Source organism: Aphis gossypii, unplaced genomic scaffold (genome assembly GCF_020184175.1).
Source record: "Aphis gossypii isolate Hap1 unplaced genomic scaffold, ASM2018417v2 Contig00341, whole genome shotgun sequence".
Lineage (NCBI taxonomy): Eukaryota > Metazoa > Arthropoda > Insecta > Hemiptera > Aphididae > Aphis > Aphis gossypii.
The window spans coordinates 157,795-225,556 of NW_026083073.1; the positions used below are offsets into that span (position 1 = coordinate 157,795).

Genomic DNA, 67,762 nt, shown 5'->3' on the forward strand with positions numbered 1-67,762 from the left:
AATTCACATAGATAATATCTATGATAATTCATAATACCTTATATTATCATAGATATACCTGGTATACCATATAATCACATATAATATTGTACACAGCCAAGGTTTATAGATTATTATCTATAAACCTTGCACAGCTGAAGCTGCTGGTATAGATAATAAACTTTATCTATATCTGTGATATTTTATGTTTTGTTTATATTCCGTATATTGACATTGTTGGTTGATTACGGTTTTTAAAATTGTATTTCTATTATGAATTAACCATATTGTATTAATTGTAATCGTTTTAAATTAATATGATTCTACGTCGTGTTGATTCCTTGTGTAACAATTACATATTAACATCAAGACGAGCTATTTCCTAAAGATTTCATTAATGTAAGTTTAATAAGTACCTATCACATTAAATTACTTAATATTTACTTATAATCATGTATTTTGTTTATTGTTTAGATATTACTAATGGCTGATCTGTATCATCAAATGTGCATATTATTATAATGTAACCAAGCTCAGCTGATGTTATACTCAGTGAACTGTAGTACAAATTGTTATTTGACTCTCAACTGGTAGACTTTAGTATAGAGGTATTGCAAATAAATTTGACTAGATTACTATGGACTATTCACAATATTAATAATTCAAATTAAATCATTTAATAAAGAATTTTTTTTTATATTTTATTATATTTCATAAAATTAACAGTGGATTAATACATTTGTTTAATTTTAAGTTCAATAGATACAGAATTGTGTAAATTTCGTATCACACAGCACATTGTGTAATGATAAATTCTTTATAAGATTCATAGTTCTTAGTACATCAACAATATCAACTAATAAAAATGTTTGAACTGTTAAACCGAATGAAGGCCATTGAAAGATTCATGTACTTTCAACCGTTAAATTGATTAAATATTTTGAATCTGTAAAAAATAACAAATTTAATGTAATAAATTAGTATTAACATATATAATAAGTAGCTTTTTAAATATTTACTTTTTACCTTTAATGTATTATATGTATTATAATATATTCAATAAATTGTTAGTATTCGAGTTGTATCATAGTGAAATGTACAATGTAAAATAATATGAAGTATTATGAATAAATAAATTTAAATAAAATCTGATTATTTATTTTTAGTCACTGTATATTATAATTATTTACTTGGCACAAAATTACAAAATATCATGTCCTAAACAATTTAAATTATGTATGGAAAATAACATCTTATTATACAGGTTTAAGTCATCTAAATACTTAACAGTGGAAGATAGGATTTGCTGTAGAACTGATATTCTATAAGTTATTAAAATATGTTATAATCTTAAGACCGCACACTTAAAATTGTAGTTTGTATTTGGAGGATTGAATACAAACATACATAGTATAAGGTATTAAGGTCAGAAGTGAGGATAATAATATATAGTTCAATATTATTTAAATAAAAATAAAATCTAGGTTTCTGCTTATGTTAAAAAATAACAATTATTATAAGGTTAGTGCCCTCACACTTTTTATCCAGGCTTGGGACTGGCAACTTATACATATTATTATGTACCTAAGTGAATAGTTGGCGGTTTACACGTTCCTTTTTTAATCCAATAACAGTCAGATTGTATACAGGTTAAGTTTATAATTTATTTTTAGCTGTGTTATGTTTTTTTTACCAATTGGAGAATATTTTTACAATCTTTTTAGAATGATAACATATACATCCTTGCTGTTGTTTGGCCATCTTTTTTCTGCAACTGTTGTGTCATTAGCGCAAACCCAATTGGAAGTTCCTTGTCTCAGTATGGCCAGAGCTCGTGTTTTCTCCCATATGTAATATTGCAGCTTGAGTTTTGTATTGTGCTCCAGCAATTTCCAAAATAGAGGTGGGTACGCCACTAAGTTTTAGATCTGTTATCTTTTTGGGAACAAATTGACCATTTACAAATAATGGAATAAATAGTTTTAGTTGAATTACTATATACTCATTTGCCTCTATTATCTGATGTTTATCTTCAGAACCTCCGATGTTATTACAATTATTGCATTTATAGTCATTTAATGTATTCCAAACATTTTGATTTGTTGAAAATAATGTTTGCAAAGTTTGTGATCTGTGCTGTGGAATCTCAAAATGTATAATCAAACTTGTAGGTGCATAGTTGGCCGTTGTATGATTACAAGTATTGCAATGAATGGTATACAATTCTCGAAATCCAAATAAAGATTCAAATGTAGGTCTACTACGGTCCATAAGTGCTTCTAAAAATTCTATACAATCTTGTTGCTGTTGCAGAGTATATAATATTGTCTCGTTGTCCAAATATTCTCTGATTGTTCGAGTATCACATGACCCACTGTTACTTGTATATTCGTGTAAGCTATGTTGAAGTGTTGGTCCGAGTTGATTATTGCGAATTTCATTTACAAGAGATTGGCAATTAAAAAGAACCTGTATGACAGAATTAGCATAACATGATACACCATCAATGTTAGTAAAGCCACAAAATATACTACTTGATGTTATGTCAACTTTATTCTTAATACTTGATATTTTTATTGTTTTTGGATTTTTTGACATAGTTGCATTATCACTTATTGTTTCTAATAATGAATCTGACCTTATGTTGCAATTTTCTGGAACTTTGAGAGTATTACTATTGACCTGAATAAATTGAATATCATTAATTACGGTATTATAATCAACTATTTTGGTTGATTTAGTTTTAGTTTCTGGAACCAAAATAGTGTCACTATCAACCTGTATAAACTCAATATCGTCCAACTTATTATTATTATTCAGGACCTTAGTTGATTTAATCGATTTTTTGGATTTTTCTACAGGAAATCCATCGATTGCAGGAACGTTTGGTTTAATAAAATTGTTTTTGACTTCTTCTTGTACAATTTGGTCATCAACAGTCTCAGAATATTTTTCTATTTCCTTGAAAGTATCTATGTCCATAACCAGAATAGGTCTGTGATCACTTATGAGGGACTCGTACACCAAAGCTGCAATGTCAACATTTGTAATGACATTGTCAATGGTTGTTCCGTGATCTGTAGTAATACCGTCAACCAATATTTTGTAATTGAAATGTTTTAATATTTGAACTAGTTGTTTTGGCGGTTTGTTGAAGTTTACATTGAAATCACCAATAAAGATAACATTGTTTTTGGTGGAAGCTACCGTTTCAATGAAATCACAAAGCTTCTGTACAGGAAAATTTGGCGATGAATATATCCCAATATAGGTAATATTTTCAATGATGACTTCAATTGCTTCTAAGTGTGTCTTTTTCTTTTGATCTTGAAGCAATGTTGTGCTGCAGATTATTTCTTTATGATTAATGGATTCTCCAACAAAACAAATTGAACCACTTTTACCATTTGCATGTATACTGTCTATTCTACAGCATTCAGTATGGTTCTTAATGGTATATGTGTCAGATGATTTTGAACCAGTTTCTTGGAAGAACATTATTTTAGATTGTAAAAGAACGATATCCGCATAAATGTGAGCTTCATATTTTTTTAAAGACCTTATATTGTGTGACATGCAGGAGAGTGGCATGTTGTGTGTCATAATTCTAGAAAAGCGCGGAAAAAGAGCACAACTTGGTGTCCTGAGTCTGCACATTTCATGTTCAACTTTTGCAGAAGGTTTTGGTGGCTTTGCAGGAAAGTAATCTATACGCAAACCTTGAGCAGAAGTTGCTCGACTACATCCTACATATAACATATTGCACTTCAAGAATTTTTGGGGTATATGAAATGCTACAGATTGATATGTGGCACCTTGACTTTTGTGTACCGTCAATGCCAAAGCTTCCACTAAGGGCAATTGCATTCTAGTTACTTTATGGTGTTCTGCATTACCGAGTTGAAATTCTAATTTTATAATTTCAATTGGTGTCCACTTGCACATATCATCTGTGTGTTCGCCTTCGGGTTTTAGTTTGTTTTTTATCTTCTGTCTGGTTAGTGACCCCACATCTGACTCATCAAACTTGATCCAAACTCTTTTTGCAACTTCTTTACCTCCTGCAGTCTGTCCTTTGTTTATTTGCATGAGTTCTCCGATTGCACCGTTCACTATGCCGTCTTCGGTTGAAATGTTTGCTATCACCATGTATTTAGCTGTTTCTTTTAAAACTAACCTTAAAGCTAAACCCATAGTCTTTTGTCGTGGCAGTTTCTTGGCAGATTCAATATCTGATCGTTTTGCAGACGTATCAATGGCTTCGGATATGAAACTAACTTGATTCATAGAGTTAAGCACTCTCCTGTTCATTTCGTCGACTTCGTTATTAGTAGCCCAAAGATGCATTACTTGTGGTTGAAAAGTAATGTCTAGGTGGGTTATAAGATTTTGAAAATATTTTACATCAGCTTCCTCCAACTGTCCTCTGGCCAACTTTGTAAACATCATTGCAAATTGTTTGTCATCTTTTTGGCGCATTATTTCAGTCAACTCATAAAACTTGAATGTTTCCCAAATAGATTTAATCGATAACATTTCTACAGCACTTGGAAATTTAGACAGTATTTCTTCAAAACTATCGTACAATGGTGTTGCTAATACCGGTGCTAATTGAAAGAAATCGCCAAACACTATTACATTTATGTCCCCAAATGGTTTATTTATTCTTAATATAGACCTCAATCGTTGATCAATGTATCCCAGTGTTTTTATGCCAACCATAGAAATTTCATCAATTATCAAAAGTTTTACATTGGCAAACTGACAACGTAGTGTATTTGAAATATCTGAACTTAACTTTGGTAACAATCCGGCAAATTGATTCAATGGTAATTTGAATGCGGAATGAAGTGTTAATCCTTTTATTCCATATGCAGCTTTACCTGTTGGTGCTGTCAGCAATACGGGAGGAAGTGACAGATCATCTATATCTGGTCTAAGATTTGCTATCCGAATTACAGATTGTGCTAATGCACGTATAAGCATTGACTTTCCAGCTCCCGCTGGTCCAGTGACAAATACCTTCATCGCAGGATGATCTTTTCCCCACAATTGACTTCTTATGACATTAGTTGTATGATATAAGAGTTGGCGTTGACCGTCGTTTAGACATCCGATTAAGTCTTTAAACTGTTCATTGTCTATCAAGTGCACTATTATCTTACCATCATCTTTAGGTGAATCTACATCTGATGTATTGGTATTTTCAACATAATATCCAACATCGTTTATTAGTACATCGTCTGGTACCCAATCTTCGTCGTCTACAAGCTGATTATTGTTTCGGCCTTGTTCTCCTTCTATTTGGATTTCATTATCGTCTAATTGGGTTTCTTCTACTTTATTAAACTGTTGGTACAACTTTTTTATTTGATCAATGTTTGTTTCATACACTTGTTTACAGTTAATATCTAACAAATCAATTTTTTCATCGCGCCATGGTAAAAATAACATGATATTTTCTCTGTAAAAGTCTTGTTCATTTTTATCCACATTAAACCTACCATACCGTATGATTTTTCTGATTTTACGTTTATGTATATACTTGTTTGGTTTTCCGATTAGAGTGGAGTCAATCGGATAAGTGGTATCAGGTTCATTATCAGTGTCAGAATCAGAACTGTTGTTAGCCGGTTTTTTTTTTACCGCGGACTTCATAATTGGAGCCAAATTCTGCTAAAGTTACATCTTCAAGACTGTGTAGTCTACATGAATAGTATTCATTGAGACCATCAAAAAAAATGTCATCAGATTTTGGATCCATTTCTCCTCTAACTGCCATTGGTTTCAACATTCGAGTTCTTTTATCAGGATGGCTAGTGTTTATAAATATATACCCAGTTGAAGTATTGCATTGCTTCATACCTAAGCAAGTGTACACTGCTTCCTGTGCAGAGATTTCTTGACTCCCTGAAAAAGTTGACGCTATTTTTTTCAGTTGTTCTTTAACCGATAAATCAGTAGAAGACTTAAGATTTTCGACAATGTCTCTCATTAGTTTTGATATTCCACGTTGGCTTTTTCCAATATGCTCGATTACATATCTAACACAAGAATAAACGTCCAATATGAACTGTATATCCATGTTAGATTGCCATAACGGAAATAATTTTTCATTGAATCCAGAAACCATTCGTTGTTTTATTGTACGTTTTAGAAAAACTGTTGGCCGTCTGATAACAGTTCGAATAATGGATTTATATTCATTAACATCTTTAATTGACAATTTTTGTAAAATGTCTTCTAATGTTGGATCTGAAGATGAATCACTGTCCTTGAAGTCCCTGAGGTATTGCAGAAGTTTTTCATACTGTAGTATACGAATTTTTCTTGTGATCGGATTACTTATGTCTTCTGTTAGCGGAGTCAATATACAGGTTTCATTCATTGGCGGATATGGTATGTTGAAGCGACACTTTTTCATTTGTTTGTCTTTGTCAGTTCTATAACAAGTGTGTGTATGGCTATGAGTATTTTTATGCAAATACTCATGGGCCGGACTGCCATCGTCTACCATACACGTAATGTATTTGTTGATAAGTGTTACACATGCACCAAAAGTTTCTGGTTTGGCTGGATCGAAAACAGGTGCATTGTCTAACCACAATAGCATGTGTACATGTGGACTGCCCCTATGTTGATATTCGACACGATAAAAGAAATGTTTCACACTGTGTTCTTTGAAAATAACATTTTTGGACTTGATCAATTTAAAAAATGCTCTAAACCTATGATCAAAATAAGTAGCACAAACAAATGTTTCTTTTCGAATTAAATCTGATTTTTGTGCATAAGTTAGGACAGTATCATCAGACAAAGTTTTGGAGTAACGCAGTTTATACAAAATCTTTAACAGATCAGTCCAAGTTGATTCACTAGTGCTAAATGTTAAGAATAATGTCGGTTGACCTTCTTGACGCACCATGGCAAAAACATTTTTTCTCATCGCTGCAAGATATGAAGGTGAATTTTGTACGTTGTGTAACATTCGGTATCCGTGATCGTTATCTATCATTTTGTTTAGAACAGCTGGATTTGCTACGTCATTCGCAGTTGTGTTTCCTTTTTTGTTTTTTCGTAAAACAATTTGCACATTGCTTGCAATGAGTTTTTGAACTAATACTTTGCATTTAAAAAACAAGTTAGATGAGTCCGATGCAAACCTTCGATCTACATTCAGCAGTTCAGACCTTACTACTTTTGAGTAATTTTTTAAAGGTGATTTATTTGTACGTGGATGCCCACCAAATAATTCAGGAAAAGCTTTTTCCTCTGCATGGTCATCAATAAGAATAGATAACGGTTTCATGCCTTCGCCTGGTGCAAAAGAAACAAAATCACAGTTTTCAATCATTGTGTCCATTGATCCCGGATTGATTGGTTCAATATTTGTGTCTTCATCGTCTGTTTCTTCACTTTCGTGATCCGAGCTGTTTTCTAAACTTTTTGTTGTTTCTGACACATGCGCCAGCCAATTTTTGTCTATTACAGCATCTTTATATAGAGGTTTTTTAATCAAATCATTCAATGCTAATACTACTAATGATGGTCTGACATTTTGATAAAGATAATGCTGTTTAAAGCACGATTTTCTTTTTAACACGTTGACGGACACTCGATCAATTTTACTGCTATAGCAGTAATCGTCCATTTGTGTCTATCATGGCAGTTTAAAATATTACTGCTATAGCAGTACTCTAAAAACCTTCTTAAATGTGGCATAACTGTAATAGCAGTAATAATTCCAATGGTTTCTTATGAAAGAGGAAGTTGTGTTGCCCACATTAAGCATATTGCGCATTTGGGAATCGTCGAATTAAATTGAATTTTTATTTATAAGTTCACATTGGAAATTCCAATAATATTTGTCGAATATCAACAACAACGTTTCTCGTTATGGGCGCGTGGAAATGTTTATCAGTTGCATTCGGCTTGTTCGACGTAATAGTTCGTAATAGCTTCGTGTTTATTATACTATTCGTGTCCTATATAAAAATTAAAATGACTAATCGTGAAGAAAATCGAATAAACCAATTTTTGTCAGATACCGACTTTAATTCTGACAGTTCTTTTTTTACGGATGATACTGACAATGACCCAACTTTTGTACCAGGAGGTCATCGAAACACAAATAGTCCAAGTTCAAGTTCAGATAATTTGTCTACTCCTGGCCCTTCGACAGGTACGTTACAAAATCAAATTGATTATTCTAACGAAGAAAATTCTTTTGACAACACATCTAGCGATGATAGCGATTATAATAATTCTAATTCCAATTCAACTGACACATTATGGAAGGATGACTATATATCTATACCTGATTTTAATTTTGATACTACAACTAGTGGAATCAAATTAAATATTGAAGACACTGCTCGCCATTCCCCAAGTGAAATATTTAATCAAATCTGGACTAAAGAAATTATTGACATTATCGTGAAATCTACAAATGCATACGGATTAAACCAAAAAAATAAAAGTCGACCCCATGGAAAATATTCTCGTAAATCTAAATTTACCGAAACCAACCCAGAAGAAATAAAAAAATTTCTTGGAATGTGTATGCTTATGGGTTCATTAAAATTTCCATCATTACGTGATATTTTCTCAAATAATCCATTATACTATCACCCAATAATAAAATACACCATGTCAGGACGATGTTTTGAACAGCTTCTCTCGTACTTCAGCGTTGAATATTCAGGTCTATCCACAGATACTGGCCCAATGAGTAAATTAAATCCACTGTTTAAAATACTAATTGCAAATTTTCAAAAAGCATTTTACCCGGGAGAAGATTTATCTTTAGACGAGTCACTACTGTTACATCGCGGAAGATTAAGCTTTAGACAATATATAAAGGGCAAGAAGGCAAAATATGGGATAAAGTTTTTTGAACTATGTGATCCTAATGGATACGTGTTAAATATTGAAGTTTATAAGGGTAAAAATAATTATTTATTGCCGTCAACAAATTCTAAAACAGATAGCCTAGTCCTTAGGCTTATGGATCCATATTTATGCAAAGGCCACAGTTTATTCATGGACAATTATTATAACAGCACTACTCTTTCCGAATTATTATTAAAAAAAAAAACACATACTACGGGCACTCTGAGAATCAATAGAAAAGGAAATCCTGAAGAAGTAACTAAAAAGAAATTGAAAAAGGGTGATCACGTATGGCGGAGAAAAAATGAAATTTACATTTCAAAATGGAAAGACAAACGTGACGTCACAATTATCACTACCAAATATCATCCACAAATCGTCACATCAACCAATAAATATGGGCAACAAAAGTTAAAACCTATAGAAATTGTAAACTATAATGAAAAAATGAGTGGAGTTGATAGATGTGACCAAATGGTTAGCTATTACAGTTCACCCAGAAAAACATGTAAATGGTATAAGAAAGTTATACTTCATTTATTAGACATTGCTGTATGGAACACTTATTATATATATAAAAAAAAATTTAATGCTGAAAATAAAAATTTCAAAGATTTTAGAGACATGATAATCAAGGATTTAATTTCACTGCCTTCAAATATTACAAATTACGAAATTTCTATAGCAAACAAAAATAAAAAAGGAAGAAAAAAACCTACAAACGTTGCTGAAAGTTCTCATTTTCAAGAGAATATACCAATTCCACCGAGTTACAAAAGAAAAAAATATTATAAAAATTGTATATATTGTTACAGTCTGAACATCAAACGCAGAAGACAAACATATCTTCAATGTCAACAATGTGTTGCTCCATTATGTCCAGGAAAATGTTTTGAAATGTAACATTCCTCGAAATAATAATCTAATATTTAAAATTGTAAATTTTTGTTTTTAGAACTACTAAACCAGAGTGTAATGTTATTTTGTTAAGTTTAATGTATTATTTTATTATTTATCATATGAGAAAAATACTTATGTAATTAAATAAAGATTTATTTTGAAATGTTTTGATAAAAATAAAGGGCAAAAATCGAAAAAATTAATAAATAATTATAATACTGCTATAGCAGTAATTTAATGATTTTGGCATATGTACATCAAAAATTAGGCGTATTAAGGCATTACTGCTATAGCAGTAATATTAATTTCACTGCTATAGCAGTAATGAAAAAGTGACGTTTTAAAGTATGGCTGTAGAACAAAATGGTATTTCTGACTGTCCGTCAACGTGTTAATTTTACCTTCATCATCTTAACTGCAGCTAAATTTTCAGCACGCCTTGGCAAAATAGATGTAGTCTTAGTCAGATCTATTGGAACATTGATAACGTTACCTTTAATTTTCAGCTGTCCATCACTGCGAAGACATTTGAATATTTTCATAAACGGTAATCTAAGGGAAACCATTTGCTTTTCTATTTGATTTATTGCATAACTGAAGACGGAACACTGTTTAACTCATAACCATTTCCTATGTACAACGGAGGAACTTTGGATTTTTTTATATGTGGAAGACAACTGGAACATATCGTCACAGTATTCTTGGCATCACTTGGAATTGACATCCCCAATCGACTGAAGATATCAGAGTTGCATTTATTGACACTGGATGGGAAACGTAATCTATGACACGAATAACATTTTTCTGATAAACCTTGAGACCTTTTCAAAATATATTCAGATATCAAAACATCTTCCTTCTGCCTAGTTTCATTTAATTTTTGCCGTTCTCTTTTTTTATAAGATATTGAATTTGGTGTTTTCTTTTTAGTAGATACATTTTGACATAGGCTACTATCTGATGGTAATCTTCGCTTTCTCATGTTTCGAACATTTTGAATTTGATATGTTTTTTTGAAAACTGGATTTTCCATTCGTTTCAATCTGTTCTTCACACTGGCAACCTTGTTTGCATTTTTTATAACTGGATCTTGCAATCGTTTCAACATGCTCTTACGACTGGCGATCTGGTTTGCTTTTTTAACAACCGGATCTTGCAGTCGTTTCAACATGCTCTTACGACTGGCGATCTGGTTTGCTTTTTTAACAACCGGATCTTGCAGTCGTTTCAACATGCTCTTACGACTGGCGATCTGGTTTGCTTTTTTAACAACCGGATCTTGCAGTCGTTTCAACATGCTCTTACGACTGGCGATCTGGTTTGCTTTTTTAACAACCGGATCTTGCAGTCGTTTCAACATGCTCTTACGACTGGCGATCTGGTTGGCTTTTTTAACATCCGGATCTTGCAGTCGTTTCAACATGCTCTTACGACTGGCGATCTGGTTGGCTTTTTTAACATCCGGATCTTGCAGTCGTTTCAACATGCTCTTACGGCTGGCGATCTGATTAGCTTTCTTTAAAACTGGGTCTTTCAATCGTTTTATTGTACTTTTTAAATTTAAAAATTTTCTTTGATTTGTAGCAACAATATCATCAGACGCACGGCTTAATTGTTTTCTCAATTTATCCTTTTCAAGTTCTTGCAAATGAAGAACAATGTTTTCGCGTGATATTTTTATTGCTTCTTTTTTATTTTGTGTACGTTTACTCGGACGTCCCATTTTATGAAAAAAAAAAATATATATATATATAAGACAAAAATAAATAAATAAAAATAAACTTACAGCTAAAAAAAACCTTAATACTAAAAGTTTAAAAAAAAAAAAAAAACAACAACAACAACAGCTACCTCTGTCAAACAAAAAAAATACAAAATTAGCTGATAATTAGAGTATATAATATTATAAAATAATTAACTTGAAAATTACCTTAACACAAGTCACAATCACAGAAATCCAATAAATGAATCGAGAAAAAACGAAAATGATCTAAAACAAAATTATGAATGTTACCAAAAAGAAATATATAATAAAAACACCTGAATTTTATTAGCACCACTATTATAATATATAATATAATTATAATTATAATTATTATTATTATTATTATAATTATTTTTATAATATATTATAATATTATTATATGATAGAGTGTAAGGACACAACCTTAACATATTTGACATTTACATTTAATATACAAATACATAATAGATTCCTAATTTATTCATTTTCCTTTATTAAATAAAGTAGTTATTTTTTTAAGAGGATGCTACCCGTGCATTTGTTGTCTCCGTCATACACACACCCGACATACCAAAATTTCGTTCACTAGTTTCAATAGTGGGCTGTTAATTTTGATATTGGAGTAAATTGACCAATTATACAATTTTTATATAATAACATCATCTGTGTTTAAGCGTTGGCTTCTATTCTATAGTTTAATTTTCAAGCGGGATATGAGCATTTTTAATTTGTGATATTTCACTGCATACTTGCTCATAGTATGCTTGAAAAAATTGAAAAATCGCCAAAAGCACAGATCATGTTCTTACCTAAAAGTTTGATAATAGGTCAATTTAATCTAATATCAAAACTAACAGCACACTATTGAAACTAGTGAACGAAATTTTGCTATATCGGGTGTGTGTAAGACGGAGATAACAAATGCATGGGTAGCGTCCTCTTAATAAATAATAAATATATCTAATATTTTAAAAATTAGGTACAATTAAAATATTAAATAATATCTCCTACTCATAGTATCTAATAAGTAAAATATGTAAAAAGGAACATAGAAAAATAAACTTTAAAATTAATTATGTTTTGTTTACATTTCTTATGAATAATTCGTTCTTTAAACAAATTAATGTTATTTTACTACCAAGATAAGTAATTAGAATATTGATTTAGTTAATGAATAATAAATTCAATAATATAATTTTGTAATTTATTGTTATTTGATTATGATAAAAAATGTGTTAATATTTTTTTCAAACATGACTTAGTAAGACAAAAAACATAAACTGTTTTTTGTTCTACACACGTTCTAATGTTTTTAATAAAAACTAGTATCATACTTTAGTATTATGAGTAATTTTTATAAATTCACTTAATTAATATAAGTTCATTACTCTCAAATATATTTTATCACTTCATTAAACGGTATAAAAATATTTTTAATTTAATTATTTTACACTAACCTATTGATATACAAATTTAAGCCACATTCATATGACAATAATATTATCCATTCAATTAACCAGCAAAATTGACTGATCTAAATGTTTAATATAAATATTTATTACAGTAATATTCAATAATCAAATGCTAAATATTTTATGGAATCAAAAAAAAACGTTCAGAATCTAAAATTAAAGAGCTTTATTTATATTTAACTATTATAGGTATTTATTATTGTTTAACACAAAAATCATAATATACGAGTACTTTTTAATTGGTAATCAGTCAAAAAGTCTATGGAAAAAAAGTCCGAACACATGTTTAATGTCGGACAAACAAAAAGTCCGAAAATACAAATTATTCTATTAAATTTTCATTTATAATTGTATAATTTATTATCCATTTTAATCAATTTTAATAGGTATTTTAATATACATGTATTTATCTAGAATCTAGATCTATATAATGTTTGTTCCTTTATATAATAATCGTGGTAATATTGATTATTGTTTGTAGGTACATAATATAATTTTATGGTAGCTAACATGTAGACATACAGCCACATATCATAGCGATAGATATATCTTAGAATTTAGATCATATACGATCTAAGAGATATTTAATATAATATAATATATAGGTAATTAACTATAGTAGATTTCCGTTTTATTTTTTTAGTTATACGAAATAATAAGAATAAGAGAATAGAAAAAAAATATTAGTTATAAAGAATATTTTGTATTTTCCGAGTTTTTGTTAGAAACTAAATAATGTGCTAAGGATTTTTGTCTGACTATAAAAACTGAATCCGGACTTTTTGTCAAACTTTTTTTAAAACGGACTTTTCTTCAGCCATTAATTTTAGTTAATTGCTGTATTCATAAAATGTACTATGTAAATACACACTACACAACTTGATAAACGAAAAAAATTATTCTCATACATGAGGAAATTCTTGACATAGGTACTAATATAATATATATATAATATATATATACGAATCCGATGATTGCAAAAACGTCATAAGTCAATTATTTAAAGCTTTTGGATAATTGATAAAAACTGTAGAATATAAATATTTTTGAAAAATAAATTAATTTAAGAAAAAGTACTTATTAAAATATATCATTCATAGGTACCTACTAATAATACTACACCTATAAAGTCGGTATTTTCACTCAAAAACACATGATATGACTATTATAGTAGGTATATACGTTTTTACTAATATCTCAATTTCAAAAAAAAAAAAAAAAAATATGACTCGTGACGTTTCTAAAAACATCGATTCACAATATTTTTTACTGAGCATAATATTCAGTTTAGCATTTGAAAATTATTGAAGCATAAACTTATAATAATTTGTATAAATCTATAGTTATAAATAATTTATAAAAAAACATAATATAGAGACCAAATTATAATTATAATTTGATTTTTGTGTAGTATTATCAAGCTTTAAATACCAACGCAAACTGATATTTACAATTAAGCAAGCTCCACTACTATAGGCTACAATATTATTAAAACAGAAGAAGAGGCCCAAACAATATACAAATAATAATATTAAATAAATTTCATTCAAAATCAAAGTATGGATCTAAAACATGATATATCTTTCGGATCACCTCCCGTAAACATACCACTGCACCTATGTAGTATGTACCAACCTACTAGGTAGATATTAAGATTATAAACTTAAGTAGTTAGTAGTTACTCACCAGAAAAACAATGTATTTATTAGATATATAAATGTGTATGAAAACAAGTCCCTTTCACATCGATTGCTAAAAACACACTAAATCAGAATTTACAGAATTTAAAATAAAATATATAATCGAATAGTTGTTGCCAATAACTATAGGTAGAAAGGAAGGTATAGAAAAAAAAGTATTTTGATATTTTGTTGCGCGTGTCAGCAATTACTAAGATAACGATTACAATTTCAAAAATCCAAAAGAAATGTATTTTGATATTTCGTCGCGCGTGTCACCAATTAGTAATACGACGGCTGGAATTTCAAAAGGCCAAAACATTACATATAACAATGAATAGTATCTATAACTTAGACCCACACCGAACAGCATCGGTAGAAAACTGGTAAAATTATACAGCGAGTACAGGCAATAAATTACGATAGGTAATGATAACTAATTAAAAAAAATAAATAAATTGTCAAGGATAGGTACCTGAGACATATATCAGTAGAGATAAACTTCCGATTTTGGCACACACGTTAAATTACGAAAATAATTGGACCATTCGAGTTTGACTCAGCGTTCAAGCACCTATACCTACTATACCCTACTATATTCAAATAGCAAATGTAAGTACAATATTGACGTAACTTTATATTTATATTTAATTTTTTTACTGGATAAGTAATATTAGTACACAAACAATTAGAATTTTTTTAAATGCATAATATAATTTGCGATGTTTAAAAAAATTTTCATAATATTTGCAGTCGTAAGTAATTCTTGAACAAATTTACATCGGAGTGACGTTTTATGAACCAGTTCAGGATTAAAATTATATTTTTAATTTTTAGTACCTATTATATTGAAGTTATAAAAGAAAAAATAATAGAATAGGATTTATTAAAAATAATATTTATAAATCATTATAATTTAAATTCCTAAATAAAATTGGAAAATACAAATGCTTTTAATAATTTCTGTAACTAAATGTGTTTGAAACCCATCATATACATATACCATAGTATACTTAAATCAGAGGCCAATGCTGGTGGCGGAATGAAAAGCCGGTAATTATTGAATTCAATAAAACAGTTTTCTGACTAGGTGCAATTTGAATATGATTATTTTAATAATACAATTTTTTAAATTTTAGAAAACAAAAACCAAGGACCTGCGAGCGGTCCTTGATGCAAAAAAAAAAGAACTGGTAAGTTTTTTTTTTTAATACTTAAATATCACTATGCACATATCGAATATTTAAATACAATAATATTTATACTAAGTTCCTGTTAATTATAATCAAACCATGTCTTCATTTAATTTATTTATCAGTGGAATATCCAAGAGAAAAGTTCAAACTTCAGGAAATATTAAATTACTCTATAGTTAATTAAATAATAAGTATATGATAGTGCAATTATTGATATTGCAATTCAATTGAAATCATGGGCGCCCATTGGGGGGGGGCACTTTCCCCCCTGGACAAAAAATATTATGGACTTGTAGCTCAATAAATATTACCATAATATTATTATTATCTTTATTAACTTACATTTGAGAATTTTTTTTATTTTGACACCCCCCCCCCCTAAAATGTTACCTATGGACGCCCATGATTGAAATAACTAAAATGGCTCACTTTTGGTTTTCATAATCACACAATATCAAAATACATTCCACATTCAGACTCTCAAATATTTGCAACCAAACATTAAATGTGTATTTATTAAGGATTTTTTTTGTAATGTAACTAAACAACCACCCTCTCTCCCAAAAAAAATTCTGAATATCACTGATGTTCATAAAAAAAAAAAAAAAATAGGATAACTATCAACTTCAAACACCACAATAGTGTACCACTAAAGAATATGTGTATACACTGAAGAATAAGTTTATTAAAAATATTATGTCATAGTCAAACTAAGCATTTTACTAAATGACAATTAGTCAAATAAGTTCATTTTTTATTCAATTTCACTACCAGTCTAGACATTTAGTTAAATGATTTTAAGAAATTAAAAAATATAACGATATTTTCTATTAATTATTAGGTACTAATTAATTTATATATTATATAAAAAAAAACCATTAGTGATGATAGTGAAATTATACAAAAAAGTAATTTAATAAAATGTCTGATTTGACTATATGCCTATCACATATACACTATTCATAAAACTATAGTAAATACAAAATATTATCTAATTCTGTTGTAGAACAAAGAAGAAAGTAACATGGAGGTGGAGGAGGACCAGGAGGTCCGACTTATGTCTTTTGAATAAAAAAAATATAGTTATAGTAATAATATATAGTTCAGAATCTAAAATCGTTTTAGTTTTTTTTTTTTTTTTACATCCTACCTATCTACCTACATTCATCATGGATCATTAAAAAAAAAAAATTCTACCTATAAAAATTACAAAATTTTATAGTACCTGTTCTTATTATACGTTGACTAGTTGGTTGTGAATGAGTTGCTGGTTGAAGCAGGCAGATATGCTAGCCAGCATAACGTATGCAGACATGCACTAATAAATAAATACACTTTTTTAAATCTGCTTCCTCAGGGTTATAGGACCTGAAAATGTAGGTGAATTATGTTAATGAGTAAGTCAAAGACAAATGTGTCAAAAATTGTAACTCTCAGTGTAGGTATACCAATAAAGTTCTCGTCGAAAAGAGTATAACATTGTTAATAATACTTACCTATACATTGTGCTATTTCAATTATTGCATTGAAATGTCTAGTCCATAGTAAAGTTGCCCATAATCACATCGGTTGGAGTAGGAAGTTTATAATTTATTGGCCAAAATATATTTTATTTCGACAAAACAATTTCAATGAAAAAAAAATAATAATAATAAAATAAAAAAATCACACGTGCAGGCTACAATTAATATTCGATTCACAACCAGATTACCAGAAACCACTATTAAACAAATTAAAATTTAAAAAGTAAACATACCTTGACGAAATGAGAGGTATTATAGGTTATTATATTAAATATAATATAATATTATAAGTCTATGAATATACTCCGGAATATACCATTACAATTAACTAAATATTTTGATTTTTGATAATCACAATGTAGGTACACTATAAAAATAATTTGAGCATAGCGACTGTCAGTGAAATATTCAAATATCACGTACCTATAACATAGAGTAATACTACTACTATATAATAATAGTACTCTATGACCTACCTATAATGTATAAACTTACTATAAATGTATAATAATATAACATTATTTTCGAAAATTTTAAATTACATATTGGTACCACTGTATAGATTATAATGTTCAAACCACGAATTAAAATAATATACTGGATACCCAACGAGAGGTGATAAGGAGCTCCCAAAGTGACTTTTCATGTACAAAGGACTACTAGCGCTTCAAGGGAATTCAAAATATACTAATGTCGTTGTAATCAGGAATTGAATTATATAATATATATATTTCCTAGAAGTTTTATTAATTAATTTAATTCGTGGAATTTAAACGTTGACGGTAAATTATCTTGAAAAAAGTCGCCACTAATATGATTACAAGTGCTAGGTGTAGTTTGCAACAGCTGTTTTAGCGAGTCAATTTGGGTCCCAGAAAAATGGTAGTTTGTATAGGTCGTTGGGTATCCACTATATTTTAATTCGTGGTTCAAACCACGGACTAAGCTGATATTATCCATGAACTCAACGTTTATAGATTATTCAAAATTTGAACTTCAAATGCTAATAAAAAAAAATTGTGCCTATGTATTATTATAATTTTTTAATCACTATAAGAATAACATATGAGGAACTTTGTATAAAATTTACAAGTATTTTGATAGGGCCAAAAAGATTTTATCGACACATAAAAAAACAATTTTCAGAAAAATTGAAAATTTCAGTTGTCTATAAATAGCTCAAAAAAAGTAAAAATATTTTGAAAATTAAATCACGTAAAGAAAACGCTAATCTTAATAACTGGTAAAATTTTCAAGTATCTACGACTTATAGTTTTTGAATAATAAAAAATATTTAAAATCGTTTGAGGATAAATCGTTATCGTTACGCGATTTCGTTAAAATTTAAAATTCAAACGCACTTAAAATTTTTCCTATAATGATGCTTCGAGTTTTCTCGATAGCTACTTGAAGGAAAACTTATGGAAAACTTAGTGTTGTATTTTTAATTCTTAGTTATAAACACAAAAAATTTTATGATTTTTCAACTTCAAATAATTTGCAAATATTCATGCTTTTGACGAATTTTTGTAAATATTTGAACTTCAAATGCTAATAAAAAAAAATTGTGCCTATGTATTCTTATAAGTTTTTAATCACTATAAGAATAACTTATGAGGAACTTTGTATTAAATTTTCAAGTATTTTGATAGGGCCAAAAAAATTTTATCGACACTTCAAAATTATTTTTTCAGAAAAATTGAAAATTTCAGTTGTCTATAAATAGCTCAAAAAAAGTCAAAATATTTTGAAATTTAAATCACGTAAAGAAAACGCGAATCTTAATAACTGGTAAAATTTTCAAGTATCTACGACTTATACTTTTTGAATAATAACAAATATCAAAAATCGTTTGAGGCTAAACTGTTATTTAACGCGGTTTTTGTAAAAATTTAAATTTCAAACACTCATAAAAATTTTTTGCCTGAATCCGGTAGAGTTTTTTTTACAGATATTTGAAGAAAAATGTATGGAGAACCTTGTACCAAATTTTCAAAACTTAGTTATAAAAGAAAAAAATTTTATGATTTTTCAACTTCAAAATTACTTACAAATTTTCGCGTTTTCGACAGATTTCGTAAAAATTTGAACTATAAACTCTTATAAAAAAAAATGTGACTAACGATTTTTAATTTTTTTCAGCTACAATAAAAACAACTCATAAGGAACCTTGTATTAAATTTTCAAAACTTTTTGGTCATCCAAAAATTTTTTATCGACACTTCAAAAAAAAATTCGCATAAAATTCGAAAATTTCAGTGGTCTATAAATAACTCAAAAAAAGTCAAAATTTTTTGAAAATTTAACTATATACGGATACCACTGACATTAACATTTGGTGAAAATTTCAAGTATTTTCAGTGATTAGTTTTTGAATTACAACCATATAAAAAAATCGATTTGGTCGAAAACTGGTTTTGCGTAAAAATTGCCGTTTTTCTGTCATTTTTTTTTTGTTTTTCTCGATTTTTTTGAAAACTGTTGGAAAATGTTTACTTTTGACTTCTATAATGCACCAAGGATATTCACTTTTACATCGGAAACAACCCCCTTTGTTTGAAATTGGAGCATTATTTCGACTAGTTATGCTGTACACAGACACAAAAACAAAAAAAAAACACACACCATTGTAAAATCAATACATTCATCACTTCGTTCAGAATCTAAAAATGTTTAAAGGTGGTAAAAAATTTCAAATAATTGAAATAAATAAAAATAATTATCATAATAAAGGCATTGTTTTCTTGATGTTGTGCAGGCTAACTATTAGAAATATTAGAATACTAATAGAAAATCCAATACGCTTATCTCATGCATAGTATTCACTATTTTTGTTTTGTGTTTTTACATTAGTAACATTTTATTAATTATAATAAGTAATTGAGACTTTAAGTTAATTTCCATATAAAAATGGTTTTTTCATGTTCGGCCTTTGGATGTACAAAGAGTTGGAACAAGGAAAGTAAATTAAAATCTATTCAATTTCATAGGTGAATAATATATTATCTAATTATTATATTTTAGATTCTGAACGAAGTGATGAATGTATTGATTTTACAATGATGTGTGTTTTTTTTTTTTTTTTTTTTTTTTTGTGTCTGTGTACAGCATAACTAGTCGAAATAATGCTCCAATTTCAAACAATGGGGGTGGTTTCCGATGTAAAAGTGAATATCCTTGGTGCATTATAGAGGTAAAAAGTTAACATTTTCCAACAGTTTTCAAAAAAATCGAGAAAAACAAAAAAAAAATGACGGAAAAAAACGGCAATTTTTACGCAAAACCAGTTTTCGACCAAATTGATTTTTTTTTATGGTTGTAATTCAAAAACTAATCACTGAAAACACTTGAAATTTTCACCAAATGTTAATGTCAGTGGTATCCGTATATAGTTAAATTTTCAAAAAATTTTGACTTTTTTTGAGTTATTTATAGACCACTGAAATTTTCGATTTTTTTGAGAAATTTTTTTTAAAGTGTCGATAAAAAATTTTTGGATGACCAAAAAGTTTTGAAAATTAATACGAGGTTCCTTATGAGTTGTTTTTATGTAGCAAAAAAAAATTAAAAATCGTTAGTCATAATTTTTTTTTATAAGCGTTTATATTTCAAATTTTTACGAAATCTGTCGAAAACGCGAAAATTTGCAAGTATTTTTGAAGTTGAAAAATCATAAAATTTTTTCCTTTTATAACTAAGATTTGAAAATTTGGTACAAGGTTCTCCATACATTTTTCTTCAAATATCTGTAAAAAAACTCTACCGGGTTCAGACAAAAAATTTTTATGAGTGTTTGAATTTTAAATTTTTATGAAATTGCGTAACGATAACGATTTATCCTCAAACGATTTTAAATATTTGTTATTATTCAAAAAGTATAAGTCGTAGATACTTGAAAATTTTACCAGTTATTAAGATTCGCGTTTTCTTTACGTGATTTAAATTTCAAAATATTTTGACTTTTTTTGAGCTATTTATAGACAACTGAAATTTTCAATTTTTCTGAAAAAATATTTTTGAAGTGTCGATAAAATTTTTTTGGCCCTATCAAAATACTTGAAAATTTAATACAAAGTTCCTCATAAGTTATTCTTATAGTGATTAAAAAATTATAAGAATACATAGGCACAATTTTTTTTTATTAGCACTTGAAGTTCAAATTTTGACGAAAATTCGTTAAAATTATAAATATTTGCAAATTATTTGAAGTTGAAAAATCATAAAATTTTTTGTGTTTATAACTAAGGATTAAAAATACAACACTAAGTTTTCCATAAGTTTACCTTCAAGTATCTATAGAGAAAACTCGAAACATCATTATAGGAAAAATTTTAAGTGCGTTTGAATTTTAAATTTTAACGAAATAGCGTAACGATAACGATTTATCCTCAAACGATTTTAAATATTTGTTATTATTCAAAAAGTATAAGTCGTAGATACTTGAAAATTTTACCAGTTATTAAGATTCGCGTTTTCTTTACGTGATTTAATTTTCAAAATATTTTTTAATATAAGCTGGTTTTTTTAAACCACCTTTTTCACCAACCACTAGAAATTATATCCTAGGCTGACAAATCATCTTCGTTCAGAATCGTTTTTCGTATACAATGATAACTATCATTGGATTCAAATTTAACACTCCTATAATATATAATAATGATCCATACGGCACCTAATGTACAGCAGAGCGGTACTCACTTGCCCGCTTTTTTTAATTTTTTAAATTAAAATCATGCTGTTTATTGCAATTAATAGATTCTATAACTGTTGTAATAAAATATAAATTAGTATCCAATTAAAACCCTAATTTTAATATCTAGATTCCCACTCAAAAAACCTGAGTTATTACAAAAATAAATAAAAATGTTCAGAGTTTTTATTTTAATTTTTTGTAAATACAAGTTTGAAGTACACATAAAAACAAAAATTTTGATACCAAAGTTAACGTAATATGATCATTTATCCCAGAGTTGTGTCAAGTTAAAATGTGTAGTCTTTCAATGTTATTGGTATGGCAGTTCAATTTCTTGCCATACAGGAGTGGGGGTAACGAAAAATACGTCGGCCCGTTTTTCGTAACATACGAGCATAGGCGAGTCCGCGCTCCAGTATATTCTTATCTATCTCAGTGGTAATAGGCCGCTTTAGACGACCGCGTTTTCTCGCGAGATAGGAACACGGCGTTCCAATCGCAAAGGAAAGAGCGTGTGTTTAAATATAAAATTGGCATTAAGGAAAGCCTACATGTTTTGAACATGTTTCTGACTGGTTTTTCGTGCGCGATACTTGTCTTTACACTGAAAGTTATGTTCATAGGTTATCGTCCACGATTTGCGCTTATACTGCACTGCGTAATACGCGTACTCAAGAGTGTAACAACAAATTTAAATAGTAAAAACTTAAACTAGTAGTTAACAGTTCCGTAATAAATATAATTATAATAATAAAAAGTTATTTTAGTTACTGGTTTGGTGCGTTTTGTGATTAACGATTTACGGTTAACGAATTTTTCTTCTATTTTTCTATTTCGACAACATGACTGACTCAAGATATCTATCAAAGGAATTTATTACAGAATTTTTAGAAAAATACCGCGAGTTTCCATGCTTGTGGAAAATCAAATCGAAGGATTATACAAATAAAAACTTAAAAAATAGAGCCTACGACGAGTTACTAACAGTGTGTAAAACAATAAACCCAGCAGCCAATCGGGATTTTGTTGTTAAAAAAATCCAAAGTTTTAGAGGATCTTTTCGAAAAGAATTGAAAAAAGTTGAAGATTCTAAACGAAGTGGAAGATCAGCAGACGATATTCATGTCCCAACCTTGTGGTATTACCATTTGCTGGAATTCACGGTTGATCAAGAACTTCCCACTGATAGTGTCAGCAATTTTAATAATATCGGAGTTGACGATTTAGATATTACATATGGTGATACTACAGATGAGGTAAGACAAAAATATGTTTTATATTTAATTATTTTATAATATTGTAATTATATTTATATAATATTATACTAGCAACAACCTTATTCATTTTACTATTGTATTCTTTAGTAAATAAATATATATATTAAATATGTCATATACTCATTTATGTATATATATAAAACCAGTATGATGAGTATAAGTACATACAATTTAAATTTATAGGAAGGTATACCATTATCATTAATATTTATTACACATTTTATACATAAGAGAAGGACCATATACATATACATGAAACATACTTAATTATATTAAATAGATATACATTTATTATATTACAGTGATATAAATATTAAATATAGGTAGTATAATATAGGTAATTGTATAATTTTATCAAGCTCTTCCGGCTTTTAACATATCTCCTTGAAATTCAACTGATCCTTCATTATTATAAAAGTGCATGTATCTACCTCTGTTTAATTTGGCATCATCGGAAATATTTTTGGTACGTGTATGTTGTAGTCCAGGAAGTTCATTATTACAATTTTCTCTCCAATCACCATTTTTTAATATTAAGTTGTTGTTATCTAGTCTATCAAACATTGTTGTGGTAACGTATGAACTTCCTCGTTTTCGTAAGAAGTTATGAAGTGCGCATATTGCTAACACTGCATATGATGCCTTTTCGGGACATAAGTGAATAGCTCCTTGTAATAACCTAAATCTTGATGAAATAAGTTAATAAGTTTTAAAAGGAAGTTCCCGATAAACTATTTTATTTTGTTATTTATGAAAAAATAAAATATACTTATGTAAGTATGTATACTTTTCTTTGTAATTCTTTAAAATCTACAATAAATCTACTGATTTTACATAATTTTCTATTTGTAAACATTTTTTGTAATTAATTAAGCCTCTTTTTTGGTGGGAAATTGAATCTAGATGTTACTATTTTGAAATGTCAAAATAGTTCAAATAATAAGGTTTATTTATCCTTATATTATAAGTAGTTTATTGTTCATAATTATTTTAAATTCAAGTTTGGACGAAAAGACAAGAACGGTTTTAGTTTTGTTAGAATTTAAAAATATTATTCGTGATTCGTGAGTTCTTGAAATTTTTAAAGTATATATTATTATTAGGTACACACAAATATGATAATTTGCAAATAATAATAATAATAATCTAACCGGCTTCTGTATTAATAATAACAATATAAATATTATATAAAATATTTAAACATTATAGACTAAGAAACTGTCCCCATTCAGAATCATCTTTCGACTTTCGTATACAATATTATATTATGGATTACAGTCGCCCACTTGTAACCTACTGTACAGCAGATGAGTAACATACAATTACCTGCTTTTTTAAATTAAACTAGTATTAATTAATGATAATTATAAATATATAAATATATTAATTATATTATATATTTAATATATATTAATAATTACCTTCGTGTAATCCATGTTCAACGCTTTGAATATCGCTTTACATGTCTCGGGAATAATAAATGATAAGCTTGGGGCTGATATACACGTACTAAATTTCAAATCTTCATAAGACCTTCCAGTGGCAAGAAATCTGAGAGTTGCAATAAGTTTTTTTCTGCACTTATTGCTGCCCTCATTACAGTATCTTGTTTTTTATTTTTGGTCCTACAAGCTCAAGCAACAACTGAAAATCTTTTGAATCCATTCTAAGATAATTTTTGTAGTCATCTGGATTATTTTCTTCAAGTTCACGAAGAAGAGTAATATCACTAAATTTTTGGCGATTCAATTTCCAATCTTTAACCCATTTTGAACGTTTTTTTTTATCTTTTTTAGTTAACACATAAATAGCGGCACTTGCAATTGCAATTTTCTTTTGTTTTAATTTGTACATAATTAATTTATTGTAAACTAAACAAATGTAAATTAAACAAAAATTTTAAGTATGAAATAACACGAGACTACACTCTACTGAAGTTCAAAAACAAGTGGAACTGTGGAACGTAGATAAAACTGTTGATATTTCCGAAATTCCAGACGCCACGCTAATCTCGTGGGAATGTGGACATTTTTAGCCTTTAAACGGACGTACTTTCTTGTCAATCTTGCGTAAAACGAAAGAACGTAGGATTGGCGTGGGTCATATTTTTTTGGTTCGATCTTGGCGCGTCACGCTCCAATCCGACGGTATTGATTTCACGCGTGGCGCGCCGTTCCTATCTCGCGAGAAAACGCGGTCGTCTAAAGCGGCCTAATAACTAATAAAAATAGTATAAAAAACAATAAAAATAATACGCCGTTATCTTAAAAAATATAATATCGTATGAAGTTATTAACATTTGATTCCATAGAGAATATTTATTTACGTTTCTATTAAAAAATAAAATGTCATTTATTTATGATTAATGATTATAAATATTACAATATTATTATCAATAATAATGAACTATGATAGACTCTTTTTTTTTGATAATAATTATTATTTTTGCACGTGCATGTTCAGACGACAGACACACGTCTCAAATTCACTGGAGGTAAATATTACATTAATTAATAATAAGTATTATTTAGAATCAAGATTCATTAGGGTTATCTCTTTATTATATCTGCAGAGTTATAACAAAATGTCAGGCGGTGTTGCCGGTTTCGGAACTTGTAAAATAGCTAAACGTAATAGATACGTACGGCTGTTTTATACTTTAAACAACGCTACTAGGCATTAAGTTTATAAATATAATATTGTTAGGGCTAGAATTTCTAGGCGTTCTCATGTTTTTTTTTCCTTGAGTTAAAATTGATTGATTGGCAGATATTTCCACGATTTGGATTATTCTCGATTAAATAAAACATTTAAACATTTTTTTTTTGCATATTTTGAACATAATGTATATTATAATATTATCACGAATTTTAAATGAACTTCTATAATTGTTGTGCTATTTGTTGGATCGCCGTACATTTACTACCTATCTAATTTTTTTGGTGAGATGACTGTTGGTTACCTTATGGTTACATATACATTATTCTTGTTTTGCATTAATATGGTATGTTTTAGTTAATAACACCACTCTTAGTTCCAATCACCGATGATTCGTGTTTCAAAATTTGAAAGAACATAATTATATTATATAAAAAACCTAATACCATTACAGCAATATTCAATGTGACAATAACTAGGTACTTATAATTAATTATTCATTTTAAAAAAATAATAAATAATTAGTAGAGAGTTACTGTTTCAATAATTAGTTTCTGATTTTTATGTAAAAAATATTAAATGTTATGCAATGCCTTACAACGTCTTGTTTTATGAAGACAATTAGTGATTAACATTTATTTTTATAATAGGTACTATATAAGGTAAATAAAAATGGATTCTCGTCAACGTTCTCGTAGTATGAAGTTAGTAAAAGCAGCTAAATTAAACCAGCCAATACCTATTATTAATTAAAGATACCAAACTCGGAAAAAAATGCCATCAACAAAATCTAATGATCAAACTATTTTCTTAAATAATCTCGTATTTGAAGAAATTATGACACAAAAAGATAATGTGGGAGTTGATAAAACAATAATTGCTAAAGAACTTTCTTCTTCAAAAAGTAAAATAGATTTATCTTATGACTCTTCTGAAGAATGGTTACCACCAGGTTTGAAAAAAAATTAGATTGTCATTCTGAAATATCCAGCGTTGATATTAGTAGTGATGTTTTAAATCTAATAACTGCTCTAAAGAATTGTTCCCTTCCCTTATTGACGTAGATAAAATTGTTGAAAATGCAGATTACAACGTAAGCCATTTGATTGACCATTCTCAAGAAGCCTCCCAGATTTCCCAGTTCATAACTATAGATGAGAGTAATGAAGGAATTATAAATAAAAATACAAACGACCACAACAGTAGTATAGATGAAACAATTCAGATTGGGAAAGGTGGTTTAAGGAAAAGTCAGAAATCTAACAAAAGAAATACTAAACAAAAAGAAAAATTATCGGGTTCCGGAAAAACACTTCAACCAAGCCCTTGTTTGTCTGCTAAGTGTCAAAATAAATGTGTATACAAATTTTCTGAGGATGAGAGAAAAGAAATTTTTACAGCATTTTGGGGATTAAATAGTATTCAAAGACAGCGAGATTATATAATAGCATGTGCCATTGAAATACCTGTAAAAAGAGTAAGAGCAACAATGGACTTGGTCGACGTAATATTACCTATGAATATTTTTTATCTTATAATTCTGAATCGAAAAAAAGTGTGCTTGCAGTTTTTATTTTAAAACATAAATGTATCCCAAAAATTGTGAGATATACGTTACAGATAAAAAACAAATACTGACATTTCTCCTAACGATAGACATGGTAAGGGCCGTCCACCAAATGAAGTGGCAATTGAAAATATGAAAAATCTAGATTATTTTATTCAAAAACTACCTGCAGTACCATCGCACTATTGTCGGGCATCAAGTATTAAAAAATACTTATCAGCAGAATTTGGTAATATATCAAGATTATACTTGGTATACATGGATTTTTGTAAGAAAAATAACCATGCAGTTTTGTTGAAAAGTACTTTCAAGACAGTATTTACAAAAAAATACAATATTGGGTTAGGTAATCTTTGTTCAAAATTTGATAATATAAAATTATCTAGAGACTTGAACGAAGAACAAAAAATTAAAGAAGAAAAACATCTAGAGGAAAAAGTAGAGTGTCGGCAAATGTTTTGATTTGATCAACATTTATCTAAAGCAGGTGGAGATTTTGTATGCTCAAGTTTTGACCTTCAGAAAGTCTTAAATACACCCATGGGTCCACACATGAATTTATATTACAGCCGTAAATATAGTTATTACAATTGCTCTATATACGAGTCTGGTACATGCAATGCATATGCTTATTTGTGGGTGAGATTGACGGTTTACGTGGTTGTAATGAATTGTGTCGTGTATTTATCAATATTTATGCGATTGCAATAACAATCCGAAGTTTAAGTCAATTTCCCTGTATTGTGATTCGTGTGCAGGCCAAAATAAAAATCGAGCTATGTTATTTATGATCATGAGTTGTTTAAAAAAACAATGGGCCGATTTAACCGAAATAAAAATCGTTTTCTTACTCCCGGGACATAATTATATGCCAGTCGATTCGATTCATGCGACGATCGAACGCTTTATTAATGATAAAACAATTTGGGCACCTAGTGAATGGCCTCCACTTATAGGAACTCGAGAGTTAATCAAAGTCAATAGAGGTGAAAGAACAACAATTTCAAAACTTCCTAAATTGGAAAAAAAAATGCTGATGAAGTGTTGCCAAAAGTCTTAAAGATAAGGAAAAAAATATTGTAAAAACTTCCAAATTAAATATATAATTTTTACAGAAATCCATTACAAAACGATGACGTGATCCTTGAAGCATTTTATTCATACAATGCTGATGCAAAAGGATTTATAATAAATATACCAAAACCAACTTCGGAAGCATTATACTTTCCAGAACAAGCATATACTTCAAATCTTTCGATTTCTAAAGAAAAATCTAAAGATTTATTAAAGCTGTGTACAGATGGAATTATATCAGGTAAATTTCATCAAGAATATATTAATATGACTTCAAATGAATTAGTAAGAGACTGTATTCAAGAGACTGATGAGGATGATGAAGTACCGCCAGATGAAGATGTCCATATGAAAATAAATAAAACAAAAGTTGTGAAAAAATTAAAGGGGAAAACTAAAAAATAAGGTTGCTAAACACTGTATAAGATGTACCTATGTTTTTAAAGTATACAGTATTGTTCATATTATGTCTATTTTACTTAATAATATTATTATAAATGTATAATATTTATAACTAAATTATAATTATATATAACCATTTGTACGTAATGTTTAATTAAATTCGAATCATGTTTTTGTTTATTTTTATTTTAAATGATTTTTCTATTATTATTTTGAAAAACTCTGCAATATTTTGGAATAATTAAAATTTTAAAATTCAAAATTAAGTTAATTTGTTATTAATATACAGGGAAGAAAATTAATAGGGCATAAGCACCAAAATACTAGAACTAAAATTACAGGTAAGGAAATTAATGGGGCATAAGCGCCAAATTAGATGATAATACTCAATTCTTACTGATATAAGTATTAAACTAAAAATATTGAAGAGCAATTGTCTTAAATAGAGTACAAATTATCTTTTTTATTCTTATCATATTTTTCTAAATTTAAAACATAATCTATAAAATGTAATTATTGTTAAAAAAACAGTTTTTTGGCTCACTTAAATAATTTCAAAAATGCCGCTTATGACCTTTTGCATTGTCGCCATCGATATTGTCATTAAAATAATAGCGCGCTTGCGATTAAGGCTATGTTACGCAACATATGATCCCCGACCCCCCCCCCCCCGCCTGTAGCAGTGTTCACCGTAGCACGCCGCCATCGGCTGCCGTCGGCGCCTCTGCCGCGTCCGTCGGTACTTTCGCCACAGTGCTTTCTGTTCCCTAATTACCATTATTGTAAAAAATCCCGCAATACGCATACCCTGACCTTCCCCACTGCAACACAAATTTGACGATATCGGCCTACGAGAGAACACCGCCGGGCATCCATCTTCACTCTTTTCACACACGGTGATCCTAGCAGACGTCTCGCTGGTCCATTGTCCGTTTTTTTTCTTCTTTGCTGTTAAACACACAACCTAGTGTTCAGCGATTGTCAACTTTCTATTTTTTTTTAACTGTCGCAACACCCAAGATGATGGGCTAAACGACCACGTCGGGCCCGATGCCGGGCGAAGCTACCGTCGGTTTCCAGAAACCTGATCAACCTCATCGTCAGTCCGCCAAGTCAACTCTAATAATCACCGTCATCGATCTGCGTAATGTACCAAAAATAATCCCCCCCCCCCAAAACCCCTCTGTTATTTTGTTAAAGTTATATATATATATATATCAAATGTTATTATGTAATGCACGTTGTGCGTGTCTCCTTTTTCCAGCTCTCTCCGTTCTTACCGTCCTATGTGATATGCCAGGCGGTAACCCAATGGTTGACGATCCAATAAATTAAATATTCATATTATATACTATTTTTCGTTGAACCTCGTGGGTCGTTTCGATGAGTCACTGGGTCCCACGTAATTTTTCTAATATACTTAAACCATGTGCCCCGTTAATATTATATTTTGCCGCATTGGTCATGTGCCCCGTTAATATTCTATTTCACTGCACTTGTCATGTGCCCCGTTAATATTATATTTCGCCGCACTTGTCATGTGCCTCGTTACCATTATATTCTACGCCAAATCTTTTAAGAACTTTTATTTGTACTATCTCTAAAAAAAAAATTATTATTATTTGTTCAATCCATCATGTAAAATACAACCACGTAATTACCTTAAATTCTATATTGTCATTAATTTATTTATTCTCTTTCCCCACATAAATCTTGGAGCTTCATTGCTTCACGAGTGTATCAAAGCCTACGAGCTCCACCGACCTAGCCGTAAGGCTAAGACTCGGTGCGGCTTGTAGGTCACGACGTAAGTGTTCCCCTTACGTTGTGGGTGGATTATAGGGTTTAAAAAACTCTATATTCTCACAAAATATGAGACGATATATTCCAGCTATTGAGAGACTAGCTGTTACATTACGGTAAGTTCATAAGTATATTATATATTTTTAATTTTAAATTACTAAAATAAGCTTACGAGTACAATTTAAAAAAAAGTTACAATTTTCTTTTATTAAATATTTTTTTTTAATTTATAAACAAATTCAAATAAAAAAGATTTAATATTTTTTAATATCTCAAAAATACAATTTTAAACTTATTATTATTAGTAAATGAATGATTATGAAAATGTATTATAAGTTATAAGAAGAGTACTTGATTAACTATTATTACTATTTATTTATTTTTTTTTTTTTGAGAAATATATTTTCGAATTTATATTTATTTGTCAATTAAAAAAAAAATGCAGTAAAATTATGTAAAAAAAAAAATAAAAACTAATATTTAATTTATTAAAACATATCAATAATAGATGTTTCAGAATTTTCACTATTGTTAGATGTAGGTGAAATATAAGTATTTTGTGAAAGAGGGGTTGATGAATTATAATTATAATATTATTAGTTGAGGGCCGGTTGGTGTGTTATATTGACTTAAAGAAACGAGGAATTATTTGGTTGAGTATAAAATATGTTGCGATCAGACAAATTTGATGTAAATAATCGGTAGAAAACGTTGTGGAATAGGGTAGATCTTGGAATATTTAAGTTGTTATATTTTTTAAGGAGACTTATGAATTCAGCCTTAGCATCAAGCTTAAATTCTTGAGGAATATTTTTAAAAGAGCTCACTAAACTAAGTAAAAACAATTTATCTTCATCGTCTTTGTCTTCTGCCATTTCCCTTTCTTCACGCATTTTACGTACTTTAATATTTTCCAAAATAACCTGTAGTAAAAATATCATCTTCATTATTTTTTTTTACGTTTTGGTTTTCATCGGATCCTGAAAAATGTACCAAATTTTCTTGTTTTCTTATTTTTGTATTATATTATATTATTATTATTATATTATTATTTTATTTTATTTTATTTAATATTACTGTTTTAAAATTAACTGTTCTTGTTTTTCGCTACAATTTTGATGCTGAGGTGAATTCTCATCAGAAAAATTATTTGTTGTATTAGTTTTATTATTCGTAACGTCCTTTAAAAAATTTAATTGGTTAAAATAAATATATTCTTTTGCTCTTGTAACACCAGACCCCGACTTTGTATACTTTTTAGCATTTGTATGCCTTACAAAACAATCCCTTAAGGTTTTCCATTTACTTTGCAACTGTTTCCCTAGTAATTAACAAATTAAGTAAAATTAAATTATAACAATAATATATGAAAAGTATGTGTACACTGTACATAATAAATATTTTAATTCCAGATATTTAGGTGCGGGATCTTCATTAACTGATTTACACATGGCATTCAGATGTGGAATAACAACATTATCCAGATTGATTAGAAGAGTGTGTCATGCTATTTGGAAGTTAAAGGACATATGTATGCCCTTGCCAACTAATGATCAGTGGGTGGTGTCGTATATTGTAGACAGTCGTCCAAATTATTACTTAATATGTATAAAGAAAAATATTTTTAAATAAAACACGGGAGAGGCCGGTGAAGCAAAATGTGCTGAGGCGACAAGAAAAATTTCGTATATAAGACCGCCGTACGCACGGACAGGAGGAGTCCCGCTGTCGCTGAGTGAGTCGGCGAGAGTGTAGGTACGACGATCGCACGTGTGAAACGGCGGTTATAGTACGGACTAAATTAATAGAATTTTTGATTGTTTATTTTATATTTTTGAGTTTAATAAAAAAGTGTTTCCGACCAGGACAACCCGAGTTGGATATCATTTAAGTCTTCCTTGCGTTCCTACCTATATATAGGAAACAGCGCCGAGATATAGGTACCACGGGTATAGGTAATCTTCGAGTCGTTTCCACTATAAAGGAGCGAAGAATCGACAAGCGCACACCATCGTACCTCATTAGTTAACAGTGCCATTCTAATTTATTTTAGAGAGTGTCATTAACTAAAGAGTACGAGGGTAAGGCATAGTTGATTTACCGCAGACCCATCGTACCTCCCTAGTTAACAGTGCCATTCTAATTCATTTTAGAGTGTCATTAACTAGTGAATACGAGGGTAAAACTTACCTAGTTGGTTATACCGCGTATACTGAAATACCGGTATACCACAGTGGAAATAGCAGATGGGTTTGAAAAAAATACAAATTTTCCAAATTGTATAGGTGCTATCGACGGAAAACATATTAGAATAATAAAACCTGTAGATAGCGGTTCATTATATTATAATTATAAACATTTTTTTTCTATAAGTTAACTGGCAGTATGTGATTCAAATTATCGATTTTTATTCGTTGATATTGGCGCATACGGTAAAAGTTCAGATTCGTCAGTTTTTAAAAATTCTGATTTTTGGAAACGACTTCAAAATCAAACTTTAAATATTCCTGCAAAAAAGTTTTTACCAGGCACTGAGACACTTAAATTTTGAGTATTCGAATTTATAAATATGAATTATAAATTATATTTAAACATCATAGTCTTCTGTTGGTGATACAGCGAATAAATTTTCTACTTCTTTAATAAGTGGATTTTGAAAATTAACCAAGGATGCACAAAGTGAAACAATAAGGACGACTTTTTAAAATGATTTTGGATGTGACTTAAAATTTTAAAATCCCTTTAATCGACTAATAGCTCTTTCAACGTGAATCCTAGCACGAGCAATACTTATAGTTTTTTCAACTTCACTAGGTGTGAATTATGAAAAAGTAAGAAAAGGGGGAATGTTTAAAGAAACCCCATCAGGTAAAACGTCTGATATAGAAATCCTTTGTCCGCCAATATAAGATCACCCGGCTCAAGTAAACTTAAAATCCACAATGATTCACAATTTCTTATCTGAAGTTGACCCTGGGTACAAATTGCTAACAAATGTAATAACACCATTAGGTGCAATTCCAATAAGCCCTTTTAGTGTATTTTATGTTTGTATGAACTGAAAGTAGCTCTTTGGTGATGCAATTGATGGGATGTCACAGGCTACTTCTGTACAGTCCTAGTCATCTCAATTTTGAAAACTTACAAAACATTGGCAGACAAAGTCTGCTTTTAGTTTGAGAGACACGGTTTCATTAATTTTTTAAATAATATTTCATGAAGTAAATTATAAATGTTAGAATAATATTAGAAAACTGTCAATTCACTTGTATTGAATCTAAATGCAATATCTTTGTTAACCAAATTTAATCTTAATTTAAGAAAAGTTATTAAAATTGATCTTTAATTGAAAAACATTCCACTTTTCAACCATTATAGTATTCAAATTCTTCAACTCCACATAATTCAACATAATATCAAACATCTCTTTAGAAATACCAGTGTAAAAAGTAAAAATATCCTCATTTTCACAGATAGAATGATAGCCAAATTTCTGAATTTTTAACGACTGGTTTTCTAATTCTAAACTTTCATTTTTTGATTCAAGAAATATTTCAGCATCAGTCACTTCATTATTATGGTGAGTATTTGATAAAATCTGCATTACCATCACAGTTACCATCATCAATGTCATTATTCATTTCATCACTCAAAAAAAATCTTTCCTTTTCCTATAAACACAAACATTTTACATGTCAAAAAGAAAAATGTTAAACATAAATTGATGATACAACACTGATTTGAATAGATAAATAAATAAATTCACGTACATGAATATTTATAAATGTAGATGATTTTATTTTATTTATTTATTTATATCCAACAATAGAGTACAATTAAGGTACTAGAATTGGTCATCTTAGGCTACCCTATACCTTTTAATTTTTTCTGGAGACCTAAAATCCATTATAGCATTTCATTCCAGGCAAATATTGATGGACCATTTTCTTTTATTTGTCTTGAAATGACAACTACATAGACGACTATTACCAGTTGGTTTGTAGAATAAATGTATAAATACATTTTACTGTTATAACTTAAAAATTTTGAAGTAGGTACATATAAATATATAACCAAGTTAAAATGCATCATTAATTTACGTTAAAGTTGATATAAATACTATCTAAATTTTTTATGATTCAGTTGCTATATAATTATATATTATATTTATAAGCTCCTTATTTGTCAAAATATGGCAAAAATGGTAATTTATATACAAAAATAATAAAACAAGTTAGTATTTCAAAACCAATATTTCTTGAAAATGTCATCTTTAATGTATCATCGATATAATTGAATTCAAAACATAGTACATCCTGTTTTTGAGGTAATATTTAAAAAAATCTTCAAAAAATAAAATGCCAGTTTTCTAATTTAGATGTAGATAGCTTTTATTCGAATCACAATTAATATGTGTTATGGATTCCATCATTCTCTGAATAGAATGTATGGATATAAAATTGTTTATAACTCTTCAATCACAGACAGAGTGGTCTTAGATTAATGTGAAAAGAATAATTAAATTACACAAAACAAATTATATTAATAACAAATAGCTTAATGAATTTCAAATTATAAGATGTGATTGGGATCAAAGAATATCTGATAGATATTGAAAGTTTTGTGGGTCCAGCAGTAATTGTTTGTTTCAAATTATTTTTAGTAATACAAGATGGAAGAGCTTTAAATGATTACAAAGAGTGTACCTAAGAAAATATTATAATAATTATTATATTGTCACATGAAGAAAAAAAATGACACTGAGATTGCCTAATAGTCAAAACAAATATTTAATATATTAAAATATCAAATTTCTAATTTATCGATGGTATAAATTAAGATAATATTAAAAGTAAATCACATGTTTTCTAAATTTTTATGAAAAAATACATCAAATATAAATTTTAATATCATACTAGCTGTGACACCGTGTAGTAAGCTTCTGTTATACATTTACAAGCTCGGAAGTTCTGAACACTGAGAAGATCTACTTTACACCGTGGAGCGTGGATTATACTTTAATAAAATCTATACAATGTTATAATAATGTCTATACACTAAAATATATAAGCGCCATAGATTCTATATTCAGCCATTGCCGCTGCCTATTTAATCCCAAAATATATGCAGCGTTATACCTATTATCATCACTACATCCGTATTAAATTCATACTCTTCAGTGGCATTGTAAGTAGTGTTAACAATTGCCCTGCTACTATATAGGACAGATTAAACGTTACGCTGATTTAACTTAGCATGCTCACATTCATCAACCACCTATTACGTCGGAAATCCGGCAGCTGTCAAGTAGAGGACAATGGATCACTAGGTATGTGACAGTAATAGTGTATATATATGCTATTATCCTTCTTATGCCAAATACTAAATGTTAAGTAAATATGATATTATAATTAAAATAGTAGTATATAGTCTCATGGTTTTAACTTACATCATCTGATCACTTAATATCTTAATACTACTACTATTAAATAATATTTCGAAGATAATTTAAATATAATATCTGTTCGTTATGTTATCGGAGTCGAGATATATATATCGAATGCGAATTGTATCAGCGTGATGATAATAAAAATTTTTGTTCGGAGTACAATGTCTTAGTAGTATATAGTCGTAGCATGGTGTTATCCCGTCCACACTATCCGTTTTCGCCGGTTGTTGGTAAACCGGTTAAAACGGATACGTTAACTGATAAAAACGAAAACACATTGATATGATCTTAAATGGTTAAACTGTCCGGTGTTGTTACGTTCCGTCGTCCGTCAGCCGGATAGAACGCAACATGCTACATGAAACGGATACCGGATAACGTTTTATATATTGAAACACGTTGTTTTTAACGACGGTGTACAAATTATACGTTTTTAACGCTCCCGACGAATTCAAGCTCTCGGCGCTAGGCCCATATTTTTTTCCAAATTGTTTTTTTAAGTTATTTAATGAAGTTATAAAGTTAGTTATTTAAATAATGGATTCTGATAAGTTAATACAAGCCGTACATGGACATAGTGCTTTGTGGGAAATTGGGTCGACAGAATACATGAACGCAAATATAAAAAAAAAAAGTTGGGCCGAAGTAGGTTGTCTTATGTACCCTGACTGGAACGAAAAAGAGCAAATGGAAAAATATGAAAACAGGTAATATAACATTTATTATGGACAAGTATAATTATATTTATGTTTTTACTAACTTACTCAGATGAGAAAATAGTAAGTTGATGAAAAAAATTAACTCAAGTATTCAAGTGACCTACTACTAACAAAAGAGTATTTCATTCTAAAAGTTTAAAGTAAATGTGGGGACAAATATTAATTCAACTTATCTAAGAAAAAGTTATTTGTTATTTTTTATTTATATATACCTATCTCAGATCATAGGTACATTTAGTGATAATTAAATTTTTTTTCTAAATAATAATTAAATATTTAGTTAAAAATCTATCCTATTATATTACTTTTTTTCTTACACTAGTTCTGATTGATTAGCTTTAGACAATTATCTAAATATTTGTGGTTTGTGTCTAACTATATCTAACTAAATTAATAAATCAAAGAATATTTGTTTATATTTGAAATCTTAATCATTCTATATAATAAAGGTGCCATAATGATATTAATGACGATGACAATGGCATAGGTACATATACATTCAATATACCTACATATTATTAAATTTTAATATAACAGGTTAAGCGCCACATAGGATCTATTGACCTTTCATTCGACTTTTCAAAATGTTTCTTATCAAATTCAGTAGATTTGTCTAAACATTTTTTTACATTTCAGCAAGACGAAAGACAATAATCACTTTTGTTCACATATTAACTATTGAATAACTTTCTTACCTGAATTGAATGCACACATAAAAAATGTAATGGATCTTAGAACCCTACGTGGCGTTAATGACAAGTGTAGGGTCATTAGATCCTTTATACAATTTTTAGTGTTATGTAAAAGTACAATAGTTAATTTAAGATATAAATTAAATACCTTTTATTTTGAAATTAAAAAAAAAATTACATAACATAACATATGCAATATAATATATTGTAATTTATATATAAATAAATGATTATAACTATAAATAATGTCTACAATAAATTTTTATGTTTTTTTATAAAGCAATCTCTACACATTTGTAGTTTACATCCTTCACAATAAGTAAATACTTTTCTTGTTTTGTTTTAAGCTTCTAATCTACCAAGATTTTCCGACTTCTGCGCATAACACGCCTCACACATTCTTTTTTGTTGTTTTGTAACTAGTAAGTGATTTAAGCCTTGTGAAATAGGCTGAGGAACATTTGGTTTGTATAGTAGCTGCTTGATAATTTCTTCTTTGAAAGTAGTTTTGTTATCGATTTATTTTTGGTTACAAACTTAAATAATGATAATGCATTGACCGTTGCTTGCTGTGGATAGAAGAATATCAAAGGCCACTTTTTATACCATTAATAGTCTTCTTTAAAGGTGAACTGTAAGATGACATTTGATCAGAACGGTCTATGTACGATTTTCCTGTATTATAATCTTCGACAACGAGTGGTTTTTTATTATCGTGTCCCTTTTTTGTATTCTTATTTGGTCAGAGTGTTTGGTTGTGATTAATAAAAATGTCACGTTATCCCGCCATTTAAGAATAACTACGTTGTTGTTGCTCTGTAAGCAGCAATTACCTCTCCTTTTTAAAATTTTTTTTAACTACATTTTCCGGGTTATTCTTACGATTGGCCCTAAGAGTTCCCACAAATGTGTATTTTCTTGGTTAAGTTTATTAGCTAACTTAACACTCGAATACCAATTGTCAGTATACAAAGTTCGTTCAAAGTTAAGATATGGCTCCATCAACTTCAATAACAATTTGTAAGATACGTCAGTTTCTCTTATTACTTCTTTCCCGGCATAAATGTTATAACGCAAAGTATAAAAATCTTTCGAACATAATTTGAATATCTTAATTCCATAACGATGTTTTTTATTCTTAAGGTATTGTCTAAAGACTAATCGTCCTATAAAAGGAACCACACTTTGTCTTCAGAAATATACCATTTATTGAAATTGGCTACTAACATATCAACTAGGTGTTGTACTTAGTTAAGCCTACCATACTCAATCATTTCATTATTTCCACAATGAAACATTCCTAGAATCAACTCAAATCTGTTACGACTCATTACTTCTGGCACTCTAGTTTTATAAAGAAAATCTGTTCTCCAATAATCTCTTAAATTTGGCATACTCACTAATCCTATCCATACGTTAAGTCCTAAAAAGTTTCTCATCTCAGTACGGTCAATAGGAGTCCATTTTTTCAAACGAGAACATTTTGATAATCTACGTGAATTTATTATTTGGTGTGCATAATGATTGGTGTCAGAAACTAGAAAATCTATTACATTTTCATCAAAAAATAATGTATAAAAATCTATTGGAGCGCAATCTTCCATACAATCAATGATATCAGGATTAATACCAACGTCTAAATTATGTGGGTTGTAAGTTATTGTATTTAGATTACCAGTTACTGGTCTCCATGTAAATTCATTGCTAGGCGTATTAACATTAATATCATCTTCGAATTCATTGGCTATGAGTTGAGCATTTTCGTCGACATCATTTTCAATACCGTCATTGTCACAATTCCATATATTTTGTTCTTCATTAGGCTGTTGGTTTGGGAAATAATCTGGATCAATATCAGAATCATCGACCTATATTTTACAAATAAATATATTTTATTTTATTTTATTATATTTTTAAACAGTACAATGATTATAATAATTTCTTACCCCATCTTCACTCTCATCTGTATCAAATTCAAAATCACTGTTGTTCAACCAATTTACTATACATTCGTCCATTTTAAAACATACAAATAATTAAATGTTAATCACGCAACACGTTCCTCGACCGACTATGTTGTATCGTAATATTACAATAGGTTTACCACTTATTATATAACAGTTATAAAGATTATTATTATTATTAAAACTGACGAAATAATTGTGCGATTGCAAATCGATAACGATAGAAATTTTCCAAACATTTTCTATTTATACATTTGGCCACATAATTGAAACGCCGGGGTATTTCAATGAACTATTTTACAAACTTGCCCTACAGGCCACGCTCTATTTGAATTTCATAAGAAAACATGTAAAATGAAGGTTTTGCAGACCCTACGTGGCGATAAAGACAAGTACTGCATGACGGGCTTCAAAACCCTACGTGGCGCTATTTACAAAACTCAATTTTTTGGCTGGGCGCATAACCTGATAAATACTTTTTTTTACTTCAGGCATAAAATAAAACATACCTACACTATTCTATAAATAAAAATAGGTTTTAAAATTAATGTTAGAGTTAAACTTACTATCTATATTCCATACACTTTGTATCATCCTTTTATTTTTAATTTTAAAATATAAAAATCAATAATTTTTAAAAGGTTACATGTTAGCATAGTGAAATGGTACAGCTCCAGGTCCCATAAAATAATTAGCAAAGTAATCTCTTACACCAATTCCTTGTGATCGTGAACCTGTAGCACGTGCTTCAATGTCATCCAAAGAGTGGGTTTCTGCATCCTCATTGTTATACCCATCTCTTAATCTTACAAAGTTGTGCAATATGCAACATGACTTGACTATTATACCAGTGAAATCTGGTTCAACCTGTATTGGAGTAAGTAAAATACGCCATTTGTTGGCTAAAACTCCAAAAGCACATTCAACCATACGCCTGGCTCGTGATAGGTGATAATTAAATACTTTTCTTGTTAATGTTAAACCATGGCCTGGGTATGGTCTAAGAAGATTGTTATGAAGTGCAAACGCTTCATCACCAATGAAGTCAAATGGTTGAGGATTATCATTAACATTAGGTAAGCAAACTGGGACTGGTTTGAATAGAGTTTCTTTCCAATTGGACAGTTTTTGAAGACACTTGAATTAGTGATGGAGAAAATAACAGTAACAGTGATTTATAACAGTTACTACTGAAGTAACAGGAACAAGCTGTAACTTGGAAGAAAAAATAACAGTTATTGTTATTTTTTGTTTTGACGTTTTAACCAAGGTCTTGGGTTAACAAATAACGATGTTATTCATTATCAGCAGCAGGCTATTGTAACATTTCTAACATGAATAATGAAATATGAATGACTGTAATGATAGTACTATCTACAGCCATGCTGTTACTCAATATTTCATGTTATTTATTGTTATAATATAATGTTATAGTGATTATATTATAGTGTTTATATCTTATATTATTTATATTACCATTCCTTCTGTGATTCCACGGAAATTCCACCTCCAACTTTTATTAGCTTAGAATTTAGTGAGATATTTATAACACTTAACAACTAATGTTAACTGTTCTGTTGTTTCATTATTCGTAATTTGTTTTAATAATTGTATATACATTCAGTTAGTTAAGTTAAGTTTGGTTAAATTAGTTAGTTTTTTAGTTAAGTATTTTTTAATTCATCATTTTAACAGATTTTAATTACTTATTGTTATAAACTAGGTATAAGTATTTAGTGTAGTAAATTAGTATTAGGTAAGTAATAAGTTGATTATGTTTGTCAGTGAAATTATGTAAAAATGTTATTAAATTAATGATAAATTATTACATACTGTTCCTATTTTTGACAGTCAAAATAATTTTGATTATACATTCTGAAAATCTGAATTGTAGCTTACTAGAAACTTTTCTGGTAAATGTCAAAGATGTGATGTAGGTACCTACTTATCAAGGAATATAGAACTTAAACATTTAATAATGTTTATACTACAAACATTTTTCTTTGTAACAGTATATAATAATATTTATTCATAAATTTAAAAAACAAATATTTACATAATGTAAGAATTACCTTTTAAATTCTTAAAACAACATTTAACATTAATAATAATTATTATTTAAAAACGGCCTTTTAAATTCTTAAGAAAAACATATTATAATAAATAATTATAAAAACAAAAATAAATAATTGAGTATAAAAAAATTTAAGTTACCTACTTTGAATTGTAATGAAGGAATAATAGCATATTAACTTTTTCATTTTTTAACCTACAACGACGGTCATTTAGGACTAATCCGGCACTACTAAAAAATTCATTCACACGGTACAGATGTACCTAGATGACACAATGTATTCTTGGCAAAACACTCAAATGTGGATAATTATAGCTATGTTCTTTCCACCATTTTAATGGATCTTGACATCTTGTTATTATCGGATCTTCTAGGTAACGCTGGACTTCCACAATAGCTCTCGATTTCGCAGTTCCCATAGGTGTTGATTTGGCGACACAACTATCAATATCATTCCAAATAGATAACTGTTCACTATTGGAATGTGTAACATCTACCAAAGTTGCTGATTCATGTGTCCCGTCTTCTTCAATATATTTGCTGCGAATAATTTCTGAAGTTTTTTCAATGATATCAGTTTTTGTTGTATTCAATAATGTGACATTATGATTGAATGGTATATGCTTAAATCGTGGATCAAGAAAAGTACATCGTGAAAGAGTTTTACTTTTTTCCATATGTTTAAAGCTATCCCTTTCATTCATATTTGCTAACAATTTTTCAATCACCTCTAAGACTCTTTGTGTCAAATTCATTTTTAATAAATTATTAAAAACTTTGAAGAGTCCCTGTACAATTACAATTACAAGTGATGTTGTCATATATTTTTGACCGCTAATAGCTTTAGTAGCTTCTTCGAATGGCTTCAATACTTTTATGAGATCTTGTAAAATAACCCATTCTTCTGGTTTAAGATTCTCTGGAGCATTATTTAGTAAGCCCAAAGTACCTCGTATTGATGTCTCCAATTCAACAAATCTACAAATCATATAATATGTGGAATTCCACCTAATTTGGACATCTTGAATTAATTTATTGGGTTCTTTTATACCGTTATTAATTTGGTAAGTTTTTAAAGCGTTATTAGATACCGTACTTTTCTGAAATGAGCAACTATTTTTTTATTTTGTTTATTAGGTCTTCTTCTAATTTGAGTGCTGACTGGACTATTAAATTCATGGTGTGCGCAAAACAACCCATATTTTTAAAACCTAACATTTAAGCGCATTTTTAATATTATATGCATTATCGGAACTGCAAATGTAATTTTGTTGTACAAATTCCATGAATTTAATACATTTTCAATTTCTTGTGAAAGGTTGTTGCAGTATGATTCATATTGAACGAATGACACCCTAAAAGTATTGATTTTAGTTAAAACTCGGTGTCTATAAAATGTATAGTAATTGCTATGAAACTTTCATTATTCCTAGATGTACAGCAGTCTGTGGTTAAGCAAGCACTCTCAACAGTTGATGTCAAACTTTTCATCTCTACTAAACACTTTTCATATAAAGCTGGGATGAGTTCTTTTGATATTGCATGGCGATTTGGTAATTCATAGTTTGGATTCAGTGCTTTTACAAATTGTTTAAAACCTGAATCCTCAACAACTTTAAAAGATTGGAAATCATTCACAAATAGTTTTAATAGTTTCTAATCCAAATTTTTTTTAGCATCCACTGTTAGTTTTCTTGGCAAATAACCAACAACAGATGTTTGTTTACTTTTCCGGATTGAACTAGAAGTTTGCATTATGGTAAAAGCATTTGATGATGATGATGAAGAAGGTGTGCATTGAGTGGTTACAATATCAGACATTGGTTCAGATGGCAGTGAAGAACTAGGCTCAGGAATTGTTGCAGGGTTATCAATATTTTCACTTTCATTATGGTTCTAATGTAAAATTAAAATAATTAAGTTAAATAATTTTAATTTTGGAGTTAATTAGTTAATTTTACTAAAAATTAGTAAATTAGTTAATTTGAAATTTTTTAGGTTTTATTTTTAAATAATAATTAGTATGGACAATAAAAGACTAATATTTAATTATTATATAAATTATTTAAAAAAAAAAAACAATTAAAAATTTCAGTAGCCAGTTTTAACTTTATATTATGTTTTGTTTTATTTTTAATTTCAAGATTGAAACTAATTTTAATATATATTACAATATAAATAAATTTAGATAGCTGTAATTTTTATAGTTAATCTTAAATATTATAAATTATTTTAAATCCATTAGCTTGTACTTACTGTCTTACTGTAGATATATTTGAAGACATATGAATTGAATGAACACCAGCTAAATGTTTTTTGAGATTTGTAAGTGTAGATTTAAAAGAATATTTTTTTAGACACATATCGCACTTAGAAATTTTATTTTTTTCATCGATTACGGTAAAATGGCTCCATACATTGCTCGCACGTCGATTCATTTTGTAAAAGCTGTATTTTATTGATTGTAAAAAATTGTTGTACAAAATAAAATGGTTTCAAGATTTCAAATTTGCTTTTTTTGTACTCTATAACATCACACGGTGAGTTAAAGAATGGTAGTGACAAGATCAAGACATAATATGCCTTAGTAAAAATATTTACAATCAAGAATAAACTTGTGCTTTCAAATTTGAACCAATTTATATCATGCATGGATATTGAATAATCTTGTTTCCTACACCTACTACTCACTTACCACCCATTATGTAGTCAAAGAAATTTTTTCTTTTTACATATATAATATAATTGAACAGGCTACAATATTATTAACCAATTTGCCTTTATTTTTAATATTCATGAATACTGATGAAATTAATATATTATTGAAAATAAAGAAATACAAAAAACAAAAGTATATAATATTTATATATGCTGTTTATTTCTTTTCAAAAGATATAACAATAACTTAATAGTTATAACATAATATAACAATAACAATTAAAAATACTGCATTAGTAAAAAAAGTTATACTACAATATAATATTAAGTATTAATGATTGATATTTGCATATTAACTTAAAACAAAATGAATTCGCATCTCAAATAATAATATTCTATGGTATATGTTATACATTTTACAATTTTAGTTACATAGAAAATGTAAAAAATCACCATTCGATTGTTGTCGCCTGTATTTAATTAAATAACACTCATTAGTTTTTCATAATCAGAATACACATTGCAGAAAAATTAATTTTCATGTTTTAGGTACATTTTTAATGTATTGTGACTGCTATTGGTTTAAAACCAATTTTTATTATAGCTTCTCCTAGAAGGGTATGCTGACAAATAGATCCCGCGTCATCGAGATCCCGGTAACCATTCTGATAAGAATTGATACCAGGTCCGTGTCATTCAGATCCCGAGACAAAATGATTCCGCGTCATTTAGATCCATTAGCATTTATAGATCCCTGCTTGTTTGACACATCTAGATACATTTATAACTGGCGGCATTTTTAAAATTCAAGTTACTAGAGAATTAATAATGCCTTTACAGTTTAGTACCCAACTTCATTAAAAAATAACTTATATATATAATAACCTAACCCATCGTCAGTGTCAATAATAATATAGTTTTTTTCGTTTGTATACTTACACCTAGGTACCCACATCACCCTTAAATTCGCTGCCTATTTCATCAAATCTGAGGGCGTTGGCATAGGTATAAAAAGATCAATGACCATATACTCTTTTCTTTTTTTTTGTTATTTATTTATATTTTAAAACATATTAAACTACTATAACCTAGCTTAATTACATTGTTGAACAGTGGCGCAACCAGGATTTATTCAAGGGGGGGGAGGTCCAGGAACATTTTTATTTATTATATATGTTTTTTCTGTTCTCTTCCTGAGTATGGATACTTTATACATTATAAATACATTAGTAGTACATTTGTATGTTCTGCGCACTTTTGACTGCGGAGATTGCAAATTTTTAAGGGGGATTTTTCCCCTCAAACTTTTTTTTTCTCCGCTGTACCAGTAAAAACACTGATTCTCAAAAACCATAATGTATGTTCTGCACACTTTTGACTGCGGAGATTGCAAATTTTTAAGGGGGATTTTTCCCCTCAAACTTTTTTTTTCTCCGCTGTACCAGTAAAAACACTGATTCTCAAAAACCATAATGTATGTTCTGCACACTTTTGACTGCGCAGATTGCAAAATTTTAAGGGGGATTTTTCCCCTCAAACTTTTTTTTTCTCCGCTGTACCAGTAAAAACACTGATTCTCAAAAACCATAATGTATGTTCTGCACACTTTTGACTGCGGAGATTTTTTAAAATTTAAGGTATAGTTTCCGCCTTTAACCAATTATTTTTTCCCCTGTTACACATAAAGTTTAAACAGTGTATACACACTTCAACACTATTTATTTCTCTTGTATGTTAAATATTCAGGTTACACTGTAATTTCATTTTTTTTTTTAATAAATTATAGATAAAAGTCGTTTTATTTAATTCATTCCAGTTCAGACAGTTCAGTTAATATTCAACCATCGTTCAATCAGGTTCTGTTAGTTTTAATCAAGTTTAATTCATTTAAGTTTTTTTTATTTTTTTTTTTATAAAAAATGAATTTTCAACAAATTAACAACAGTTTTTGTTCACTTGTTTCGTTAGTACGAAACAATGCATATCCTACATATCCAGAATTCACTACATTTATATCAAGATTGAAAACATTCAATTTATTTCCGTTGACTTCATCTCAAGATAAATACTCATTAGCTGAAAGCGGTTTTATATATTCAGGGAAAAAAGATATTGTTGAATGTTTTTGCTGCGGTCTTATATTGCATCGTTGGGAAAAAGAAGATAATCCATGGATTGAACACTCAAGATGGAATCCGAAATGAGTTTTTGTATTATTATCAAAAGGAAATCAGTTTGTTGAAAATGTAGTAAAAAAATATGGTAAGATTATCGATATTTGTGATTGTGATTGTGGATCTAGGTCATATGATACTGTTGTTTAGTTCATTTAATAAATATATATTTTTTTTTTAAACTTTATATTTCAATAAAAAAAAATCTGATTTAATAAACTTAAATGTGTTAATAACTTATTTAATACCTCGTGAACGTATAGCCTAGTGGGATAACGCGTCTAATTTAAATTTAATAGGTATGTTAATGATTTTTAAAAAATGTTTCAGGTTCTATCGAATTAGGTAGGTAAGTATAATAACTCTTTACTGTTTATCCAACTAGACACTATACGTTCACGTTTTTTTTTCTTTTTTTCTTTTTTAACCTTACATTTGTTTAGTATATAACATGTATGGATAAAGAAAACTTGTTAGTTTGAGCTAAGCTGTCTAGTGATCATATTCATATTTCTAGAAAAAAATACTGTTTACTGTTTTTTTTTATTTTATCAATATGAATCCATCAATCGTTGTAAGTAGTATATATTTGTATGTTCTGAGCACCTTTTTTACAGGGAGATTTCTTCATTTCAAGGGGGCATTTCTACATGCTCCACCGTGTAACAAAATTCTCAAAAAACCCTAATGTATGTTCTGAGCACCTTTTTTTACAATGAGATTTCTTCGCACGTTCACTGTGTAACAAAAAAAATCTCAATTTTTTTTGTTTAAATGTTACGCTAACTCAGATTTACCGTGTAAAACAATATGGTGTTAACATATATATTGTCCACCTACTGAAATAATTATTTCAAGAAAAGAACGCAAAATTATTAAATAAACTTTTTTATTATTATAAATTGTATTTACACAAGTTTTCTTACTTCTCTAGTAAAAGGTACATATTCTACAATACGATCATGAATCAATAAACAATAAGCAGTTACACCTGTAAGCGATTCTGAAGCTTCAATTTCTAATTGTACATCCACTGCTGAGGCCGTGGCTGAATCGTTCTGTTTCGAAGTATCAATGACTATAATTGGGGCGTTTGAAAGAAAAGTAGAAGGACTCAATATCGGATTTCGTATACTTTTTTCATAGTACGATTCTTGAAATGATGTATACATATTACATATCATATAATAAGGTAAAATTATTTTTTGTAAAATCTAAATTCAAATTATCGTACGGATAAGCTATTGAGTTCGGAAATACTCTAACGTTTGTTAGATTACAATGATCAAAAATACTACAGTCTTTTTCTAACGTATTTTTACGCCCTTTTTGCAATCCGATTATTATAAATCGCGGTTTTTCTAATTTCGATGCAGTTTTCAAATTCCATACAACTTTTTTAGCGGTTCCTAGTTTAGGATATTCAAAAGTTTCAAAAGATCTGAAAGGAATAAACAAACTTTTTTCTTTTTCTACAAGTTTCAATAATTTCAACCTTTCTCCATCGTCAACAGTAATATGCGGAACCTTCCATACTATTTTGTTTAAAGTAACTTTGGCTGTAGTAGTATTTATACCACTTTTCAATTTTAATGCATTTAAATCACTATGACTTCGAGTTAATATTAATTAGTCTTCAAAAAAACCTAGCCAATATTTCAATGGAATGCAAGCACTAAATTCACCTTTATCATTTGCTGATTGTGTTGCGTTTTTAAAATTCCAGCCAGAATTTTCATAACAATTATAGTTGTCTGGTGTACCGGATAAGTATCCTTTCAACGAGCTAGTGATTCCAAGAACACGCGTGCTATCAATTTCTATACCATTCATTTCCAACCGTATTTGTTCAAAGAGATAAGAGTACCGTTATTAGATAGTTTAACTTTGTCAGGTTCCGAAAACATTCCTTCCAGAAAAATAAAGCTTTCGTGTAGATACGGATAAACATCTGTTTGCTGAATTGATATACGTATTTCGTCGTTATTATTAAATTATGTAGTATACGGTGTGTATGAATGATATTCAATTTTTGTTATTTTAGAATCCGTTTCATACCGCGAACTTATATCTAAAATATCACTTTTAGGCATTTTGCTTTAATTGATAACCTAGAGCTTGTAAAATTTTTTTATTTGTCAACGTCAATTTTTTTTACTTTATTTGATGTTACCGGTACCACTTTAGTCTTATGACTAGTTGAACTGATCCGAAGTAGTGGATTTATATTGAATTTTAATCCCATATCAAGATCCGTAACGTTTAATATGTAACACGATTGTCAATGCCTCACCAAAATTATCAATCGGATTATGATCTTGATCAACTAGCTGAACGGTTATCGAATCAATATTTGTTTTATTCAATTTGTAATATATTAAATTTGGCGGTGTCTGAATTACTTTAGATCCTGTCCTCTCACTCGGGAAAAATTCGTAAATCGAATGACTTTGTAGATGGTTGTTGAATGATCCTTGAGCTATATTACACATTACTTTTATAGAATTTATTGTGTTTAAATTTGCTGCTTTTTCTGATCGAAGAATTTCATACACTGGTTTATATTGTTTTTTTTTCAAAACCAAATACAGGTGCAATACTATATGGAATCTCAAAGTGTAGTATCTCATTACATTTTATATACGATCTGAAATCATTAGGATCAACCGAAATATCGAATGTTAATTTGGTTAAGTTTTCACTATTATAGTCATCTATTTGCTTCTTAACTCGTTGATTAATATCTTCAATTTCATAACATCCCTCTTCCAATTTAATATAACACATCATAGGAGTATTATTGTTTTCATCGTCAACTATTTGTATAGAAAATTTATTATTATTTTCATTAATATTTGGGAATGAATTAAATGACTGTAAACATAACAAAGCTATTTCTGAATCCTCGTAAAGGTTTATAGACGGAAAATAATTTACGGATAATATGGTAGCATTCCCAGTTAAACTTAAAGTAACTGACTCGTACATTACAAAATCTAAGATATAAATTTAATAATGAGATCCGTGACGTTTAATATGCAGAACAACTGTCAACGTCTCGTTAAAATTGTCAATTGGATTATTGTTTTGGTCAACTAACTGAACAGTTATTAAATTAATATCTGTTTTGTTTAATCTGTAATATATAAGGTTTGACGGAGATTGAACAACCTTTGTTCCTGTTCTCCCACTCGGGAAAAACTCATATATCGAATGACTTTGAAGTTGGTTGTTGAATGACCCATGTGCTATATTGCACAATACTTTTATAGAGTTAATCGTGTTTAAATTGACCGCTTTATCCGATCGACGAGCTTCATGAAACGGTCCACATCTTATCTTTTTAAACCCAAAAACAGGTGCTATACTATATGGAGTATTGAATTGAAGTATTCCATTACATTTTAAATACGTTTTAAAATCAACAGGATCAATACGTACACTGAATGTTAGCTGTGTTCCGTAGTTGTTATTAACTTGGGATAACTCTTTTGCAATTTTATTGTTAATATCTTCTTTTCATAGCATCCTTCTTCCAAACAAAATTCAAAAGTGTGTAATTTATATTTATTTCTCTTTGAAGGAATTACTTCTATTTTTCAGTCGGTTATTAATTGCATTTATAATATTTGGAAATGAATTGAACGTTTGCAAAGATAACAAAGCTATTTCTGAATCCTCGTAAACATTTAGAGATGGAAAATAATTTGCAGTCAATACAGTCGACTTTCCAGTTAAACTTAGTGTAAGAGATTCATGCATTGTAAAAATTCAAGACATAAATGTCCACAGTTGAATGTATTAAAGTCTTGATAGTTAGAATAGTTATATACTATTTTAAACTTTTTAAAATAACGTTGTAATTCAATTGGTGGAGGTAAATCGCCAAAACTATCGAAATATATGACTTTATCTTTATTTTTATGAAACGCTACCCAATGGCTCCCGTCACCTGAAGATATGTCTAAGTTTAATATGCCACATTCAATGACGTGCGGTTTTTTAGGTAAGCTATCACGTGAAAAGACTCCACGGAAATGATTGATTTTCAACTTTCTTACGTATTTTATAATATCTTGGGTCGAAAGCGGTCTGTCAGGTAGCGTAATCATTATTATTTTTTTTTTCTCAACCCATTATTGTTTAAATATAAACCATTGCCTTTTTTACTTTTTGAATTTTGAATTATTTACATTTACAAGCGTTGATAAGGTTATAAAACCGAACTTAACTAAGAAAAATTCTATTATAATTTTTGATGATGTTATATGTGGTCCACAATCATAAATGGTCAGTCGTTGTAAAACCTCTGTATGATCGAATGAAACATGAAGAAAAACAGTTAAACGAACATATAGCTAAAATTAATAACCTTAGATCTCCTCAAATTAACTTAACACCAATTAAGGATCATTTATCTAGTTCGAACGCTAAACGTAGTAATGTTAATGATGATACGACTATGAAAAACGAACCATTTTATTTTAATCCAGAAGCAAACATTTCTATGGTTACAGATCCCGCAGTTGAAAATATGTTTAATTTTACTTTAACACCGCAGCCTAAGAAAGGTTCAGGTTTATATAAAGATGTAATACCGCAAACACAATTAGTTTATTATGACGACCCGAATGAACTAGTAACTAGATTAAATCTTTTAACATCATCACAAAGTGTTGGTAATACTGGTGTTAATAATGAAATAATATCTATTTTAGAAGAATTACGCGAAAGAAATATTATAGTTTAATGACAACCTTAAAGAGTATAGCTAATGAGCTTCATCGACCAGCGAGAAAATATTTCCTAGACGTAGTGTAGTAACGCGGTTTATTGACGACCTCTGGCAAGCGATTTAATGGATATGCAATCTCATTCTAGACAGAATTATGGTTTTAAATATATTTTAGTTGTCATAGACACATATAGTAAGTACGTTTGGGTGGAAGCGTTGAAAAATAAAACATCAAAGGAATGTACAAATGGTATGTTTAATATATTGAAAAAAGCTCATCCAAAATTGTTACAGACAGATAATGGTACAGAATTTTATAATATTCAATTTCAAAATTTAATGAAAAAATATAAAATTAAACATTACAGTTCATACAGTGTTATTAAGTGTTCGATGGCTGAACGTGTCATACAACTCTTAAAAATAATATATATAAACATTTTACTGCAACAGGTACATGGAATTGGTATAATACAATATCGAAAATTATGTATAACTATAATAACACAAAACATAGAACAATCAAATGTACACCGAATGAAGCTCGAGCGGATACAAACAAAATAAATTTAATACACAATTTAATGATACATTATACAAACCAAAATTAAAAGTTAATGACAAAGTAAGAATATCTAAGTATAAACATATATTTAGTAAAGGATATACACCGAATTGGACAACGGAAATATTTACAGTTTCAAAAGTTTTACAGACAAATCCAGTAACTTATCAACTAAAAGATGGATCAGACAATATAATCTTAGGTGGTTTTTACGAGCAGGAAATTAAATTAACTGATTTTCCAGACACTTTCCTCGTTGAACGTATTATAAAAAAAGTTGGGAATAAAATGTTTGTTAAATGGCTAGGTTTCGATTCGAGTCAAAATTCTGGATAACATCATCAGATATTTTAAAATAAAGTTTTTTTTTTTTTTTTTTGTATGACACATTTTTATAATAAAAAAATATATACAAATTTTTTTATCAAGTAAAATTAATTATTTCACATGCTCTCCTAGTACTCCGTAGTCTATTTTTAAAAAACTTAATATATCCACAATTGATATAAACAGAAAGCGCTATATAGTAATAAATTTATTCAATGAAAAAATAATAAAGCTGTTGTATATTACCGCTCCTAGTGCTAAATTTATTCAATAAAAAATAATAAAGCTGTTGAATTTTGTATAATATTTCGCTAAATAACGCTGTATATACCTACTGATTGTTGAATCATTAAGTTTTTAATTAAATTATTTTGTGAGTTTGTAATGACCATACGCCAATGTATTTATCCCATCATTCATTATATATCTTTTATCGTCATTAGCACTGAGAACAAGCTTGTTCATTGTTTTTGAATGAACAACATGTTTATTCGATTGAATGAAATTCATGTTTCTGTGAGATTGTTTTTTCTCAACAGGTCTATGGTTGATAAAAGCATTTAATATCTCTATGTAATCAATAAATTTCATATGATTTTTATTACATATTTTTTTACACCTTTTGCTTTTTTTTCTACAGTATCATCTATGGTTTTATAAGCGTATAATTCGGTCTCAATGAAATGAATTCTTTAAGAATTATTGATTTAAGTTCGTCTTTGAAAAATCCTGGTTGGCTTTTATGAATTTCACTAAAGCAATAATGGTCTTTAGGATAATTAGATGTGTCAAAATATGGCAATAAATCATTTTTTAAATCATCGAAAAATTTTTTGTTTGAATGCTATATACCAAGGAATCTGTATCCGAATATAAAGAACTAATTTTTCTACCATATTTCTTTTTCATTACATTATAATGAAAATCATACATAAAAGTTTTTGAAACGTCTAAAATTGCAGATCCTACATAAATCGCCTTATCGAATTTAATAGTTTCCTTATGTTGATCCTAAAGTATATAGTTCTATCTTTAAAATTAGTTTTTGCCATTAATTTATTAGCTTTTTTTTCTGACGAAATCAGTTTTATAGAAATTCTTGTTCGAACATTCTCCATACATTTTCCAAAACACTATTAATTAAAAGCTTCCAGAATTCTTTTTCAAACTCGTTTTTAGCTTCTGTTCTCATTTTAGTACATAATTCAATGTACGATGCCATCCATTTCTTTTGAGAAAATCGGATAGCTCGATGAATTTTTACAGTTTAAGACCGTGAGAAATCGCTTGTTTTAAATTTTGTAATGAACAATATAGTTTTTTTTCGGTAATAGTGTAGTTAACAATTTCTTAACATTAGAATTTGGTGGACATTCGTTTAACGGTAAAAACGGGAAATCATTATGAGTTTTATGTAAATTTTTAGGGTAGTCGACATCAACTTCTAATATATATCCAACTTCAGAATCATCAGCAATTTTAGTTACGTCTATATTTAAGTCATCAACCCATTCAAAATCTTTAAAAGGTAATTCTGTTAACATAGACTTTCCATATAAATTTACACAATCAAGATATGTTAACCATGTAATCGGTTCGTTAGAATTATAATTCAATCCTTCAATATTTGGTATATTTGCTTTAGCATACCTTTTAGTTGATTGAGTTATTCCCCCACGAATTGAGTTCTCGATAAACAAAACATGTTAGGACATTTTAACCTTTCTAATTCGATCTTAGTATATTTAAGCATACAGTCATACGCAAATCCTGGAGCAGTCATATAATAAGCAGGATCTAGCTCAAGAGTAGATAAACATAAGTCTCTGAAATTTTCAAACACATCAGCTAGTATAGCAACATCAGTTTTTAAATAATGATCACTGTATTCACCTAATGTCTTTATATTAAACACGTTCCATACATTTTTCGCATGTATATAATCGTCATCAGTAATATTTTCATCGGTTAGAGTGCTATAAAATTTAAGCTTTGAAGGTAAAAAAGAATCATTAAGTTTACTCCAACTATCAACATATTCATAAGGGAAGACTCCTTTTCGTGTAACTAAATCTAACACTTCAATAGAAAATATTTTAATAGTTTCTCTAAACCTCGACTTATCTTCCGATAAATTTTTTGCTAGTTTACTTAATTTTTTCAGCAATAAAACGGTATGTATCAACAAACTTTATGTTAAATTTTGGTGCGATTGCTTTACTAAATGATATATATTTTTCAGATGAATTAGGTATAACATGAATATCTTTATCGTTACATCCAAGTTCTCGAATTATAAAGTGACTGTCATATGCTAGATTATGAAAGAAGATTGGTACAAATGATGGATTAGTTAGCTGAAAATTACATTTTACACAAATACATCGTCTAATTTCCAGTTATATGACAGTGATCTCGAACTTTTAACAAATTATTATCTTTAAAATTAATAAACATTTTTCACAAACCTTAGCTTTTTGAAAATTTTTTCTTCTTTTAAAGTCAATTCGTTAATTGGTAAATTAGTTTTATAAATATCATTAATTTTATTTCCTATATTATCATACTATTCATAAATTTTTTTGCGGCATTTTTACCTCTGTATATTACTACTTTTCTAGGAATTTCAAACTTTTTTATTAATTTTTTCGAAATAATATTATAGTCAACTTTTACATAAAACCCGTAACTCATAAGTTTATGTAAATGTGTGATATGAGTTTTTTTTTTTTTACCATTTTGAAAGAATTTATCAGGTTGTTTAGGTTTAAAATACATTCGAAGTCAGCGTATATAACAATTGGGATTCGTTGAGTTTTTTATAGTTTTTGAAATCGTCATCTCCTTTTTCAAACATTATAGGTCTTCCTAATTTATTTTTAATACACATTTCTTTATGTCTAATTAATCCTGTTTCACCCCAAAGTTTGCTTTTACACGGTTTATTTCCAAAACTTGTAAAACATCTCTTACATATAATCAATTTTGAAAATTTTTAGTTCTTTGGCTTCTAATAAACCTCGAGAAGTTGTTAATATAACAATAATGAGCTGTATTATTATCACCAAATAGAAAAAGATCAAAATGATTTTTTTTTTTTTCAATATTAGTTATACGTAATGGGTAAATTACATTATTATCATCTAAGCTGTAAATATTTATTGATACATTGTTTATTTTTTCAAATTTTTTTAACTGAGTTATAGGTGTTGGAAAATCGATGCATTTAAAATTAAACCCACTTTTTTTTTCTAACATACCAAAATATTTTTTGTTAAACCGAGATTTATTCAAACGATTATCGTACTTACTTAGTATTGAATACTTGAAACATTCGTTATCGTTATTTTTTACATTAATAACTGCTTTTTTTTTTTTATATGACTAGGTAAATCTAAATATGTTTTTCCTCCTTTAAGAGGATTAACTGTATTAATTCGTAATTGTATACAATCTATAGATTTAAGTGACCAGCCTGATTTTTTTGATATAAACTGTTCTTCCTCAGATAATAGTTTGTTAAACATTTTGTTTAATAAGCTATTAAAATTGGATGATTTGCATGCTAATACGTTTGTTGTTTTAAATGACATATCTTGTAGGTACTTCATTCGTTAATAGTTGTTCATACATGCTATCACACATGTAAATTAAATTTAATTGTTGACTGCTGGCTTGATTGTGTTAACCTAGAAATTAACATTTCAGAAACATAACTAAAAAATACATAGTAGTCTATTATTTCTTCCTTGTTTTTAACAATAAACGTTCTCGAACAGTTTTTAAATCGTTCAATTTCAACAAGTTCACCCTTAACAGCTGATTCCATCCGTCTACGTTTAGTAATTGTATTTCTTTTCATTATGTAACTGTAAATAAATTTATATTAAAAAAAATAATAATAATAATACATTTGTTCATATTCATATTCATATTCATTTCATTATATTATTTAATGTATATTATTATATGATAAATATAGCAAAGTTTTAGAATAGTTTTAGTCTAGATTCAAAGATTCTAATTGTTTGTGCAGTGAATTTAAACAATTGCGTATACTTAATTCAGATTTAAATAATGCATATTGTGATTTTTCATAGTTAAGTTTAAGTTGTTTTTTTTCATCTTTTAATTTTCTAATTATTTGGTTTATTATTCTTATTTTTTCTTTGTGTATCTTTTCTTCTTCGTCTGCATCGGTAAAATTTGTTTCACGCCGTTCATACATTTCTTCAATTCGTAGTTTGATGAACGTAGATGATTCCATTTTATTATTTTTATTTTTGAAACTGTAAATGGTAATATTTTATTCAATAATTAATATACAGTAGAAGCCTATTATTAGAAACACGATTATTGATACAATCACGTTATTGAAACAAAATATGCCGGGACGGATCACCCGTATATTAGAACATTTAAAATAAATCGAATTATTGAAACAGTACATCGGTTATTTGAATCAATTAGACGAAGATTAGTAAACCTGTTGTTTCCGCTGCGTGTGGCTAAAACATGCGGAAAACACGTATCTCTGGTGATCTTTGAACTATGTAAATATAACCAGGTGTTTCCGCTGAGTCAAAGCTTACATTTGGCGGAAAGAACATGTTTTTCTGATCTCTGGCCTATTGCTTACAATGCAGGTGTATTACTTAAATTAATACACATTTTCTACCTGATTTAATAATATAATGTAATTAAATATAATGCAGGTGCATTGGGGTTTACTACAAATCTAACAAATCGCTTATTAGAAACAATCGGTTAATTGACACATTTCACTTTGGTCCCAAAGTGTTTCTTTCTAATATTTATTTTTATTTATTTAAAATAAGCGGCTTCTACTGTACTTTTGTAATTCAACGATAAATCACAGTCATCAAACGTGATCGGATTTGGTTTATACGAACGCTTGTTGAACGATAATAATGGTAAACGATACGATATTATTTTCTTCCTTTATATGTTATATTCAACTCGTATTATGCGATAAATTTTTACAGCACAGTTAAAATATTAATAAAGAATGTTGAACGTAAACATAGATACAAGTACCTACATAGTATTTTTTCAAACTTATGTGATTAAATGTATAATCACGTTCAACATTAATTGTATCTTTCACATAATAGATTTCAACGTTAATAATATAATCATATGAATTCATGGTTTTCGTAAACATAATAAGTTTTAATAGTTGTCATTTCATTCTTTTTTACGAAATATAATACATTATTTGAAATTTATACAACATTTTGTAGGTAGTAATTAAAATATAATATCTTGTAAGAATTATATTAACAATGTTCGTATATATAAAGCGTATAATTATAATAATAATAATAATAACCTTAAAAGTGTTTAAATATAATAGGGGTAGATAAATATGGTTTCGATTAAAAAAAAAAAAAAAATAATAATAATAATAATAATAATAAATGTTATTTTAAACTGTGTATAATTGTTTATCGTTAAAAGAATAGTAGCGATTTTAATATTTATTTTACTATCATTATTCAACAGCGTTTTTACAATAAACTAAATAACAATATAATTAACGTTTTAAAATGTATACATCTTAGAAAAAATTGTTTTATCGTTAGTTAAAATTTTAATGATGAGATATATTCTCATCATATCTAAAACAAAAAAACTTGAATATGTTACGGGTACAGGTACGACGTCAATACTAGCAGGGAATGGGTTACTTTCTAAACAAACTCCTTTTGTTAAAAACCGACCACATAATATACATTTTGTATAATAACAATAATCTTTAAACGCTTCTATATCTTTAAATCGAACAAACTGGTATATAGAATTGTAATAAGTTTGAAAACCGCCAGATCTTTCATCATGATAACATGCACTGCTACACCACTTTTGGGTTCCTACATTTTGTATACACAGTTCAACTAATGTATAATTTCGAAGTGGATCGGTTAAAATATTTAATATATCCTTTACCATAAATGGGTAATAATCTCCTACATATCTAAAGGTGATTTCTGGGTCAGTACGATAATATTCTAAAGATTCTAGAATATTGTTGATTTTCTATCCCGTGTATTGTTTGAAACGATTGAAGACATACTGTAATTTATATTTTTAAAAAACAGTTTTTAATTGAATATTGTACACGTATACCTACAATAATAATGTACATGTATTCGTTTGAATCATTCTATATGTAACGTACACCTATCTGTCTATATTTTTTTATAAAAATAATATCTAAACTAATGATATATACTTACATTGATATTTTGTGAAGTTGAAATATTTGAAAAAAAAAATGAACTTTTTCCGTGTGTGTTTGTGTTGAGCGTCGTGATGTGGTATGATATATTATAAGTTTGTGAGACCGTTGTTCAATGTTTACGATAAAACTGTTGATATTATATAAGTAAAAAAAAAAAAAAAAAAAAAAAAAAGTTAACTTAACTTAGATTTATAACTATTTTATATTTTACGTTTAATGATATACTTACTACTTACAATGTTCTTTGAAAAGTTGAAATATTAAAAAATTTCCGTGTGTCGTCTATGTGCTGAGCAGTGTGAGGTGAATGATATGATACGACACATTTACTCTCGGTACTTTTCGAAATAATAATTATTATAATTTAGGTTTGATTTAGAGTGGTGTGATCTCATTATAATAATCTACATATTATTTCCGTCTTATGAAATAATAATCATAATTTTGATTTGATTTAGAACGGTGTGATCTCATTATAATAATTAGCATATTTATAAAAACATTATATTCGGTGTCAAATAATAAAAAATATAGTCGCACATAATTTACCATCTCTATCAAACAATATAATTTTACCCTTTCCGTTTCAGTATGCTTCAACTGAAATGTATAAAATATATCACTCAATACAAATAGCAAGTCACTTTTAGAGAAAGTACGTAAGTCATTTAATAGCTACAAGTTATAACTGAATAAAAAAAAAAATGTCATTTGTTAGCTCAGTAAATAGTAGTAACGAAGAATCGATGAACGATAGTGATGTAAGTACAAAATAATATGTTTTTTATATAATTTATAATTATTGGTATTTTTGAAGATGACTAAGTACAATATTTTTTTTATTTTGTATAATACTAAACTATGTTGGTTCGAGGTATTATACTCGTACTTAAAGATATAAATAAATAGGTGTAGCGTATATATTTTTACTAGATTTTTAGTTACCAAATTTTATTTTATTTCAGAACGATTATAACAATATGAGTATGAATGATGAGGTTAAATCATTTAAATCGACGAAAGACATACGTAATAAAAATATAAAACAAGTCAAATCAAATAAAATAAAACAATGGCTAAAAAAGTAAGTAAAACAAAACATTACAGTAAAGTAAATTTTACATTTTTTTTTTTAGAATTTTCATATTTGGATAATATTGAAAAATTACTACAAAATGAAAAGATTGAAACTGATATCATAAATACTATTACGGTAAAACAAGATGATGATCTGATAAATGTTAAATCTCCAACTGATGAAAGAAGTTCCGAGTACTGACCACCATCAGCCACTATAAGATCAAAAATATTAAGAATGTTGATAGCAAGAACAGGTAATATAATATATTATATTATTTATATACGGAGAGACCAGGACTATTTTCGGATAAACGCTTTTATAACGAATGTAAACTAGTGAATGATATTAAACATTATCCATACAAAGACGATACACATTGCTGACAACTTATATGCTCTTTATTATTTAATCACCAATATTCAAAAATGTATTAACATTATTCACTATGTCCAGCTATCCGCTTTACCCAGAGCCTAATATAATATACTTGTAATACATTTTTTTAATAATCATATTACAGTAAGATTAAAAAATAAAAAAATAAATTTATTTATTTATTTATTTATTTTTTTTTTTTTATAGATGGAAATATGCTGAATGTAGCCTTAAAGTAACGATAACCGATCAAACAAAAGATCAAGAACTTAAGAATAATTTAACAGAGGTTGTACAAAAAATATTCACGCGCTTTATGACTGATCCAAAGAGGAAGATAACAAGATCTAAATTATCAAAGACATAATAATGTATTTATTAATGACAGTAGAATAAAAAAAAATTGAATATATAATAGGTGGTACTATGTAAAATAAAAAAATTTTCAGTTTAAATATACTTGTTTTATTTTTTTTATACCATCACTCACATTGTATATCAATTAAATATTATATTATATTATATTTTATTTATGTATATAAAACAAAAACTATATATAAATTACTGGTTAACAGCTGATTGAAAAAAAAAAAAAAAAAAAAAAAAATTAGACTACTAAGTCTTGTAATATCATATCTGATAGTGAGTTATAGTGATACTGTAATAATTCATACATAAAAGAAATATCGTTAGACTCCATATTACTATAACTTAAGTCATAATTCTGAATATATTGGTTTGTAAATTCATTCCGACGACAAGAAAAAGGTAACCCATTTACATCTGCCATAATTAGTGAATATGCCGTGTCAAAAGTCTTTTGATAACTTAACATTTTTTTTTGTTTTTCAATAATATATAAATCAATACAGTGTTGCAATTGTTTCAAACGGTGTAAATCGGTATGTGATAAAGTAATATAATTTTCATTAGAATGTAATATAATTGAAGACTGTTTCACATTAACAGAATAACTTAAATTGTCAGTTATTCTTACACGTTTACATCGAGTTTGCAGATTATCGATAATTGTTAGTATTATAATAATTAGTATTTATATATTTCTTACTTTATCTCATAATTTTTTTTTGTTTATTAATATAATCTTTATAATTTGTTTCATAGTACCATGTAAACTTATATAAATACCTACTAAAAATTTGTTAATTAGTTTATAATACAATTAATATAATGCATCTTGTTTATTCTGTTTACTTATTATCATTAATTTTCAAGTTTATTTTTATTTTTTATTAATTGATAATATATCATGAGACTGTATACATAGTTACTAAAGTACATTATAATTTGTAATTATTATAATAAATTTGCAATATATGGTAAAATGTAAAGTTCCTAAAGTGTTCATAATTAAATTATTTTTATTTTCAATTCAAGTTACAATTTTTTTTTTTGCCTAGTATTTAATTATAAAATGTGATAAAGGTAAATTATTATAAGTTAAATTAGTTTATTATTTTTATTTTTAATTGTAAAATCTGTTTTTAAAACTATTATAAAATTGAATTGTTTAATATAAAAATGCTGTATCATATTCTTAATATTACAATCGACTAAAATAATGGTTGATTATGTTGGCTCTTTGATTTATTCCACCTACATCATCTTGTTGTTGTTGGTTATTTATTGCATTTATGTTAAGGTCACCTGAAGCATATTAAAAATAACATTGTTAGGTTTTAATATGCAACACAAATATAATATATTACCATTGTTAATTAATAATGACAAAGGATCATTTCCATCAAATACTCTTCGGGGATATCCAGTTCCATTTTATTTAGTTCTGATATTATAAAGTATATTATAAGTATAAAGTATATTACCTACTATAAGAACTGACACTAATATAATAAAACACCATAAAAAACAATAGTAAACTGTAACAGAAAATCTGATAAATATAATTTATGATAAAAACGATTACAAGTCCTTAGCTAAGTCATGCTTAAATTAATTAAGCCACAGTTCATCATTGGTTTAATTTAAACCCCCCTTAAAATATTTAAGATAGTATTTGAAGACTGTGCAACAAACTTAAATTTTAAGTTGATCTTAAAGTAGACTTAAATTTTAAGTGTAACTGGTGCAAACGGCTATAAGACAATATTAAGGGGATGTCTAGTCAAAAAATATGTTATTCAAAACAGACATAGAAAAAAGCTGTTTGTGTAAACTAATGAGTCGATTTCCTTAAAATTTGTACTAAAAATTTAAGAAATATATCATCTACCTACGTACGCTCTTTTTCTGATTTCTAATTTTTATTCCAATTCTTTTAAATAATTAAAAAACTACAATGAAAATTTTACGAGTGTTTAATAATAATATTTTCTTTTTGGTGATTGATATGATTTTTTTTTTAAAGAGCTTACATAGACAATATCATCAAGAATTAAAAAAATTTACTTGAAAAAAATCGAACAAATTTTAATATGTAAAATAAGTTATTTCTTTTCAAAATAATGTGACCAGCAGCTGGCGATTCTAGCGGCAAAAAACGATACTCTTTATAGGTAGTTACACAAAAATAATGTGTGTAAAACCGCAGTATTTCAAACTCGTAAACAATTCTAATTTTAGTAATCGATACGGACGTCATTACGGGAATTCGACAAAAGCGTACCTATGTTTATAGTTACTTACATATTATATTTTATAATTCAGGAATCGGGATACTGTGTTATTATTTATATTTCATATACATTCATTCATAGTTTCCATTTCGCGTTTGAAACTTGACTATTGCTATGCTATAGTATAGTATAATGTCAGATTATCGAAAAGGTAAAAAAAGTCATTTAAGGCTTAGTGCTATCCGTAAAAACGTAAGTATGTCGGATTAGTTAATTGGAGAACTGCACAAAAAGAAAAGTTAGTATCTACTTTATTAATTATTCTTCATACTTATCTTAACTAAATATAACTTAGAATTACAATATCTTATAATTTTTACGATAGAGAAAATAATTTGGAATATGATTATGTTGTTGACCCGGAAACAATATCCGAAAATAATTATTTACACAATAAGCGCTTCTAATTCATTGTCAAATGAGGCTGCAATTGACAACTTGATGTAAGCATTAATAATATATTTATTTATTCATAATATTATTTATTTTTTATACACAAATATAAATTTATACCACTGCTGTGCTGCTGTAGTCTATGATATATAGCAATTAGTTACCTACCTATATAATTAATAATTATACATAAACAATAACAAATTTAAATTATTCGTGATATTGTTACCTATTATTATGCAATATTGTTATATCGAAATTTTATTCAAATAGATAAGTGAAAACTTTTCATTTAAAACATAATATTTAGCTCTGGAGGTGATATTACATACTTCGTTAAAATTCACAAAATTTGGAAAACAAAAAAAAAATGACGGAAAACGGGAATTTTTACGCAAAACCAGTTTCGACCGACCGAATCGATTTTTATATGGTTGTAATTCAACAACTAATCACTGTAAATACTTGAAATTTTCACCAAATATTTATGTTAATGTTATCTATGTTATTATTTATTCATGTATACAGTTAAATTTTCATTTTTTTGAGACTTTTTTTGAGTTGAAATTTTCGATTCTTATGCGAACTTTTTTTTGAAGTGTCAAAAAAAATTTTTGGATGACCAAAAAAATTGAAAATTTAATACAAGGTTCCTTATGAGTTGTTCTTATTGTAGCTAAAAAAAATTAAAAATCGTTAGTCACAATTTTTTTTTATAAGCGTTTATAGTTCAGATTTTTACGAAATCTGTCGAAAACGCGAAAATTTGCAAGTAATTTTGAAGTTGAAAAATCATAAAATGTTTTGTGGATATACCTAAGGATTAAAAATACAACACTAAGTTTTCCATAGGTTTTTCTTCAAGTATCTATAGAGAAAACTCGAAGCATCGTTATAAGAAAAATTTTAAGTGCGTTTGAATTTTAAATTTTTACGAAATCGCGTAACGATAACGATTTATCCTCAAACGATTTTAAATATTTGTTATTATTCAACCTACTTATAATAATTATAATTTTTATAGCGATGATGAAGATAATTTACCGCCTTTAGCTGTTGAATATGGACCACCTAATCCTGCTCTTGATCCACTATTAAATCAAATTAAAGGTTGCTATATTATCGATGGACAACATTTTTTTAAAAAGTATTCGTTCATTAGAAATACATCTCGAACGGTGTGTAAAAAGTACTCAAGGATGGTTCAAATTAGTAAAAAGTAGATCTCGGGCACTTTTTTGGTATTTAGATTTTGAATGTCCATTTTGCAAAGAATGCCGAACTGTGACCAACGAACTATTGCATACAGATATAGAAAAAAAATTAAATAATCAGGAGTGTCATAAAAACTAACTATAGCTGAATCTACAGTTTGGGGAGTCATTTCGGCCGGTTCTGGATTTCGTCAATTGGAAGAAATATTTTCACATCTTGGAATAAAATGCATGTCAAATTGTACATTTATGAATTAGAACAGAAAATTGGTGAAGTAAGTTAATATTCCCTACAAAAAAAAAAAAAATAAAAATAAATTTTAATTCAATTTTTTATTTTATAAAAATGAAATTTTTAGAATTAGAAAACTGTATTCACGGATGAAATGATTCAAGCTGGTAGAGAAGAAAAAATGCTTGCATTACGAAACGGTGATGTAACAGAAAAAGGTATTCCATACATTACAGTTATTGTCGATGGTGGATGGTCACACAGAAGTTTTGGACACCGTTACACAGCATCATCAGGAGTAGCGTGTGTAATTGGTTGGAGAACAAAAAAACTTTTATATGTTGGCGTTCGCAATAAATATTGTTATACATGTGAGTACCGTAAACCTTAATAATATATCAACTGAACATGAGGTATGTTATAAAAATTGGAATGGAACATCCGCGGCTATGGTGTCTGACATGATTGTGGAGGCATTCTGTAGTAGTATGGATATTCATGGTTTACAGTATAGAGTAATGATTGGTGACGGGGATAGCAGTACTTTTAAAAAAATCAAAGAAAATGTTCCTTATGGACGACATGTTATAAAAAGAGAATGTGCCAATCACGTAGTAAAAAATTATACTAAAGCTTTGTTCAATCTCAAAACAAAAACAATTAGGAAAAAAAATCAATACGCAAAAAAAATACACCAAAACAAAAATCATGAATTAAAAGTGTTGGCAAGAATAGCTATAACATATAACTCAAACACAAATTAGGTGTAGAATCATAAAAGCCGATTTAAAAAATGGACCTAAACATGTTTTTAATATCCATACGCATTGTAAACCATATTATCGTAAAACATCAACTGAAAATAGTGTTAATATAAGCAGTTTAAAATTTGAAAAAATTATAAAAAATTAACGACGTTTTAAAAATGTTAGTTCAAAAAGCACCTCAACTGACCACAAATGATACTTCAAATTTAGCAGAAAATTATATGTCATTAGTCTCTAAATTTTCAGGAGGCAAACTAATAAATAGAGGTAATAAAGGGTCCTACACACACCGAAGTTTTGGTGCAGCATTAGACTTTCAATTGGGTCCGGAATGGTAATATAAAACATGGAAAAAAGTAGCTACAAGTCCTTATTCACCGCTTAAGATATTCGGTATGAAGAAAAAATTACAAATTGAATATAAGAGAAGGTCACTTATTAATTCATTCAATAAAAAAAAATTAATAAATGAAAAAAAAAAAAAAAAATTATTTGAAAACAGGGGAGAAGAAGATTGTGGCGAGTACTGTCAAAAATTAGACATGGACGAAGAGACTTTTGAAATAGAAAAAAAAACATTGTTATCTTCTTTAGAAGTAAACGAAACAACACAACAACATTTGGAGCAAATTACAGTTGGTCAATCCGAAAACAATCAATGGTTTGAAGCTAGGAAAAATAGATTAACGGCATCTAACTTTGGTGTAGTATGTAAACGACGACCAACAACAAAGTATACACCATTAGTAAAAAAAATTTTGTACAGCGAAGAAATTCATAGTTATGCAATACAACATGGAAAAATAAATGAATCTGAAGCAATAAGAACATATGAAAAAAAAAGGTATAAAAATAAGGTCTTGTGGGTTATTTGTTGATATGCAATATGGATTTTTAGCTGCTTCACCTGATGGACTGATAGACGCCGATGGAATAATCGAAGTAAAATGTCCATATTCCTTAGCAAAAAAAGGTATTAATATTGATTTTGCCGCTAAGAATATTAAAACCTTTTACTTGAAGTTCGATGAAAATACACAAAAAATTAATTTGAAGGCAACTCATGATTATTATTTTCAAATCCAAGGTCAGTTACACATTACGCAAAAGTTGTACTGTGAATTCATCGTTTGGACACCATTAGAAATGTTCATAGAACGTATCATGAAAAATGATGAATTTTGGTATAGTAAAATGGAAACTAATTTAGTGCAATTTTATCATAAAGCGTTGATACCAGAAATAGTTGATCCGAGATTATGTCGTAAAATGCCAATAAGAGACATTGAATAATATTATGATAATATACATTGTAAAAAGCTTTTTGTTCTTATTTAATGGTTTTTATAATTAAATGTAAAACAATAATACATGTATAGTAATAAGATAGTCTTAAAATTATTTATTTTTTAATAATATTATTTCATATAATATGTAAGCTAAAAATATTAATATTATGTAGAATATTCAACAATCAATGAGGTATTATACACACGATATAAAAAAAAATAAGTAAAAAAATTTAAAAATAAAAAATAAAAATGTTGTTTATAACATCTCTGCACATCTGAATAATAACTATCTCTGAATACAATAACATACTAAAGCTGTATATTGGTGACATGATTGGGGGAGAGTAGAGGTAAATCGACTGACGCGCGATCTCTGGTCACGAAAACATACTATGTGTGACTAGACATCCCCCTTAACAGGTACATCTTATTTATTGAATTCGTAATAATTAGGTGCAACATTAACTAAAAAAAAATGTTTGTTTATACATGTAGGTACACTAATAAGAGTCTAATACATTTAATATTGTAAGATAATTATAAAAAAAAAAAAATGGTAGGTACCTATTTATTTTTTAATTTCAATTATTATTTTTATTAGTATGATTAGGTACCTAAATATTTTATGCATTATGGATTAAGTTTTAAACAATTTATAAAGTTAAACACAATACCTAAATATACATTATTAGGGGCATACTAAATTTACACAATATATATTGAAATACATTTTAGTAAATATTATTTTAAGTCTGCCCACTCCTAAGTGTATAATTATAATATAATGACGTAACGCTAGCATTAATTATATATATATAACTGATGTATGAAAGATACTATGATTCAGCTAGTTTTATATAACCTTTGAAAATATTTATGGTATTATCATCAATTCCCCATTCTTTCAACAAAGTTTCTGTAAACTCATCCATCTAGGTACAGATTTGTTGACTGAATAATATAGTAAAAAAAGTAGGTACTTAATTAAAAATAGTAATTAAGACTTACCTACGAATCATGCTTATAAGAGTATGTACATTATTCGTTATGTGGATTATATATTGAAATATTTAATAAATGTAGGTACTTACATATTATAATACAGATCAAAGCAGACAAATATGCCTACCTGGCAACAAATAGTTTCCAAAACCCTACAATAAACAACGTACCCACCAACGACATACAAAACTCCATCAAACAAAAAATCCTCTTAGCTTGGCAAAATCACTGGAACTCAATACCTTCGTCCAACAAACTAAAAAGCGTA

The 67,762-nt window shown here is 28.2% G+C and overlaps 4 protein-coding genes, 1 long non-coding RNA gene and 2 pseudogenes across 6 annotated transcripts; 3 read left to right on the top strand and 4 right to left on the bottom strand.

Moving 5' to 3' along the window:
* Positions 1 to 7,980: 7,980 nt before the first annotated feature.
* Positions 7,981 to 9,835, top strand: LOC114124753 (piggyBac transposable element-derived protein 4-like). The gene is made up of 2 exons (XM_050208962.1): positions 7,981 to 9,348; positions 9,827 to 9,835. Exons 1-2 carry the CDS (start codon positions 7,981 to 7,983, stop codon positions 9,833 to 9,835), a joined length of 1,377 nt encoding a protein of 458 aa, XP_050064919.1.
* A 626-nt stretch (positions 9,836 to 10,461) lies between these two features.
* LOC126553851 (uncharacterized) lies at positions 10,462 to 11,494 on the bottom strand. Its single transcript, XM_050208963.1, has 2 exons — positions 10,709 to 11,494; positions 10,462 to 10,575 (listed from the first exon to the last, which is right to left on the bottom strand). Exons 1-2 carry the CDS (start codon positions 11,492 to 11,494, stop codon positions 10,462 to 10,464), a joined length of 900 nt encoding a protein of 299 aa, XP_050064920.1.
* Positions 11,495 to 22,583: 11,089 nt separating this feature from the next.
* LOC126553830 (uncharacterized) lies at positions 22,584 to 23,501 on the top strand. The gene has a single exon (XM_050208945.1). It carries the CDS (start codon positions 22,921 to 22,923, stop codon positions 23,371 to 23,373), a length of 453 nt encoding a protein of 150 aa, XP_050064902.1. The 5' UTR covers positions 22,584 to 22,920; the 3' UTR covers positions 23,374 to 23,501.
* A 25,334-nt stretch (positions 23,502 to 48,835) lies between these two features.
* LOC126553832 (uncharacterized) lies at positions 48,836 to 49,689 on the bottom strand (annotated as a pseudogene).
* LOC126553831 (uncharacterized) lies at positions 49,599 to 50,351 on the bottom strand (annotated as a pseudogene).
* A 526-nt stretch (positions 50,352 to 50,877) lies between these two features.
* Positions 50,878 to 51,385, top strand: LOC126553836 (uncharacterized). The gene is made up of 2 exons (XM_050208948.1): positions 50,878 to 51,228; positions 51,308 to 51,385. The coding sequence occupies exons 1-2, from the start codon at positions 50,911 to 50,913 to the stop codon at positions 51,332 to 51,334; spliced, it is 345 nt and encodes a 114-aa protein (XP_050064905.1). The 5' UTR covers positions 50,878 to 50,910; the 3' UTR covers positions 51,335 to 51,385.
* Positions 51,386 to 56,185: 4,800 nt separating this feature from the next.
* Positions 56,186 to 59,100, bottom strand: LOC126553827 (uncharacterized). 2 transcript variants are annotated; one of them, XR_007606585.1, is made up of 4 exons: positions 58,718 to 59,100; positions 58,477 to 58,608; positions 58,187 to 58,312; positions 57,853 to 58,110 (listed from the first exon to the last, which is right to left on the bottom strand). It is a non-coding gene; the product is annotated as an uncharacterized LOC126553827 (long non-coding RNA). The 2 variants fall into 2 exon arrangements; XR_007606584.1 differs by lacking the exons at positions 57,853 to 58,110; positions 58,187 to 58,312 and adding an exon at positions 56,186 to 56,505.
* Positions 59,101 to 67,762: the final 8,662 nt, after the last annotated feature.

Bases quoted from the DNA above. Each gene is read 5' to 3' on its own strand.
- LOC126553836 (XM_050208948.1), top strand. From the start codon at position 50,911: ATGAAACATGAAGAAAAACAGTTAAACGAACATATAGCTAAAATTAAT. The intron at 51,229-51,307 runs GTAACTAGATTA...TATCTATTTTAG, and splicing joins ATGACGACCCGAATGAACTA to AAGAATTACGCGAAAGAAAT.
- LOC126553830 (XM_050208945.1), top strand. From the start codon at position 22,921: ATGACTGACTCAAGATATCTATCAAAGGAATTTATTACAGAATTTTTA.
- LOC126553851 (XM_050208963.1), bottom strand. From the start codon at position 11,494: ATGGGACGTCCGAGTAAACGTACACAAAATAAAAAAGAAGCAATAAAA. The intron at 10,576-10,708 runs GTATCTACTAAA...AAGGTTTATCAG, and splicing joins ATAGTAGCCTATGTCAAAAT to AAAAATGTTATTCGTGTCAT.
- LOC114124753 (XM_050208962.1), top strand. From the start codon at position 7,981: ATGACTAATCGTGAAGAAAATCGAATAAACCAATTTTTGTCAGATACC.